This window comes from Momordica charantia (genome assembly GCF_013281855.1).
Source record: "Momordica charantia cultivar OHB3-1 chromosome 5 unlocalized genomic scaffold, Mcharantia_2.0 BLBB01000005.1, whole genome shotgun sequence".
Classification (NCBI taxonomy): Eukaryota; Viridiplantae; Streptophyta; class Magnoliopsida; order Cucurbitales; family Cucurbitaceae; genus Momordica; species Momordica charantia.
Genome location: NW_028275163.1, coordinates 10,513,335 through 10,585,423, shown reverse-complemented (window position 1 = coordinate 10,585,423; position 72,089 = coordinate 10,513,335). Strand labels below are relative to the sequence as shown.

Here is a 72,089-nt window from a genome sequence, read left to right as displayed (position 1 = left end):
CCTATTACGGGCGTAGGGCTATTCTTAAGCGACTTCTCCCCTAGGTCCATGGCTTTATAAGCTATTAAGGAGATGATGTCGGCTGAACTGCCCCCATCTACTAAAATTTGATGCACCTTTGTGTTGGCTATTTTTAGAGCAATAACCAGCGCATCATTGTGTGGATGGAAGAGGTGAGTTGCTTCATTTTATGAGAATTCAATTTTTGGAGGTGGTCCTGCTAGAAAGGCATGGTATATTTCGTGTTGTCCTTGACTTGTTCTTGCTTCTCGTACACTGGCCTTTCTCTTCCGACCAGACTCTACTGGACCACCCATAATCGTTCGGATTTCCTTGCCAGGCGACTTGCTGACATTCTCTTCAGTTATGGCTGCTTTAGGGTTTTCCTCATATTCTTTGAGATATCCTCTCCAAATGAGTCCCTCCACCTCTTCTTTGAGGTTAAAACAGTCTTGGGTGGCGTGGCCGTGGTCTCGGTGGAAGAGACAGCATTTCCCCTTACTTCTCTTACTAGAAGGTGCTTTCATTCTCTCTGGCCACTGGAGTAGCTTTTGATCCTCGATCTCCATTAATACATGTTCGAGCTGGACTATTATGGGAGTGTACTTCTCAAATTTTCGGGGTAGTTCTTTCTGGCTGGTTCGATCGCGCTTTTCTCACCTTGATCTTTATAGTTTATTTCCTGTCTGTTCCCTTTTATGGTCGGACCGCTTTCCTTCGGATTCCTTTTTCGAATGGATGAATTCTCACACGTTCATATATTTCTGGGCTCGACTCAGAGCCTCTGAAAAGGTGCTTGAGATTTTCTTTCCAAACGAGAATGACAAGTGTTCATCCTTTGTTTTGGACATGAATGCTAGTAGGAACACCGCATCAGTTAGACCCTCGACTTGTAGCTTTTCTTCGTTGAACCGAGCAACGTAGTCGTGAAGGCTCTCTGTTGTTCTCTGCTTTATTGTTAGAAGGTAGGTCACGGGTCGGGCTTCGATTTCGTCCTCCCACAAATTGGGTCACGAATGCCCTTGTCAAACTTTTAAAGTTGGAGATAGAACCTCACTTTAGCTATCGAAACCATACTCTGGCTGACCCGCTAAGGGTGAAGGAGAACACTCGGCACCGGATTGCTTCCAACACTCCATATATGTCCATCCATTCCCGATTGACATCGAGGTGATATACCAGATCAGCCAACTCGTCAAACAGTTTTACAGCTGGTAGTTTAAATTTTGGAGGTACCTTTTCCTCCATGATCTCTTCTGTGAACGACGAATCAGCCTGGTCTAGTCGCTCTTTGAGATCAAACCCCTTTTCTTTCTGACCTAATTGTCTTTCCGACGGCTCGGGTCGTTCCACCAGTTCTATTCTAGTCGCCTTTGTCTTCATTCTGCACCGGGGACTTTACTTGTCTTTTGTCCTTCTGTGGACTTCGACAGTCGAGAATTCGGGTGCGCCTCTTGTCGTTTCCTCCCAGCCTCAATCTGCTCTACACGTTGTTTGTCGATTCTTCAACCTCGCTTGGTACAGGACCCTTTCCCTTTCGGGGATCTCTGAGTAGAGGTGATTGATCTGTCTCCCACTATTCTAACTGTTTGAGTAGTTGGGTCATGCATTGAAACATGCCTTCCACCTTTTCTTCCAGGGCCGCAAACTTATTCTGGAGTTGCTCTAGAACGACAGTAGTGGGGATCTTGAGCAGTTCTCGGCCTCCCAATTATTACATTTAATGGCTATTTCACGATTCGCATAATTAACATTTTTTTAATTTTTAACTTTTTTATGTCAATCATGCAGTATATTACTATTTTAAAATGAAGATTAATTCGAATTTTAGTATCAACTATTAACATGGAAAATTTTCTTCAAAAAAAAGGTATGAAGTTATACATATATATGAACTTCACTTTAATTATCTATGATTTTTTTAATTATTTTCTCGCTTTCATTATTTAAAAAATTTATGTCAAATATTTTATAGTTAAGCATTAATAAAAGGTATATTCATTCAAATATGAAATCACCGTAAAAAATTGTATTCTAAAAATGTTAACCCAGGTGCATTGCACATTAATCTAACTAGTTTTAACAAATTTGTATATATCTAGACTTTTTGTTTTTTTATTACTATTTTTTTTCATTATTCTTTTATAATTAATATTATTTTTATTTTAGAATATTTGTGCCTACTTTGAAACTTATTAGCTCAATGTCCTATAGATTCAAATTTTATAAGAAATTTAACATGTCTTGAAAATTATTTTCTCTTACTTCCTAATAACAATAAACAGTTAATCAATATTGAAAAAAAAAAAAAGACAAATAGGTGCTTATCTACTCCACCAGCAGATAAGTTTATTTTTTTCCAACACCATTTCGAGTTGGAAAAAATAAAAAAATACAGTTAATAAATAAAAATGGAAAGGAAACCAAATAATGCATATGAGTATGAAACACGGACCCACAAGAATGACAAATAGGTGCTTAGCTGCTCAACCAATATATAAATTTATTATTAATACCCTAGTATATATTATATAATATTGTAATGTTAAAAATAAAATTTACAAGTGATAAATTATTAATTCATATATTGACAAAAAAAGTTTTAATCATAAACTTTATGAGTGAAAGTTAAAATTGAAAAATGAAGAAATTAACCAAATCGAGTTAATTTGATTGGTTGGAACCATAACAATAACTTAGTTCAATTCTCTTAAACTTATATTTCAACTTTGACAAAAACCAATCTAATAATTTCATTTATACCCATTATAACTTCATATTTTAGAGAAATTATAATGATAAATTTAAATGCAATAATTTATGTACACATTTTAGTCACACTTCAAAAAATATTTTAAGAAATCAATAACAAAACTAATTAAATATTTATTTCACACAATAATTATTCAAAAATAATTTAGATTAATAATTCTATTAAAGATAAATTATTCATAATTAAAATATTAATTACTAAATAAATATTATTACATTTTTAACCACATCTATATAAATAATCTAAACTGTTTTATTTTAAATTCAAAATCAACACACGTCATACAATCTAACAAGTTCATTTCTCTAAATCCATAGTTTTATCAAACTCGTTCTACTAGTGCAACGTAAAAGTCATATTAGCATACCACCCATAATCATTAATTGATTTTTTCTTTCTAAAATGTGAATTAATAAACATGAGACATTAAAACTAAAATAAAATAAACTTTTGTGGACCTTCAATAATTTAATAAATTGGATAATAAAAAATAAAATACAGGTAACAATTTTTACGGGTGTTGTAGTGTAACGACCCAGAATTTCCCCCACACTTCTAGGTCACGTTAACTACCCAACTGATTAAACTTAACCCCAAACGCATGATGCCAACTCCCTATGCAACAATTATATAAAATCAAGTTCCACCTCTGGTCAATGCAACAATAAATCAATTTCATAAAATATCAATCAACATCCGTGGACAACCTCACGGGACAATTTTATTATTCAAACTAGGCAAAACTCAATGAATGGTAGAGAACTAAGATAGACACCTATCCTGAAATAAAATCAATAACAAGTGGAAACCTCCAAATTATTCAAATACGAACAAATAGTTTATTGACCATAACATAAGGTTTTAACTAATAACTTAAGCTAAGCAAGAGTGACTAAGCAGCCTATGGTCCTCGCTCGTCATGTCTCCTCCGTCTCATCACCATGGTCGCCCACGAGTCCTTCACCTGAAACAATCATTGTAGAGGGGGGTGAGTATATAAAATATACTCCGTAAGTAGCCCTCACCAACAACACACACACATCATGCTCAACTAAATCATGGAACATTCATAGTCATGCCTTTCATCACATTATGCATTCAAACATAGACACATTCCATAAAATTTGGTGACAACCACAACCAGGAACACGTTAACTACCAACCTCTAGTCTCCCTAACATCTCAAGTACCTCTACACTTATCACAGCTATCCTAGCCTTCCACAGTTAACTCCTTCGAGTAGAGTCGGCCCTTGACCATTTTTATCCAGAGCCCCGACACTGCTGCATCGGCCCTCGACCATTTTTACCCGAGGCCCCAATGACTTCACCGTCTATTGGCCCTTGACCATTTTTACCCAAGGCCCCAATAGCCTTCCTTCCAAAGGACTCCTCGTATCGACCCTCGACCGTTTTTACCCAAGGCCTCGATACTCAATTAGTGACGTATCAGCCCCCGACCATTTATACCCGAGGCCCTGACACTCACTCATTCATTACCTCCAAGAATCCAACTTTCACCAAAGTCTTACTATATACTTTCTTAAGCCATTACCCCTGCATCTTTCAACTCACAAATACAATTCAGCATGCTTGCACAACATAAACATCATTCTAATAATGAAATAATAAACCAATCATGCTCTCACAATATAACTTTTCTTAACAACGACTCCACAATGAGTTTCGTCGCAACAAAGCATAACCAAACAAATTTTAAACCATTGGAGTCCGACATAGTTCACCCAAAACACTTAATATCCAGCATCAATATCCAATAAGCATTACTAAGTATAATAACACACAAGGCACGCCGAACAACTCATGCATATTCAGACAACAAACATTTCCACATCAATACTCAGCAGTTTAGCAAAGCAGAAACCTCACCATTTTCACTGACATATATCCAACGCTACTCCAAGTATACCGATTAACACAACGAGAGTTATTTATCACAATGACGTAACAAAATTAATATTAAACGCCACAAAACCATCACATTAGAGACCATTTAACATACATTAACGCATGCACACGCCCCTTGTCTACTTACTCACAACCGCGCCCTTAAATTTTGCGTCGACCTCACACCTAAGCACTAAAACAGAAAAATACAGCAAGTTACGTACACTATTTAGCCTTCGAAATCAATTCTAAAAGGGTTCAAATGACTCATTACCACCAAAATCGACTTCGTATAGGTGTGGGTCACCTAGATCTAGCTCGCCAAGGTGTGGGTAGCCTAAATCGAGCTTCGAACGGATGTGGGTCACCGCCAAACGTCCTAAATGCTGCTGTAACGCACAAATCCCGCCGCTGGAGTTGCTGTTCGTCGGATCGTAGCAGCAGATCGTCGAGGTTCGCCGCGGATCTGACCCGTTCGCCGTGCGCCGCCGCGAGGAACGCTGCAAGAAGCGGTGCTGGTTCGTTGCAGACCGTCGGGGTTCGTGGAGGACGTTGTGCCGTTCGTCCGAGAACACGTCGCCGGAGGAAATCGCGCCGCCGCTGCTGTTCGGGTCGAAGTCACGCCGCCGCTGCTGCTTCTACGGACGTGGTCGCCGGCTGCCGCTGCTGCTGTTTCGAGGAGGCGCCGCCGCTTCCATCGTCGCCGTGAGGTGTGGTCGCCGGTGAACAAGAAGAAGAAGAGGGGTGGGTGACGGCTAGGGCAACAAGGGAGGAGAGAAGAAGAAGATGAAGTCCTTTTTTGTTTTCTTTTTCCTCTTTTCCTTTGTTTGAAACCAACTTAACCCAATAAAGGCCCAACAAGTCCAAGCCCAAGAGAAAAGAAATCCATTCCATCTTAAAACAAGACCCACTACATGAAGTCCGGTAAATATAAATTTAATTGGAGTTTAGAGCCCGATAAATATGTATAAATTTAATTAACAATTAATTTAAAATTAAATGAAAAATCTCCTGATTCGAGACTAACTAACCTGAGGGACTCGGGGCGTTACATGTAGGGTACTAACACTTTTCCTACACACAATTGACTCTCAAACTCAATCCAGTTTATTAACCTTTCTTTAATTTCTTCAAATTGGGTGACCAATCACACCCTCAACATAATTGGTGGCAACTCTAAAATCTTTTATTTTAAGACACTCTTAAAAGAGAACGTTAGTCGCTCCGCGTCGTGATCATGTTGCAACAACGTGTAATCTGAATGGTACTCTGATTATCGCAATATAATGGAGTAGAATGACGAAGATAAATGCCCATATCTTCAAGTAGTCAATGTAATCTAACAATTTTACAAGTAGTCGAGGTCATAATCACACAATACTCATAGCTTCCGTAGAAAACTGAGTAATTTAGGTTTGTCTCCTATTGAAATAACAGTAGTCAATGAAATAACATGCATGTGGTGAATAGAATTCTAACCTTGCATAATTTGTTGGAAATATATTAGGGAAATGAAAATTTTTAGATAATAAATATAAACATTTAATTCAATTAAATAACAGCAAAATATAGAGATAAAAAAAGCCTGTAAATTTTGGATTGGAGCATGTTCGTAAACGTTGTCCCTGTCCATAGAAAAGATGTGCCCTCATTACACTGAGTTATTTGACACTTCACTCCGAAGATACAACAATCTTTCGAGAGATCTTATGTAGTAGCTAAATTCTTTTATGAATACACAATTGCTTGTATGCTCAAAACCATAAAATTCAAACCAAAATCTTTGTATTTTACCGAAAAAAAATTTATGGGAAACTCTACTAGAACGCACCATGAGAACTCTTCTTTAACTGTCAGATTCTACCCGTTTTATAAGGAAGCACTCCCTATTATCAAGGAGTCTATGTTTAACATTGCAGCCACCCCCTTCCTATTTATTAGGAAGAGTTGACTGACCAAGTTAACAGAGTAAAGTAACATAACAAAATAAAAATAATAAAAATAAAATCTTTAAAATTTCCAACAATAGGTACCTTTTGGGTTTGAACCTCCACTTAGTGTTAGCAAGTGTACATTTGAAAGAACCATAGTGAACTAAGTCTTGAACTAGGTCTTTTGAGACAAATTTCCACTTACCATACACACAGTACAAGCAATACATCGAGTATTCTTTTATCTGCATTGCACATTAAATGGTCTTGCGCATGTATCTTATTCATGAGTGTTTTAAAGGATTAGCTCTTTCCCCATCGTAGCGACCTCACTACAACATACACATAGGTGAAACCTCCAAAGGCTGTTTGTGATCACCACCCTGCATAATACATGCCTTAGTTTCATTCAGAGTTAGACTCTTCTTTATCATCACAATTATGAGCACTACCACCTAAGGAATGGGACTCGGAGTAATCCTCCAATTTTATAACTAGTGCTCTCACAGTCACACTTCAACTTTGTTGTTACCCATTGAACATTTTTCATGGGATGATCTCCAATATTTTAGGTTGGGTGTCCATTGCGGTGACTATATTATGGGCCTCCCATTCCCCTCGATGATTTCATCTCTCAGATAATTTCAACACATTCATCTCTGAGATGATTTCAACACATTCTTTTGATTGGCCAATCTATTGTTCTTGCACGCTGCCTGCAAAACTTAATCAACAGTCATCAATAGAAGCAAATGTTTCTTTAAGTTACAATATTGACCTTTAAAATATTCTCCCCCACATTTTGAAATATTTTGTATATATATACTTTAATCTCTTTTAACATTTTCAAAAGCTTAAATCATGAACACTACAACAATTTGATATGTGTCATAATCAAAATTGTCAGACATGAGGGAAATTAAAACATCACAAAATTCAAATTAACTATTCCACCAGTAATTAATTTAGTTTCAAATAATTGTATTATAAATTCACCAAAGAAAAATATTTCTCATAGTTTGCTATATAACTTAAACAACACCAACACATCACATGAGTAAAATTAACCAATCATCACAATTTTCACCTTAATAATTTCTCATGGTGGTGAATCATCTAATTTTAAAAAGAGTTAATTTTAAGACATGTCAACACATAAATTGTAAACTATCTAATTTTTAGACATGCTCAATAAAATATTCATAATAAAAATTTTATCTCTTGAGTCAAATGAAACAATATATGTAAATATAGTCAACAAGATCTCAAATCGTAGAACAATCCATTTCACTATGCAGTATAATTAACCTCTACCTAATTTTATTAACCATGCAATATAATTAACACATTAGCTAGCAAGACTTTATTAATACCTTTACAGTACCAACAATAAATAAAAGGAAAATTATAAGCCAAATCAATATCAATAATTTTCAACTTAACAAAAATTTATGGCCAATTAAAATTCTCAATATCCACCCTATTTTAAGATAAAGATATTAATTACCTCATTTTCTTTTAGCTTCAAGCTACAACACCAAAACAACTTTAGAAAAATTTCAAACTCATTTCAAATAAATGTAATTATCACATATGAACTTTGTCAACAATAATAAGAAAATTTATTTCCATATATAGTAACATGCTAAACAAGTGGCCACATAGACTAAATCACTAACATGTTAGAACCAATTGTGAGATTATAAAAACCATCACAAGCTACCTCACATTGTAACGAGTAAGAAACAACTTGTTTTACTATTAGCTCATGCACAAAACATAATGATTATCATGTCCAAAATATAGCATCAATTTGAATTAAAAATGCTAAGTCCTCATAAGTCGCATAAAATTTTAAAATTCTTTATGTCGATGACCTAGCCTATACAAAATTTAATCTATAGAAAAATTTCTATATATTTTAGAAAAAAATTTCTAAATCTATGCAACTAAAATTTGCCTATAATTAAATTACTTATGAAAACCTCACAACCTGTCAACCACTATTTGGGAAGTAGAATATTTGCAACGCTAAAATAATAGTGAATTTAAATTTGTGGAATTATAGTGAATTTAAATTTGTGGATGATCTGAAAGACTTGTCAACATATTATAATATCTCAAGTTCATGAAATGATTAATCATATAATAAATATATCAAATAAATTTAATCTCATCTAACCAATGAGGTAAATATATATAAGTAATATATATAAACTCTAATTAATGAATAATTATTTTGCTGGCAATATTTTACCAGGTGAAAGGCTTGACAAAGGAGATGATGTTGATTCACTACTATCAATCCAAATGACTTGTGAGAGAATTAGCAACCTCACCTATATTTATGAAATATTTGTGGAAAAAACTTCTAGAAACTTCACCTGTATTTGTGGAATACACTTCCAACATAATTTGACAAAAATTTAAACAAATTTGTTAAAGACAAAATCAAATCTCTATGGAGAAGTAGAGCCACGAGTCACAAATCAAATATTAAATGAGAAATTATTAAGTGTACGTTGAATATATTAAAAACCAACTGACTTCTCTTGCCACTTTGCCAAGTCCGTTAAACTCGTTCCTGCCAACAATGGTGAAAAACGGAGAGAGACCTTCCATGAGTAGCACTACCCGCGTTGACATGAGACATAAATGAGGCTCTCTCTCAATTCTTTCTTGTGCCAATATGCTTCCAGGTTTTTTTTCTTTTTCTTTTTTTCCTCTTTCACAACGAATTCTTTAGTCATTCACATCAATTAAAATAAAAAATAAAAAACAAAATAAAAGCATATTCACTAGATTTTGTTGATATGATCATATTTGGGCAAGAGATCCAAGAATTAACCTACGTAAGTGAAGAGGAAGATAAAGATGAGAAGCTCCTAAAAGGAGGATGGATTTTAAGGAGGATCAAAGAAAAATACTATGATCAGAGAACAAGCCCATTGCACCCACATTGACTGCACTGCGCACCACAACATCATGGGCTAACCTCATAAGGTGATGCCCTCCGCGCGCACGACATCGCCCCCTGTTGCAAGCGCCATCGTGCGCCCACGCACGATAGTGTTCGCGCGCATGCTCAACCCGTGCATGTCCCAGCGCGCGCGACAACCAACCGCTAGGCCGCCCACCTGCCGCACTAACCTCACAGTGCCCTACACGCGCAACATCCCCTACGTCGCTAACCTCACAGCACGTGCAGCCCTCGCCCACACGCCTCTGCGTACCGCAGCGCCCCCTACCGCATGCCCTACGTGTGCCCTACCAGACGCTAGTACACGCCCCTACACACTCACCTACGCGTGCCTACCAGCTGCCTACCGTGCCACGCCAACGCGACCCTGCCGCCAGCGCTTGCAAATCATGCCCTCCTGCCATGCTAACCTCGCAAGCCGCCAGTGCCCTTGCCAGAATGCACGCTCGCCTAATGCCATTATCCAACACCCAGCGCCTTCATTCGCGCACCCACCTGCCAACATGCCGCCTCACGCCTTTGTTCACGCACTCGTCTGCAGACATGCTGCCCACACTCGCACGTGCGTCCTACCTGCTCAGCGCCACACCCACACCCCTTCAGCCCCAAGCTTGCACGCTCAGCACCCCATCATGCCCCATCAGCCCTCGCCCCACGCGTGCACCCCTTTAAATGTTGCTTGCTACCCTCTCTTCACAAATAAGAAAATTATTTCCTTTATATCTCTCTTGGTTTTATTTTGATTTATCAAATTTCATTTAAGGAATAATTCCCTTGTTTGGTTAGCAAATTGGTGGATTTTAGGAAACATCTTTGTTTGATTTTTCTTTAGTTTATTTGATTTTTATAAAAATTAATTTTAGGAAATGATTGTCTTACTTTATTAGCAAGTTTGCAATTAAGAGAAATATATTTTCATTTATTTGTTTTATTTTATTTTTAGGTTTATTTTTATTTTACACATTTACAAGGCCATGGGTCTTAGCCTATAAATAGACTTGTACCCCCTCTGTTTTAGACACCTTTGAACCTTTGATTCATATAGAATTGAGAGTTTTCTCACCCGTTTGCAGAGTGCAAACCCCCCCCCCCCCAAAATATCGATTTTCTTTGTGTGGTTGAACTTAAGATCTCATATTTTACCCCTTTGGAGCATGCTTGTTTGATTGGTCATCAAACTCGTGTAGTGTATCAAACTCGTGTAGTGTTTTTGGCCTCGAGCATAGTGAGTATTTTGTTTGCTCAAGGTAACGACTGCAAAGTAATCCATCTAACCCTTAGCCTTTCAGGTTGAAACACTTATACAATTGGATTCAAGTGCTTGTGGCTCGAGTTGTCCAATACGCTTGAGTTGTCGCGTATAATTTGTATCAAATCTGAGGCTCTAGATCGGGATATATGTTATTTTTCTATCTTTAAATTTCAGTCTTTGTCTTTACTTTCATCTTATTCAAAAACTCTTAAAAATATCATCCTTTGTTCTTCCGCGTGCTATTCTTTCTATCATTCTTGCATTAGAATCTTTGGTTTAAAAAATTGCTTTAAAATATATAAATCTTGTTTGTTTGTGTTCAGCATTCAAAACGTTTTCCAACAAACCAAGTTTCAATTTAATTCGAGCCCCAAAGTCAATGTTATCAATTTTCCTTCGAACCCCAGAATTTGAGAGAAACCAGCAGAGAGCCAAATCCGAGAGCCAACATTAGAATACAATAACTTTCTGCTCCAAAGTATAAATTAAGTGAAGCTGGTGCCATTCGAAATATCTCTAAGTTATCTTTCCAGAGAGACCAGAATCGATAATTTTGGATTTGTGGTCTGGAAGTTATAAAGTTTTTAGTGAGCATTGTTTCTGCAAAAATCCTGCAGCAGCCGAGAGTTCCTTGTACCGACTTTGACGATTTATATCTCACTGAAATTTTTATTTTTTTATAGTTAAATTAGATGTCAAATTGAAGGTCTTTAAAAGAGCTTTCCAAGGACATACAGATCGCACCCATCCAAGGTCTGCAGCAAAAGTTATCAGTGATTGAAGAGAAGATGTCCAGACAGAAACTTTCCATATTTTGAGCTGGACAGTTTTGGATAAATTCTTTGGGCAATCAAATCCGGTCCAAATCAATTTATTTTTGGCAAGTAATCCTATTATTGTTTATTCTTTATATTAAAAATATTTTAGAATTATTTTGCTATCATAGGACAGTCATAATGAATGAGGACAACCACCAACCCCTTGGACCATCCGAGAGAGCCCATGTAGCCCCAGATTTTCTTGTTGTCGAGGCTCAAGGTTTTGCATCTTGTTTTCTTAGTACCATTTGTCCATATCATTCGATGTTTTCTTTCTTTCCCTTATAGTATCATTTGGTATCTTTAATATCAGTTGTCTCTTTGTTGTCTATCATTGACCACCATTCAAAAAAAAAAAAAAAGAAGGTATCTTTGCATAACTTACTTATAGGCTTTTACTTGCTTGTTCAAGTGTCGATTCGCCACAAGCAACCAACTGAGCATTTCAAAGAGGGTATACACATCAACATTCTCCTACCAAAGGAGAGAGAAGCCGAGAGGTCAACTAAGTAGTGCGAAATATAAATTGTTATTTTCCAACCTTTTACTTATGTAGCTATGAAGTCAAGAAGAAAGATTCCATAAAAAGCCACCATAAACTCCCTAGGAGAAGGAGTAAGTCCACAATGTAAGTATTCATTATTAGATGTTAGGAGATCTCTCAATGCATAATCTACCCAAGATTCCTTGGAGGAACATAGAGATAATCTTTTTTACACTAGATGCATAATAAATACCACACTTTGTAGTGTTCGTATTGATAGTGGTAGTTGCACTAATATAATTAGCACCTATATAGTGGATAGATTGAACTTAGCCACCACACGACATTCATGTCCATATAATTTACAAGGTTTAACTAGTACTGGTGAAATAAAGGTCCAAAGTCAAGTTAGAGTTTCTTTTGCAATAGGTAGGTATAAAGATGAAATTGTTTGTGTGTTATACCTATGCATACTTGTGACCTTTTATTTGGAAGACTGTGGCAATATGACAAAATGGTAAATTATGATGGTTTTCACAACAAATACTCATTTGATAACAATGACAAGAAAACCACATTACTTCCCTTATCTCCAAACGAAGTATAAATTGACCAAAGAAAGTTGGAGGAAAGAAGAAGAGAAGCCATAACCAAGGAGGCAACAAAATTGCAAGAAGAAAAGGTGAGTGTCCACAACCAATGTGAGAAGTCTGAGAGCCTCAAGGTAAGTTCAAATGAAGTTGAGGATAAAATATCTTGCGATGATATGCATGTTGATCATATTTTGTTTGATTGCAAGGAAATAATGATATATGGCTAAGGTTGAAAAGGAAAGCAGTGAGCTTGACAGTGGCACAACCATGCATTACATTTCTATTGGTGACAAATTATTATGTGATAGCACGCCCATTGTTGAGATAAATAGTAACTTAGAAAATGAGATTCTTTGTGACTTGCATACTACTCCAAGTCTCTTGGATATTAAAGTTTCTCAAATTGATAAAATATCTACTTTTGAACCAACACATGGAGAATCAAATTTTGATCAAAGTGAGAATATAGGGGTAGAGAGCAAAAAGAGGAAAGGAGAGAAGTACCAAGCAATTATGCCAAGCAAAATCTCAAGGAATTGTTGGATAAGAATCCTCACTTTCAAGCTATTATGTTTTATCCTAGTGCTTGTATTGTTTTGAGAGTTCTACAGGAGATTTCAACTCTTAACTACCATCATGGTTGGAACCAAGTAGAGTTGAAAGCTACGGAGAAAGATTACCAGATGGAGTCAAAAAGACTCATCCTACCATCTTCATATGATCTTGAGATCACTTTACAACATAAGTATAAGAAAAATATTAATTTTGAAGATACTAACTTGTTTCGTTTTCGTGTAGGTGATCACGAACAAGTAGAATTATGGCCAAGAATCATGGAGAAATACTTGTTCAAAAAGTCCTCGAAACAACACCATGACCGAGAACACCAATTGCTATGTTGGAGAATTCAAACGCCAAGCATCAAATGGAGGACAAGGAAATCCAAGCATAATATCAACAAACCAAGTGATTGGGTTTGGAAGTACTTTTGGAAAGAACGAAGATGTTTTAAAAGGAAGTTCAATGGAAGGACAACGAGAGCATTAATACCAAAAGACTTCAAGAGAGCTCTCCATGGTAAGTATAGTGTACATCTCGAAATTACTAACTTGCTTCCTTTATGTGTAGGGTACAAATTTGATTCGAGGACGAATCTTTTTCAAGAAGGAAGAGATGATATGATCATATTTGGGAAAGAGATCCAAGAATCAACCTACGTCAGTGAAGAGGAAGATAAAGATGGGAAGCTCCCTAAAAGAATGATGGATTTCAACAAGGATCCAAGAAAAATGCTACGATAAGAGAATAAGCACACTGCACGCACATTGACTAGACGACGCACCACACCATCACGAACTAACATCACAAGGCGACGCCCTTCACGCATAAAAAATTGCCTCCTGCCGCAAGCGCCATCGCACGCCCACGCACGATAGTGCCTGAGCGCACGCTCAGCCAGAGCCCCAACCACCCCCGAGGCCGTCCACCTGCTGCGCTAACCTTATAGTGCCCTACCCGCACGACAACCCCTGCATCGCTAACCTCATAGCGTGTGTCGCCCGCATGCCTCTGCCTGCCGCAAGCGCCCATGCCGTGCGCCTCCTATCGCTCGCCCAAGTCGTGCCACCCGCACGTCTCCTGCCGCACGCCCTACGCCTCACTTGCACACGCCTACCAGCAGCCTACCGTGCCACCCCTCGCGCCCCTGTTGGATCGGTATGGCAACACTAGAGGGGGTGAATAGTGTTGAAGATCAATTTACTTAACTTTTTCGAATTCAAACACAAATCAAATAACTTAAGTAAACTTTTTAAAACAAAACAATTTATGCACAATTTATAACAACTCAAAATATAATGAAACAAATATTCAAGATCAGCACAATATATATTTGTAATAAAATAAAATATAATTAAAAGATAAATTGCAATAAATAAAGAATAAGGGATAGAAAAAACGTAACGCAAAAGATTTATAGTGGTTCGGCAAACTCCGACCTACCCCACTCCCTGAGCACCTCTTGAGATTTTCCACTAAGCACGATCCTTTTACGAGTTCAAGATCAGAAACCCAGTCCTTTTGCGGGATCAAGACCAAACCTTACAAATTGCTCTTTTTTTACGGGAGCTAGAACTAAACCCAACCTTTTTCTATTGGGACAAAGATCAAAACACACACTCTGTTCCTTTTATCGGGCTCAAGAACGAAACCCAAACAAGTGTGAAAATAAGGATTATTCACACAATAAAACTCCCTCAAAGAGTAGATAAGAAGATGGAATCACACAACACCTAAAGGCTCTCAAATAGCCAAGTAAAAACGCTCAGTACGCTCCAAAAACTCAAGAAAAATATTCAAAAAGTCTCTCAAAAGGTTTAGCTCAATAGTATGGATTTTTTTAGAATTTTTGGTGATTTTTTAGAATTTTTTTCGGGCTTAAATATGGCTAGAAACCAAAAGCTAACCATTGGCTACCACGTGTCACAATCTGATTGGCTGAGGGAAATAATATTAAAATAATCGGTAGTTGACCAGTCAAACTTGGATGAATAGTAAATGCCTCGTGTCAATCATTCATTGGTCCAATCTAAGATAATTTGAATTTTATTAATAAATAAATAAATTCAAATTTATCTGGCTCGTGTCACGCTATGATTAGTCCAAAATGTGTGATCGCAACGTCAGCAAATAGATCCATTGGACACCATGTCATCCAACACGTCATCGAATTCGACCATTGGAATGCCACGTCATAAAAAATTTTCTGTTGAGAATCCACGTCAGCATCTTGCAACATGTCATCTTCTTGTTGGTCCGCGTGTCCACGTCATCATCCACGTAGGATTTTCCTTCCCAATTTTGTTTTGGTCATAACTTATTCGTTTGAACTCCGATTTGAGCGATTCAAATTGTGTTGGATTTGTCTTTTCAAGCACTACATTATGGACACTTTGAAATAGAAAAATTATCAGTAGATTAAGTTTGTTATCATCAAAATATATGGTACGATTGAAGCTCAAAAAGCCAACAGCCCCTGCCGCCAGCGCCTGCAAACCATGTGCTCCTGCCATGCTAACCTCACAAGAGGCTAGCGCCCTCACCAGCATACGCGCTCGCCTGATGCCAGCATCCAACGCCTAGTGCCTTCGTCCATGCGCCCGCCTGCCGACATGCCGCCCTGCGCCTTTGTCTGCGCACCCACCTACAGACATGTTGCCCACACACTCACGCGTGTCCTGCCTACTCTGCGCCACGCCCACACCCCGTCAATGCCAAGCTTGCACGCTCAGCGCCCTATCATGCCCCGTCAGCCCTCGCCCCACGCGTGTGCTCCCTTGGATGTTGCTTGCTACCCACCCTTCACAAATAAGGAAATTATTTCCTTTATATTTCTCTTGGTTTTATTTTGATTTATCAAATTTCATTAAGGAATAATTTTCCTTGCTTGGTTAGCAACTTGGTGGATTATAGGAAAAATTTCCTTTAGTTTATTTTATTTTTATCTAAATTAGTTTTAGGATAGGATTGCCTTCATTAGCAAGTTGACAATTAAAGAAAATATCTTTTCCTTTATTTATTTGTTTTATTTTATTTTTAGGTTTATTTTTATTTTACACATTTGCACACCGTTGAACCTTTGATTGATATAGAATTGAGAATTAGATTTTATCCCGTTTGATTGGTCATCAAACTCGTGGAGTGTTTCCAGTCTCGAGTATAGTGAATATTATGTCTGTTCAAGATAATGACTGCAAAGGTAATCCATCTAACCTTTAGCCTTTCGGGTTGAACCACTCCAATACGGTTAGGTTGTCGCGTATCAAATGGATCCCACCATATTGCCTTCATGAGAAATATGTCCTATAATAAACCATCTGCCATTATAACAGAAAAGAAAAACTTCGCCTTTGCTTCCATAATGGCCTCAAATTTGTTGAGAGAAATTTTTTTGTTTACCACCGAATGCTCCATATCTTGGTCTTTGCTATTGAAGGAATGGGTACCCATATATTTTCCATACTCTTTAAATAGTACAAAACTAGTTCATCTAAAGGAATGGGTACCATTTTAAAGATATATGGATATGTAAAATATATCATGGTGGGAAGAAGACGAAACAAACGACTACGAGAACGGAGTAAACGGTTTGCTTCAGCCTGCTACGGTATGCTACAAGATAAGTGGAGTAAACGATCGGCAACGAGAACAGAGGACCTTGACGCAACGGCTTGATACAACCTGATATCGGCGAGTGAATGGAGTAAATGGTCGGAAAAATTGGTGTTTGGGGAAAAAGAAGAAATCGGCGGATGAATGAGACGAAAATTTTTTTAGGGATTTGAGTTTGATTATTTCGGTATTTTTATTTTTGGAAAGTGTAAATGAGCATAAAACAAGCGATTTAAAATCTAATCTCTCAAATCAAACCATTTTTAATTCCAATCATTTATTGTGTAAATAAAGAATGATATAATGGTAAAAAATGGTTATTTTATGACAAAAGTGCAAATTTTATACCTCGCATAATTTATAATCTCTTAAATAAAAGCTATCAATGTACTGATCCATTTTTTCATATTTCGGATGGACTCCCTGGCTCTTTGATCCTTGAAATTGAAATTGGAGAGAGATTCACTATCTTTCCGTTTTGAAATTCAAATTAAACCTAAAGATCTTTCCATAATTGAAATTGAAATTGAATTGATAGATATTTCTCTAATTGAAAATATAATTAAATAAAGAGATCTTTCCTTAATTGAAATGGAAATTGGAGAGACACGCATCCTTCCATCTTGAAATTAAATTAAATCCAAAAATCTTTTGATATTATAATTGAAATTTAACCCACTAAAATTACATCTTGAAACTGAAATTTAGCCAATAAAACTTTCCAGAAATCTTTCCTACATCAAAAATTTCTTCAAATTAGAGGGAGAGGAAATCGTTTGGGTTGTCGTCGAGAGATCAGACGAAGGTGCATTCAGGGCTAGCCGTTTGGGGATTCCATCGCGCCACCGCTTGTGGCAACGGTTTCTTACCAAGTGGCTAAAACATCGGGTTTCACCAAGAACCGATTCGAACCGGTTCGGTTTCTTACCCCCTAAAAGTATAAAACGCTTGTTTCGCTCCTCCGAGGCGCGCTAATTCAGAAAACTAACGGAGGTGGAGAAAGCAATTAACCAGAGAAATCTGGTAAGAGCATATCGAATCGTATTTTCTCTGTCTCTCGAATGCTCCATATCATTGTTATTCTTTTCCTTTTGATGTTGCTGCGCTTCAAATGCAATTAGTTCCAGTCCTCCGAAAATTCGATCATCGTAGTTTAGTATTCGGCCGCTTGAATCAATTTCACAAAGAAAAGTGACGATGAACAGCTTAGTGTCGGTTCTTGGTGAAACCCGATGTTTTAGCCATTTGATTCTCGTTTTCAAATCTTACGCTACCGGAAAAGCAAAAGAATTCCGCATTGTGTAATTTCTCGTGCAGTAAGTTTGTCGATAATTTTTCAAGTTCATTTTGAATAGGCAAGGTGGAGAAATTTTGAATAATCCTATAGCTGTGTGAATTGTAAGTCAAGATTGTAAGCATTTTGTGACTGCTGAATGTGTTGCGTCTCCTTGTTGCATTGCTATGCTATCAGGTAGGATTTTAAAGTCGATTGATGTTTGTAACCTAACTTTTGAGAATCTCACTGGAACTTTTGTTCTAATTTCAACCTTTTTTGTGCTTCTATTTCAGAGAGTGTTAACTATTTTACACTTACTTCTGCACGTCCGCTTCCAAATTCTGTTTATCTTATCTCCTGGTTTTAGTTTTAGGTAAGCATCCAAATCAATCTCTTCTTGTCGTATGAGTATCGCTCTCTCTGTGAGTGCATCAATGTGTGCTCGTAACAATCATTAACACATGGCAACCACATCCTTATAAGAAAATTGAGTAGGTTCTTCTCATTATACGAATTTTTGTTTTATGAAAATTTCTCACCATTCTACACAGTACAGTTGATTGATAACCATCGCATATTTGGAATGCAAAGCCACGGTACTGAATTCACTGGGAAACGCATGAAATTAGATGTATGTTTACTGTTTTTTCTTATGTTGTTATTTATCAAGCCAATGCAAATGGAAATGAGAACTTCAAGAAATTTCCACTTTCTCAGATGGAAGAGCAGGAAAAGGATACTGGCATGTCCAACATTATAGAAAACGAGCAGTGCGAGACGAGCATTAGGGGATCCGAGGAGATGGAATCAAATATAACTCGCCTACTTGAAAAGATTGAGAGCTTCACACAGCTGGTAGGTGGTGGCTACGCTCAATCCTTGTGGGCGGAAAATATGAGTTTGGCTGATAGGAATTAGCTAGCTATCTAACTTATCTTTCTGCGATTTTATATAATTGATTAAAAAGCTGGACCTCAGGTGATATTACAGCAATCTGTATTATTTTTTAGGGTTTATTTCTTTGCAAGTATTTTCTAGTCATCCACCATTAATTGTTTGTTGATGAAGGTGTCTGAACTCCTGGAGTCGGGAAAGACTGTTTTCAAAGATCTTAGTAATGAATTTGAAGAGAGAATCATAGCGTGAGTTGAAATTTGAATACATAGCCTCGAATATTTTTGTTGAGAACTATTTTCTTTTAACCTCATTTATTTTCTTTCTTTTTTCCCAGCATTCATAAGGATCATGTTGAAAAATGGCAACATGAGATCAAGGAACTGCGGTTGCTAGATTCATCAAATGAGGAAGCCAATACTATTTTATGCAATGCTCGAAATTTACTTCAGAATGGCCATACCGAGTTTTGAAGGTAATTTCAAACAGAACTGTTCCTTTAGCTATGTTATTAGAAAATAAATTCAATTCATGAATTGTCTATGGTTTTCACTTTCAGATAAGCTAAATGGATGAATAAGGTTGTTGATTGACTGTTGACATGACTACTCTGCTTTCAGTTGATACTTGTTAGATGGGTTGACTTTCAATATTTTTTTGTAACTGAAACCAATTCACTGCAGTTCCATTTTTTATATTATACATTTGTCATAGAAGAAATGGAAGTAAAGAGGTCGGTCAAGGGCCATATCATCATGAAAGTATTTCTTCTATACTCTCTAATTTTCAAGAAAAGAATTTATTATGTGACATGGCAGAAGTTATGAAAACAACAATGCATCCCTAGATTTACTCTTGCCTAGATTATATCTAAAATGTAGTTCAACTTCCTAGTAAATACTTTTTTTGGCCTACTCTTCTTTAGGTCTTGTTTTTTATAACGATTTTTGTTTTTAGTTTTATAAAATTTTAATTTATGCTTACTTTCTCACAATTTGTTTGGTATGGTTTTTTGCCTTTCTTAGAAAGACATTTGAATCCTTAGTCAAATTTAAAAAACAAAAACAAGTCAACTACTTTTTTTAGTTCTCAAAAAAAAAAAAAAAGAAAAAGTTATCAAAGGCCTAATTTAATTGCTTCTATTGTAAAATTTGTTGAGGCTAACCATTTTCTGATAAAAGATTTGATGTGATTTGTGTATACTTTTGAATACACAGCAGATAATCGTACAACTACAAATAAACATGGGATGTTTCATACAATGTTACGTTAGTTTTTGTAACTTTTTAGTGCTTCAACTTGGAGATAAATTCTTCACAAATATTGCATCAAATTAACTAGGCCGGTTTGTTTGGCGATGGAATTTGATCCTTGAAATTTTATCTGCTCTTAACTCATAATGAGGTTTGAGTGAGCAGCTGAAAGGGTCGTTGGTGGGCTGTTCTGTTCGATAGTGATTTAGTTAGTTTTAGATGGGTTGTTTGTTTACCTATAATTTATGCTTAGTTAATTAAATTATAAGTTTTGTCTCCATAATTTGAGTTTAATTTAATTTAGTCACTATGGTTTAGTAGACTTAGTTTCAATTTTGACTCCTATAGTTTTAAAAGTTTTGATATCGACGATTCGTGAGGTTTGGTTCAATCATTAAATTGAAACTTTTAAAATCGCAAGAATTAAATTGAAACTTTTAAAACTGCAAGAACTAAATTGAAAGTTTTGCCCAAACTATAGGGATGAAACTTGTAATTTTAGACCTTGTTGAAAAACTTTTTTGTTTTCAACAAAGATAGAGTTTCGCTTTTTATAACAGATCGAATTTTGTATGCATTTTACAGGATTCTACTTGGGATGCAGGGCTTGCCGTAGTGAACTGAAGTGGATGCGGTTTTTTGAAATAGAACTTTGATGCACGGCCATTCTAAAGACGATATACTTCTGGGGGATTTGTATGCGATATATCTAAAGGAAACAACTAACATAAATCTCAGAAGAAACTTAGGTACGGTGCCTTTATTTCTTTTAATATGTTCGGGAATGATTTTAGAATGGGTGATTTTAGCAAAAAAGAGATTAGTGACAAGTGATTTCGAATTATTAATACTGGAAGATTAAAAAGAGAATTTGGCAAAAGTTTTGGGGGAGAAAAATTTAGAGAGGAACAAACTTAGACACACATGGGAACTAAAAAATTAGAGAGAGATTACAAAAATAAAATTTTAGAGAGACAAATCAGAAATTTAAAACTATAACTATTTTATATATATATATATATGTATATATATATATATAAATGATTGAGTACGTCTATTTTAAAATTGAAGTAATTTTTACATTAGTGAAAATATGTCATTCAAATTACAACCAAAATCAAGTTACAAACTATAACCAAAATCAAGTTTCTCCTTAATAGTTTCACAAGCAATCTCAAACGGCTCCTACACAAGTTTAGTGGCCTATTAACATTTGAATAGAAATGAGAGGAATTGTCTTTTATGAATCAAATTAGACACTATATTTCACAAATAATTCTTTTTTTTATATTTTCATAGTTAGATTTTGAGATTTTAATTTTCTTTTTGGTTTATTCCCAACTTGCCCTCAATTAATACTATTCGATACTATTCGATCTATGAATTAAAAATTTTCCATATTTGAATCAAATTTATTCAAATGGTTTCAATTTAATATAACGTGGGTCCCATTTTATTTTGTCCCCGTTTTCTTTCCGGCGAATTTATGCACCTTCTTCCCTCGCTGTAAGCCGCCACCAAACACTATATTATGCATTTTTCATGGACAAGATAACCCATCGTCAATAAGTTTTTTTGTTTTTTCCTTATTCTTTTATTTTACACAGCGTGAAGATTGATTTCGATTTTCTGACAGGAGATTAATTTCAATTTTCTTTCTTTCTGAATCTTTTTCTCAGCAGCCATTATTTATTGTCTCCAATATTCTCTGTCGTGCAATACAAACTTTAGGCAAATATATACATGGATATAAATGTATAACATATATATCACTATGTACAGTACAGTAGTTTGTTTAACATATTCTAAGTTCATGCCCACAAACATACATACTTATAAACCCATGACTTTATTATATAATTGTATACAATCGTCTGTAGAGAAATTAACCATAACAAAAAAAGTTTTTGTATGTGTAAAAAATATACTCCAATCCAAGTAATATAGAACCAAAAAAATTTATCAGAATTTAAAAAATATACCCTCAATTGTATGTAATATATAAAAAGCGAAATTTAATATAAGTATACATGATACACGACAACTCAAGCATATGGACTACTCGAGCCTCTAGCCACTTGAATCTAATTGTATAAGTGGTTCCACCCGAAAAACTATGGGTTAGATGGATTACCTTTGCAGTCGTTACCTTAAACACTCAACGCTAGGAGAACACGCCTATAGGTTAAGGCCCATGACCTTTACCAGGAAATTGTAAAAGAAAAATAAAAAATAAAACAAAATAATGAAAATATATTTCCTTTAAATTATCAACTTGCTAATCAAGTAAAACAATCATTTCCTTAAACTAATTTTGATAAAAATAAAATAAATTAAGAAAAATCAAAATAAAGTTCTTTTCATAAAACTCAAAATACTTGATAAATCTAGAGTGGAAATAAAATAAATCTCACAATTGTTTTGAAACAAATTAGGAATAGGGAAATTCCTACCAATGCAATGGAGTGGGCCGTAAATAACTTGTTTTGGCGCCAAGGATGGGGCGCCCATAGGGGTGGCGATAGCAAAAGGAGGCGCGTGCATGGGGCTGGCGGCATGAGTGTAGGCGGGCAGTGGGTGCTAGCGAGGGCAGGTGAGACGCACATGAGGAACGCTGGCATGGTAGGTGGGGTGCACGGGTAAGCGGGCGTGGGAATACGAATGGGCTAGTGGGGCGTGCGACTTAAGGATGGCACAGACCTCTTGCAAGGTTAGCATGGCGTGGGCATTGGCGAGGGTATACAAGTGGCATGGCAAGGGTGCACACATGGAGCTAGTTGGCGCGCATTAAGGGAGGCATTGGCCTCTTACGAGGTTAGCGTCGCAGAGGCGTGCAGGCGTTGATGCGGTATGGAGAGGCACTGTGAGGTTAGGGCCTGGTGTCATGGTCATTGCTCATCCAGAACCTGTCGCCCATGGCCGCATACCCATAACACTTTCTTCCCTTCTACTTTTATGTTATGTATTTAGTTTGACATGTTATTTACTTTTCATTATACTTTTGGTGGCGAGTGACTCCTCGCCACTTTACATGTTCACGTCTGTCATAGGCAAAATACTTTATAATGTACTATAGGGGGTACACCTAGTCTCCTCCCTACGTCGAGTTGTATTCTTGTCTTGCCACTAATCTATTCTCTTGCATTCAAGCATACAACAAGATTTCCAAAATATCTTCAAACGCTTTTCAAAACTTTTTTCTCTAACCCCGTTTTTCAAAACCGTTTTCTCGAGAACGGTGGTGGAGGTTCTGATTCTCGTTGGCTGACTTGCTTGTGGGCAGGAGCAAGTGCCACACAATGGCTTTGGAAGTCTTTTGAAAAGTGCAATTGTGACACCTGGCGGGGACATGCGCGTGACAGGGGTGCACGGGTGCATTGGCGTGTGTCTAGCTGGGCGTGCGCGTGGGCACTTGCGTGCGTGGCTATGCGATGACGCAGGCGTGCGCGCACTGGTCGTCTTCTTGCTTGTTTGGTGCCTAGCCATGGTTCTTTCTCGATCTTCCTCTTCTTCTTGACCTTTGATGGTTGCTTTTGGTTCTCCAAGATTGTCAAAATTTGGTGATTGGTCCAACGTAGCTTCCTCCTTTTAGGGAGTTTATCCCTTTGATCTTCCTCCTTGTTGATGTAGTTTGATTCTTGGAGTTCTTGACCAAAAGCAACCTTTGGTCCTCCAAATTATCAAAATTTGGTTATGGGTCCAACGTAGCTTCCTCCTTTTAGGGAGTCTATCCCTTTGATCTTCCTCCTTGTTGATGTAGTTTGACTCTTGGAGTTTTTGGCCAATTATGATCACATCATCTACTCCTTGAAAGGGATTCGTCCTCGAATCAAGTATGTTACATACATTCAAACACATCAAGTTAATAATAAGCCTTAAAATGTGTACTCTTACCTTGTGCGTTATCTTTGCACTGTTGAAGGCTTATGGTCTTTCTCCATGAGTATTGCAATTGACTCACCTTTGAGGATTTCTAGGCCACTTTCTTTTTCGTCCTCTCGAGTGGACATAACTCCTTGGATTTCTTGTAAAGCAATCTTGAAGTCTATTGATATTGATGCTCTCATCGGCCTTCATTTGAATGTTCCTTTAATACATCTTCGTTCTTTCCAAAAGTGCTTTCAAACCCAATCACTTGGTTTGTTGACATTATGCTTAGATTTTCTTGTCCTCCATTTGATGCTTGGCTTTTGAATTCTACAACATAGCAATTGGTGTTCTCGGCCATGGTGTTGTTTGGAGGATTTTTGAACAAGTATTTCTTCAAGACTATTGGCCATAATTTTACTTGTTTATGATCACCTACGCACAAACGAAAAAGTTAGTATCTTCAAAATTAATATTTATCTTATACTTACCTTATTAGTCATCTCAAGATCATGTGAAATGGTAGGATGAGTCGTTTTAGCTCCATCTTGTAATCTCTCAACATAGCTTTCAACTCTACTTGGTTCCAACCATGATGCTAGTTAAGAGTTGAAATATCTTGTAAAAATCTCAAAATAATACAAGCACTATGATAAAATATAATAACTTGAAGGTAAGGATCCTTATCGAACAATTCCTTGAAGTTCGGCTTGTATGGCAAAATATCTTGGGTCTTATTCTTTTTTCTTCCTTCTCACAACTTCCCTTTTCAACCATAGGCATATAGTCATATAATTCATTTGATACGCGACAACTCAAACGTACTGGACTACTCGAGCCACAAGCCACTTGAACCCAATCGTATAGATGGTTTCAACCCGAAAGGCTAAGAGTTAGAGGGATTACCTTTGCAGTCGTTACGTTGAGCAGACATAATACTCACTATGCTCGAGGCCGGAAACACTCAACGAGTTCGGTGACCAACCAAACAAGCATGCTCCGATGGTTAAAATACGAAAACCTAAGTTCAACCACACAAAGGGATTCAGTATTTTTTCTTTGGTGGGGGGCGGAAGTTTGCACATGGCAAGGGTGAGAGTAAACACTCAACAATTCTATTGATTAAAAACTTGGATGCCTCCAACATGAGGGGAGTACATGCCTATTTATAGGCTAAGGTCATGACCTTTACAAGGAATATTGTATAATAAAAATAAACCTAAAAATAAAATAAAACAAATAAATGAAAGAAAGATATTTCCCTTATATTGCCAATTTGCTAATCAAGTAAGGCAATCTTTTTCTAAAACTAATTTTGATAAAAATAAAATAAACCAAAGGAAAATCAAATAAAGATATTTCCTCAAATCCACTAACCTACTAACCAAGCAAGAAAAATTAATCCTTAAATGTATTTTGTTAAAATAAAACCAAGGAAAAAGAAAGGAAATAATTAACTTATTTGTGAAAAGTGGCAAACTAACACTAAGGGGGTGCGCACATGGGGCGACGGTAAGGAGGGCAGGCGCTAGGCGGATGGGCGACATGGCAAGCGTGCACAAGGGGACGTGGGCGGTATGGCAGCAACCGAGACGCATAGACAAAGATGTTGGACATGGTATGGCGAGCGGGGGCGAGCACAGGGGGCACTGGCGATAGTTAGAGGCGTGCGGGTGTGGGGGTGTATGCGTGTGGTAGGAGGTGTGCGGGTGGCACGGCTTGGGCGAGTGGCGGGGGCGCACGACATGGGGTGTTGGCGGCAGACAGAGGCGTGCGGGTGCGTGGGCGTGGGCGACACGCACTATGAGGTTAGCATAGTAGGTGGGTGGCGCACGACAGTGACGCGCGTGCAGTGATGTGTGTCTAGCTGGGGCAAGCGATAGGGGGCGATGGCGCGCGCGTGGAGGACGTCGCCTTGTGAGGTTAACCCATGATGGTGGTGTGCGTTAGGTAGTCAACGTGCATGCGGTAGGCTTATTTTCCGAACGTAGCATTTTTCTTGGATCCTCCTTGAAATCCATCTTCCTTTTAGACGGCTTCCCTTCTTTATCTTTCTTTTCACAGACGTAGGTTGATTCTTGGTTATCTTACCCAAATATGATCATATCATCATTGCAATCAAAGAAGTTAGAGGCAACATGCATAACTAAGTATTGTATTTTCATGTTCTTTCTAACAAATAGGCGAAGACATACTTGCATGTGATACTTTGTCATCTAATAAAAATGAATCAACTTGAATAATGTCACAAAGTATTTCATTCGAACTTACCATTCCTCTTGGATCTTGGTAGCCTCCTTTATTGCAACCTCATTCATTCTTTCTTCCAACTTGGTAGCCTACTTCGTTGAGACTTCTTTTCTTCTTTCCTCTAACTTGATTTGATCAATTTGAACTTCTTTTGATGACAATGTGATTAATTTGGGTTTCTTTCCATTATTAGCAAAAGTACATCGATTAAGGAAACCATCATACTTCACCTTCCTATCGTATTGTCGTGGTTTTCCAAATAAAATGTCACAAGCATGCATAGGTATGACATCATAAATAATCTCATATTTATACCTACCTATCGCAAATGAAACTCTAACTTGATTTTGGACCTTTATTTTACCACTATTAGTTAAACCTTGCAAATTATATGGACATGGATTTGGTGTGGTGGCTAAGTTCAATCTATCCACTATATAGGTGCTAATTACATTAGTGCAATTACCACTATCAATACAAACACTACAAGGTGTGGCATTTATTATGCATCTAGTGTAAAAAAGATTATCTCTATGTTCCTCAAATGAATCTTCCCTAGATTGTGCATTGAGAGATCTCCTAGCATCTAATGAATACTTACAATGTAGACTCACTCCTTCTTCTTGGAAGTGGTGGTGGCTCCTTGTGAACTCTCCCTTCTTGGTTCCATATCTATGCAAGCAAAGGTTAGTAATAATAAATAAGTTTCTCTCACTCACTACCTCACTTAATCTCGCAGCTTACTCTCTTTTTGTGGGGGTAATGTTGGTGTTGTATAGATACCCTTTCCTTGAGATGCTTGCTTGGTTTCTCGTGGCGAATCAACACTTGAACAAAGCAAGTAAAGGCTACAAGTAACTATGCAAAGATACTTTTTTTTTATTATTAATGGAGGATGGGTCAATGATATAGATGATACCAATGACAACAAGGAAACAAATGATATAAAAGATACCAAATGATATTACAAAGGAAAGAAAGAAACAACCAAATCATAAGAGCAATGATACCGAATGATGACAAAGGATACTAAGAAAACAAGATGCAAAAACCTTCGGCCTAATGCTCTTGGTGACTTGAGACTCGACCACAATATTCAAAATTGAAGTCAAAGCACAACAATGGAAGGACTATGCAATAAAAATTAATGAAAACAAAAATCAACTTTAAAAGATGTACAAAATCCAATGCATAGTTCAAACACACACAAAAATAACTTACCAACAAAATAGTGGGTTTTGGTGGCAAGAGGTCGGGTGACTTTGGGTGAGGGGTGCGTGATGTATACGACTTGGATGGGGTTCAAACCAGTGGCCAAATGAATCACAACGGGTGTACTTGACTTACTTGGGCTTCCAAAATGGTTTGAAATCATTTTGAGGGGCTGCGCTCTCAAAAGAAGTATGGGGCTGCATAAAAGACTCTCTCTCTAGGGTGGTCCAAGGGGTGTGGTGGCTGTCCTTCTTTAGGGTTGTCCTATGTTGGAAAAATAATCCCAAAATATTTTTAATGTAAAGAATAAACAAGGATTACTTGCAAACAAATAAATCGATTTGGACCAGATTTGATTGCCCAAATTTTTTTTTCCAAAATCGTCGAGCTCCAAATATGGAAAGTTTTATGCCTGGACATCTTCTCTTCAATTACCGATAACTTTTGTTGCAGACCTTGGATAGCTACGATCTTGATGTACTTGGAAAGCTCATTTGACTATAAACAACAAAAAGGTCAGTGAAATATAAATCGTCGAAGTTGGTACAGGGAACTCTCGGCTGCTGTAGGATTTTTCTAGAAATAATGCTCACTAAAAATTCGATAACTTTCAGATCACATATCCAAAATTATCGATTCTAGTCTCTTTGGAAAGCTAACTCAGAGATCTTTCTAATGACATCAATTTCACTCAATTTGAACTTTGGAGCAGAAAATTATGGTATTTAAAGTTCAGCTCCTGGATTTGGTTCTATGTAGGTTTCTCTCAAATTCTGGATTTGAAGAAAAATTGATAACATTGGCTTCGAGGCTCAGATTAAAGTGAAACTTTGTTTGTTGGAAAGATTTTTGGATGCTGAACACAAACAAACTACTCAAGTCTCTAGACACTTGAATCCAATCGTATAAGTAGTTCAACCTGAAAGGCTAAGTGTTAGATGAATTACTTTTGCAATCGTTACCTTGAGCAGACAGAATACTCACTATGCTCGAGGTCGGAAACACTCCACGAGTTTGATGATGAATCAAACAAGCACGCTCCGAGGGGTAAAACATGAGATCCTAAGTTCAACCATACAAAGAAAATCGATATTTAGGGGGCGGGGTGGGTGGGTTTGCACACGACAATGAGAGAAACACTCAACTCGATTTTTACTTGATTTTAAGCTATTTTACAATGAAGGAGAACACGCCTATTGTAGGCTATAGCCCATGGCCTTTACAAGAAAATTGTAAAAGAAAAAGAAAAAATAAAACAAAATAATGAAAAGATATTTCATTTAAATTGTCAACTTCCTAATCAAGTAAAGTAATCATTTCCTTAAACTAATTTTGATAAAATAAAATAAACTAAAAAAATCTTTTCCTAAAACTCAAAATACTTGCTAAATCTAAAATGCAAATAAAATAAATCTCACAATTATTTTGAAAAAGATTAAGAATAGGGAGATTCCTAAAAATGCAATAGAGTGGGCGGAAAGTCACTTGTTTTAACGCCAAGGATAGGGCACCATAGGGGTGGTGAGGTGATCATATTTGACCCAACACTCCAAAATGACACCTACACCAACAATGAAGAAAACTTGAGGAAAGACCCCCCAAACGAAGGAGACTTCATTGGACACATCAACAAATTTTGACTATTTTGAAGGCCAATGAAGAACCCACTAGGGTCAAGAGGAAGCGTGGAGAAGAAGAGAGGTCAAGCAAGTGGCCTTATTTCAAGGATAAGCCTATTGAGAGGCCACTCGCACGCAAGCACCGTCAGTCGCACGCCCTTGCCGCGCAGGCCAACGTGCTGCTAACCTCGCAGCGCCCATGCTATGCGCGCGCTGTCGCAGGCCCACGTCTGTGCCAGCCGCCTCCGCTCGCGCTCCAACGCCCCCTGCACGCTTAAGCGCTCGCGCGCGCTGCCGCCACCTGCGCTCATGCCCGAGCGCGCTGCACGCTCACCAACACCCCTGCCGCCCAACGCCAGCGCCTTGCCGTGCATCGCCAGCGCCCTACCGCTCATCGCCCAGCGCACCTGCCAGCATCTATGTTGCACGCCTAACGCACTTGTCCCAGTGCTCAGCACCCATATCGCACGCCAGCGTGCCTGCCCCAATGCCCAGCGCCCATGCCCCACGCCCAGCGCGCCCCACCCCAGCGCCCATGCTCGAGCATCGCCCGTGCTAGCCCTACCCCCGCGCGCGTCAGCTATGCCTTGTTGCCCACTCCTCCCAAATAAGGAATATCTTTCCTTATGATTCTGGTTTATTCTTGGGATATTTGATTTATTGTTTTATTTATCAAATTTAAATTTCATCTTTAGGCAAGATTTAGACATTTTAGAAATTTATCATTTTTAATTTTCTTTTTAATTTTGTTATTTTCCTTAAAAGGCCAAGGGCCTTGGCCTATAAATAGGCTTGTACCCCTCCATTGTTACACACACTTGGATTATTGAAGTTGAATAGAATTGAGAGTGTTCTCACCCATTGCCTCGTGCAAACCCCTTCTCAAATTTCGAATCCCTTTGTGTGGTTGAACTTAGGCCTTCGTATTTGAACCCCTCGGAGTATACTTGTTTGATTGGTCATCAAACTCGTGGAGTATTTCCGACCTCGAGCATAGTGAGTCATCTGTCTGCTCAAGGTAACAACTCCAAAGGTAATCCCTTTAACCTTGGCCTTTCGGGTTGAACAATCTATACGATTGGATTCAAGTGGCTTGTGGCTCATGTAACTCAATATGCTTGGGTTGTCGCGTACCATTTGGTATCAAAGCTTAGCCTCTAGACCGGGATATATATTTATTTTCTATCTTTAAATTTCGGTATTGTCTTTACAATCTTTATCCAAAAATCTCATAAAAATTCATCCATTGTTCTTGTCTTCCGCGAGCCAACTTTATCTATCATTCTTGCAAAGAATTTTTTATTTCGAAAATTTGCTTTAAAGTGTCCAAAACTTGTTTGTTTGTGTTCTGCACCTTAAAAGCTTTCCAACAAACCAAGTTTCACTTTAATCCGAACTCTATAGCCAAAGTTATCAATTTTTCTTCGAATCCAGATTTTGAGAGAAGCCTGCAGAGAGCACAAAACCAGAGCCAACTTTAAAAATCCATAAATTTTTGCTCAGAAGTTCAAATTAAGTGAAACTGGTGCCATTCGAAAGATCTCTGTGTTAGCTTTCCATAGAGCCCAAAATTGATAATTTGCAATCAGTGGTTTGGGAGTTATGGCGTTTTCAAAAACACTGTGCAATCTGGAAATCCTGCAACCGCCGAAGAAGTAGAGTCCCCAACTCCAACGATTCATATCTTACTGAGCTTTTGCTGAATATAGTCAAATCAGGTACCAATTAAAGGTCTTTGAAAGCCTTCCAGGGACATATAGATCGTTGTCATTCGAGGTCTATAGCAGAAGTTATCGGTGAAAGAAGAGAAGGTGTCCAAGTAGAAGACTTTCCAAAATTGAAGCTGGACGTTTTTGGAGAAAATCTTTGGGCCACCAAATTGTGTCCAAATCAATTTCTTTTTGGCAAATAATTCTAACATTGATTATATTTTGATTTAAAATTATTGTTGGATTATTTTATCCTATTTGGACAGCCCAAAAGAAGGAGGACAGCCGCATAACCCACCGGGCCACCCGAGAGAGACCATTTATGCAGCCACAGATTTTTCTTTGAGAGAGCAGTCCCCTCCAACGAATTCTAAACCTTTTGGCAGCCTGCACACTTCATGTACACTGGTTGTGCTAACTTTGCCACTGGTTGGAGCCGTATCCGAGTTGTATACATCACACACCCGTCACCCAAAGTTACCTTATTTACCATAAAGTCCACTGTTTTGTTGGTAAGTCTATTTTTGTGTGTGTTTGCTCTACAAATTAGATTTTGTACATCTTTTTAGTTCATTTTTTATTTCATTGATTTTATTTGCATCATTCTTTCTTTGTTTAGTTTTAACTTCAATTTGTACATTGTTGTTAAGTCCCAAAAATCAAGAGCCTTAGGCTTAAGGTTGTCTTTATCATTCTTGTTCATATCTTGCTTTATTCTTCATAAATATCATTTGGTATCATTGTAACTATCATTTGCAAGTTGCTTGTAGGCTTATACTTACTTGTTCTAAGACTGATTCGCCACAAGCATTCAAGTGAGCACCTCTAAAGGGTATCCACACCAATATCCACCCTACCAAAGGAGAGGAAGCCGAGAGGACAAGTAAGGGAGTGAGAGTGAATTGTTATTGTTTATACTAACCTTTACTTGTGTAATGATGGCATCAAGAGGAAAGTCCCATGACTCACAAGACGAAAGAGACAAGGCAAATGTGAGCGATGAAATGCTTAAGGAAGCTCAAATCCAAACCTTTTCAAGGTTCACACAAAGGCTTGAAGACCTAACCGAATCCTTGCAAAAGATGAACACTCGTGTTCACAGATTGGAAAGGCCACAAAGAATGCCACACCGAAGGAGACCAATGAGCCCGAGAGAGATATCGGACGGATCTCAAGAAGATGAGGTACGTACTTTAAATGAATATTTTGCTAATGAAGACCCTTTTGATATAGGTCCAAGAAGAGCATACATTGGCAAAGGAAGAGGAAGATTCCAACAACACCGAGAGAGGCTAAGAAGAGAAAACTACCTTGGGAGCATGAAGTTGAAAATCCCAACCTTCCATAGAAAGTCTACACCCGAAGAATTTGAATCATGGGAAAAGGAGATTGAGTTAGTGTTTGCATGCCACAATTATGATGATGGCAAGAAGGTAATTCTCGCAATCACTCATTTTAAAGATTATGCACTAACTTGGTGGGATAAAGTGATGGCTCATAGGAGGAGGAACCATGAAGGACCCGTAGCTTCTTGGATAGAGTTCAAGAAACTCATGAAGAGAAAATTTGTGTTGTCATACTACCATGCAAATTCAAGGAAACTTAATAAGCTCTATCAAGGCACCAAGGGAGCTGAAGACTACTACAAGGAGATGGACATGTTGATGAGCCGATTTCAACTAGAAGAAGATGAGGAGACCACTATGGCTCGTTTCCTAGATGGCCTTAATCCGGACATAGTCGACAAGCTTGATTTGCAACATTATAAAGACATGGAGGAACTTCTACACCTCACCGTCAAAATAGAGGAGCAAAACCAAAGGAGAGCTAAAAGGTATGTCAAATCTACTCCTAAGACCACTTGTAGCAAAACGAAGAACAAATCCCTAGAGTCAAAGCCAAAAGTTAACTATGAAAGGGGAGAGTCATCCAAGTCTAAAGCCCAACCCGAATTTTCCAAGACTAGGACTAGTGACATTAAATGTTTCAAGTGTCATGGAGTAGGCCACATAAGCTGAAATTGCCCTAACCAAAGAGCCATGATACTTAAAGAGGGAGAACTAGTCACGGATGATAAGGAAGAAGAAAAACTAGAGGTTGAGGAGAGGAAAGATGAGAGTAGTCAAAAGGAGGAAGTAGAAGAGGATTCCAAACACATAACCTTAGTGGCTAGGAGGAACCTCAATATGCAATTTAGGGAAGAACCTTTAGAGTCACAAAGAAAGAACCTATTCCATACTAGGTTCATAGTAAACTCCACCCCATGTAGTGTTATCATTGATAGTGGGAGTTGCACTAATGTTTCTAGTAAGGATATAGTGGAGAGGTTGAATTTAGCCACTACACCCCACCCACGGTCTTATAGCCTACAATGGTTGAATAATAGTGGGGATGTGAAGGTCCAAAAGCAAGTTCAAGCTCCATTCAACATAGGTAGGTACAAGGACGAGGTCACTTGTGATGTTGTACCTATGCATGCTAGTGATTTCTTGCTAGGGAGACCGTGGCAATTTGATAAAAGAGTGAGTTTCGATGGTTTTCTTAATAAATATTCATTTGAACATCAAGGTAAGAAAATCACACTTGTACCTCTTTCTCCAAAGGAAGTACACATTGATGATTTAAAATTGGAGGAAAGAAGGTTGGAGGCCGAGAAAAAGGAAGTTATTGAACTTCAAAATAAAAAGAAAGAGAAGGCTCCAAGAAAGAAAGAGAAAGTCGTGACCCTCATGGCTAGAAAAGATGAGATAGAGCGAACTCTATGTGCTACACAATTGCTTCTTCTATATTTTAATGAAGGTAATGATCTCCTAACTCAAGAAAGAAGAAATACTTTGCCTAGTACTTGTGTTGTGTTTTTATAGGAAATTGAGGAGACAATGTCCGAAGTCGTGCCGAATGTGGAGGGACAGAAGAAGAAGAAAGAGAAGGAAGCAACTTCGAGCCACCCACTCAAGGATCCCAAATACCTCCAGAGGCCAAGCCACATGAGGAGAGCACAAATGACAATCAAATGAAGATCTTTGAGAATAAGGAAGAAAATGAAGTTTTTCAACTTCACCAAGGTAATAGTCCTACTATAGATGCATATCATTGGACTAACTTGCTTCGTTTGGATGTAGGTAAACAACTTGATTCGAGGACGAATCAAATTCAAGGAGGAGGAGATGATGTGATCATATTTGACCCAACACTCCAAAATGACACCTACACCAACAAGGAAGAAGAACTTGAGGAAAGACCCCCAAACGAAGGAGACTTCATTGGACACATCAACAAATTTTGACTATTTTGAAGGCCAATGAAGAACTCACTAGGGTCAGGAGGAAGCATGGAGAAGAAGAGAGGTCAAGCAAGTGGCCCCATTTCAAGGACAAGCCTATCGAGAGGCCACTCGCACGCCCCTGCGCGCTCGCACCCTGCCGCGCAAGCCAACGTGCCGCTAACCTCACAGCGCTCATGCCATGCGTGCGCTGTCGCCCGCCCACGCCTGTGCTAGCCGCCTCGACCCACGTGCCAACGCCCCTACACGCTCAAGCACCCGCGCACCTATGCCACCACCAGCGCCCATGCCCGCTTGCCCAGCACGCTCACTAGCGCCCCTACCGCCCAACGCCAACCCCCTGTCGCGCATCGCCAGCATCCCTACTGCCCATCGCCAGCGCCCTACCACACATCGCCAGTGCCCTGCCGCCCATCACCCAGCACACCTGTCCCAGCACTCAGCGCCCATGTCGCACACCAGCGCGCCTGTCTAGCGCCCAGCTCCCATTCCGCACGCCCAGCCCGCCCCACCCCAGCGTCTATGCACGCACACCGCCTATGCCAGCCCTGCCCCCACGCGCGCCAACCATGCCTTGTCGCCCACTCCTCCCAAATAAAGAATATATTTCCTTATGATTTTTGTTTATTCTTGGGAGATTTGATTTATGATTTACTTTTGATTTATTGTTTTTTTTATCAAATTTAAATTTCATCTTTAGGCAAGTTTTAGACATTTTTGGAATTTATCATTTTTAATTTTGTTATTTTCCTTAAAAGGCCAAGGGCCTTGGCCTATAAATAAGCTTATACCGCTCCATTGTTACACACCCTTGGATTATTGAAGTTGAATAGAATTGAGAGTGTTCTCACCCCTTGCGTCGTGCAAACCCCTTCTCAAATTTCAAATCTCTTTTTGTGGTTGAACTTAGGCCTTCGTATTTGAATCCCTCGGAGCATGCTTGTTTGATTGGTAATCAAACTCATGGAGTGTTTCCAACCTCGAGCATAGTGAGTCATCTGTCTGCTCAAGATAACGACTACAAAGGTAATCCCTCTAACCTTGGCCTTTCGAGTTGAACAATCTATACGATTGGATTCAAGTGGCTTGTGGCTTGAGTAGCTCAATACGCTTGGGTTGTCGCGTATCAGGTGGCAGTAGCAAAAGGAGGCGCGCACATGGGGCTAGCGGCATGGATTTAGGCGGGTAGTGGGTGCTGGCAAGAGCAGGTGAAACGCACATGAGGAATGCTGGTATGGTAGGTGGGGCGTGCAGGTAAGCCGACGTGGGCATGCAAATGGATTGGTGGGTGGGCGCGTTGAGGATGGCGCAGACCTCTTACGAGGTTAGCATTGCATGGACACACGGGCGCTGGCGAGGGCGCATGAGTGGCATGGTGAGGGCTCGCTCATGAAGCTGGCGGGTGCACGTTGAGGGAGGTACTGGCCTCTTGTGAGGTTAGCGTCATAGGGGCGCGCGTGCGTTGACGTAGTAAGGAGAGGTGCTGTGAGGTTAACACTTGGCGGGGGCATGCGCGCCTTGGCGTACGTCTGGCTGGGCGTGCATGCAGACGCTTGCGTGCGTGGCTATGAAATGGTGCAGGCGTGCGCACGCTGATCATCATCTTGCTTGTTTGGCGCCTTGCCTTGGTTCTTTCCCGTTCTTCCTCTTCTTCTTCACCCTTGATGGTTTCTTTTAGTCCTCCAAGATTGTCAAAATTTGGTGATGGGTCCAATGTAGCTTCCTCCTTTTAGGGGGTCTGTCCCTTTGATCTTCCTCTTTATTGATGTAGTTCGATTCTTGGAGTTCTTGGTCAATTATGATCACATCAATACATATCTCTGATAAGGAAATTACATATGCACCACCATCTAACATAGCAGTTTGTAATATATAACCTACAACGCTCTAATGTGGGTCAAAGACAATCAAAATGTAATTGTATATATTATTTATGAACAACTAATACTCATGATTTGCCCACGAAATTAACCAAACGCGTATGAAATAAAATAAAATTTTTATGGAGAATGTAAAACATATACCCACAATGGTATATGTTACATATACCTCTACGCAATGAGAGTCAAATTTTTTTCCCTAGATCCTAAACTCCAATGGACCACACTTCTGAAAGCAGTCAGGTCTTAGCTAGCCAATGGAATTGACGAAGGCATAAGAGAAAAGGATTCGCTAGAAATATGTACTGCTGCTGTATCAGAGCTAAAACGCTAGAGAATATGGGTTCGCATTCCTCTCCCGCAAAATGCCAAGCAATCAGTCAATAGCAGCAGCTGATGGAATTGACGTAGTCCTCTGCCGCAAAATGCCAAGCAATCAGTCAATAGCAGCAGCCACTTGTGTTGGTGGTCTTCCACAGGAAAATGCCAAGCAATAAAAAAAATTGATGTCGAGTGAGTGATTTTAGGGGTTTGGGGTTTTCAAATAAATGAGAAATTTGGGCTCCATAGTTTTAGGGATTCGATTTTATGATTTTGTGTTTATTTTTTTAATTAAATATAATATTACAAATGACTAATTGGTAATTTTCTTATGGCCAATCTTTGGACAATATTGTAAATTCTTAATAGTTAAGCAAATTTTGTAATTTTAATTTCCAAATAGGCTAGTTGTGTACTTATTCCTCTTAAATTTGAGAAAGTCTAAATCTACTTACATAATTGGCTAAGTCGAAAATCACTCAAGCCCAAGTTCAGGGCTGGGTTCAAAATCACCCAAGCCCAAACCTTTTGATATCAAATTGGGTCATGACTCAAATAGAGCTCAAATTCATGGTTCGGTCATGTCGCAACGTCATCGCAACGTGGAGTAGCTGATGTCATCTCCTGAAGGGTCTCTCTCGGATAAGGGTTTGGAGTCGCCATCAATCATTCACGAGATGCAATTGATCACCTATTAAAAAAAACTCGGTCTGCGAAAACAGATTTTTGGTTCGGGAGTCGATTGAGTGTAGGGAAGGTGTTAGCACCCTACGACACCCGTTTGAAAACGTCATCGCAACGTGGAGTAGCCGACATCATCTCCTGAAGGGTCTCTTTTGAGATAAGGGTTTGGAGTCGCCATCAATCATCCACGATATGTGATTGATCACCTATTTTTTTAAAAAAAAAAAAAAACTTGGCCTGCGAAAACAAATTTTTGGTTTGGGAGTCGATTGAGTGTAGAGAAGGTGTTAGCACCCTACGACACCCGTTCGAAAACGGTTACAAAATTTTGTCAAAAATTATCCTATTATATTTTATTGGTCAAAAAGAAAAATATGTTTGTGTTTTTATTTAAATGTCCATATTTTATTCATTCATACTTTATTATAAAATATGAACTAATAATTATTAGTGGCCCGAAAGCCGTTAGAAAATTTTATCACCTTAAGAATATTGAAAGGTTCCAATTCCCGTTGTCACAACGTCATCGTGACACGGAGCAGCCGACGTCATCCCCTGAAGGGTCTCTTTCGAGATAAGGATTTGGAGTTGCCACCAACCATCTCTAAGGTGTGATTGGTCACCTATTTAAAAAAAAAACGGTCTGCAAAAACAAATTTTTTGTTCGAGAGTCGATTGAGCATAGGGAAGGGGTTAGCACCCTACAACACTGGTTCGAAAACGGTACCATATTTCATCATTGATTTTCCTATTATTTGGTCCAAAGAAAAATATGTTTTTGTTTTATTTAAATGTCTCATACTTTATTACTTCATATTTACTATAAAATATGAACTAATAATTATGAGTGGCGCGAAGGTCATTAGAAAAATTTTATTACCTCGGGAATATTGGAAGTTTCCAATGTCCGTCATTGGGGTTTTCGAAATAATTATTTAGTAAAAATAATGATAAAAAATAATAAAATCAATTTTAATTTGAGGCACGCAAGCAATGTTCGAAATGTCGATGTCTGTAATGAAAACGAATATGAACAATAGAATGGAAGCAAGAGAGAAACTGTACGAATGAAGAACTTCTATTAATTAAATTGAGAATTGTTACAAGAATTTATAGAGAAATAAGAAAACTGATCACTAACACACTACTTAGGCCACTAACCCACTACTTAGGCAACTACCCTTTAAAATCTCTAAACCAACACCATAACTCCATTAAGCCACTAAGCTACAAACTCTCTCAACTTCCATCCACTCTTCCCACTACTTAATTAACTCATAACAACTACAAATTAACCATCAAGAATAACTCTTAAAAAGTGGAAACACTAACATAAACTAACACGTGTTTGCACTAATTCTTAACGCTCCCCTTAGTGCAAACATACAGATACATGCAACCAACATTGTGCACTTCTGATTACTTTAATGTTACTCTATAGGAATAGTAATCACTTTTGTGTCCACCATACGAAAACAATCCACAGTCGCATTGAGTTGCTTTCCCTTTTCAATTTCTTGACATAGCTGATGAGTAAAACATCATTTTCTTCCTCAAAGTACAAGAAATCAATCTAACATGTAACAAGGTCCAAAAAAATCATGTCATAACAAAAAATATTCATCATTCCTGAAGATTTTCCAGTAAATAAATACTTCAATTCAATATGACTTATTATTTCCCAAGCTCGAGTGACATTAGTCATTCTAACACCAACCAGCTTTGCTAAGCCAAAAACACCAGCAACAACTTCAAAATCTTCCTCAAGAAATACATTAGCAACCACAACACCTTGATAAATAATCTTTGGATTGCAACTTTCACAAAAATACTTGAAACCTTGAGTTGTGTCCAATAACACACACCCTCGAGTAGGTCAATCCAAAGCAAGTTTCCCGAGCTTAAGTTCTCGAGGACGGTAGACAACACTCAAATCCTCATATTGGAAAGCGTCTCCTTTAAAGTTCGCTTTCCATGCAAATCCTTTCAACTTATTGAAAGAAACTTTTCAATCAACTTCACCTGCAACATCTACAAAGTTATCGTTGCAGAAAAATAATCAGACTAAAAGTACAAATGTTAACCCAGTAATAAGTCCAGCTATAAGGCTAACCTTCGGATTATTTAAACAACTTAAGCTTGTACCATCTTTAGCACAAGAATGAGCAGAATTTCTACCACAATTCAACTTGTTTCCAGAATCACTCTCAGCATCAGCAACCTGAGAGACTGAAGCAAAATTCTCCTTCAAATTTGGACCGTAGGAACCACTTCTACGAGAAACATTGCCCAATTCATAACTTTCAATATTGACGTGTCCTTCTTCCACATCTAGATGTAAGGAATTATCAGCCGCTACATTGACTCTTCTTCCACAAATATTATAAAGAAGAGATACATCTTCAGTAGTATGATGAAAACAACCAGAACCATCAGACCAATCCTCACTATAATCAAAAGAATCATTAGTACAACAATTAATGAGTTGATCAATAACTTTCATTTGATAAACAATGTTCCCAATTGAGTTGTTCAGGCTTTTTTAATTTCCTGTACAACATATGCTTCTGCTTCTTTAAGTTTCACTCGACAATTTTATTTAATATGGCATGGTTTCCCATATCGACTGCATACCACCTTTACCAGACAATCACATTTGATATGTCCCAGCTTTCCACACCTAAAACATCCTTTTGAATTACCTTTGGACTACCTTTTATTTCTAGAATACTTGCTACCATCTGAAGAACATTCAGAAACATAATTTCTTTCTACTTTGTCTCTTGTATAAAAAATACCTTCTACCTCGGGAGAAGACCGCTTGTTGTCGCCAAGCATTTGTTTCACCAAGGCTTCTTGATCTGGTAGCAAATTTTCTAACTCAATGATAGAAGGTTGATTTACCAACCTTGTATCAAAAAAATAAATGGCATAAATTCTTTTTGCAGTCCACGAATGAGATAACGACGCAAACGAGCATCACTAATGGGCTCCTCCTCATCCAATTCTGAAATTTCATAACACAAAGATTTAATTTTCAGAAAGTACTCTGAAACCGACAAATTATCTTGAGTTGTTCCAAAAAGTTCGTTATCCAAAAATACTGCAATATCGTCGTGTTCTTTTGAGTAAACAACCTTTCAAGTGTATCCCACACTTGTTTTGGAGACTTCTCGTGACGAACATGCTCGATATACTCCTTGCCAATATAATTTCGCAAAGCAAATAATGCTTTGCCACACTTGATCTTCCATTCCTTCGCGCCTCAGCATTCTCCTGAGTATCTTCTGGAATTTCCGTATCATCACCAGAAACAAGATCCCACAGATCTTGACCTTGTAGAAAAGCTTCCATACATAACCTCCAATAGCTATAGTTGTCACTGGTAAGCTTGTCTACACATAAATATTGGTTCAATCGTTCATCTTCACTAAGTATTAAACTCAAACACCGAGCACTAAACTCAATCAACGAGCACTAGACTCAAACAATGAGCAGTAAACTCAAGCACAGGAAAAATAACCTGGTTGCTCTGATACCATGTAACAAAAACGAAGATGAACAATAGAATGGAAGCAAGAGAGAAACTGTATGAATGAAGAATTTCTATTCATTGAATTGAGAATTGTTATACGAATTTATAAGAAATAAGAAAACTGATTACTAACACACTACTTAGGCCACTAACCCATTACTTAGGCGACTACCCTTTAAAATCTCTCTAAACCAACATCATAAATTCATTAAGCCACTAAGCTACAAACTCTCTCAACTTCCATCCATTCTTCCCACTACTTAATTAACTCATAACAACTACAAATTATTCATCAAGCATAACTCTTACAAAGTGGAAACACTAACATAAACTAACATGTGTTTGCACTAATTCTTAACATGTCGATGGAAACATCGAGGTCCCGATTTTATGAACATGTCAATGTCGACAGATATTTCGGGAAAAATCATGGAAATTGTGGAAATTGATGGAAATTTTTTGAATTAGTAAATAAAACTTGAATTGTATCTTAATTAACCTATAATTGATCACTTTTAACTATTAAATGTAATAATATGACTATCTTAACTTATGAAAATGTCGAAGTTGATAGAAATATCCAAACACGATTTTTTTTCTTTAATGAAGATTGATGGAAATTATTTGAATAAGTAAAGTAAACTTTAATTGTAGTTTAATTTGCCTATAATTGTTCACTTTTAACCATCATATCTAAATATATAAGTGTAGACCCCTAAATTTGTCCACTATTCCATTTCATCATTCTTTTTTTTTACTTAATTTATAGTAATTTTCCAATATAATTTTTGTCTATATTTTGTGGGAAATATTTTCTTCTTTTTTTTTTGGTTCGTTTTATGAAAAAATAAAAAAATAAAAAAGGTAAAAAGTTTTTGGTTTAAATATCGATTTCCTTATTATCTTTTTTTTTTCAAAATCAAATTATTTTTAATAAAATAAAAATAAGTAACAAAATCATAAATATTTTTTTATTAAATGTGAATTTTTATATTTTCTCAAAATAAAATCTTTTCAATAAAAATAAAACAAAATCTTACTCATATGGAAAAACTTTAAATTTGATTTAGCATAATTTGGGAAAAAATCAAAATTTGTAAAAAAAATCATAAGATTTGATTCATTGTGTAATGAATGAAAATATTTTTTCAATTTGTAAATTAGGGTTTTGAAACACTATAAATATGAGCTAGGTAGCTGGGTTTAGGGAAACGGAGGAAACACATCACAAAAAGGTCTACTAGTTTTGATTTTTATTCTTGGCTCTCTTCTAAAGTTTTCTTCCTTTTCTTTTATCTCGATTATCATTTCATCATTCTCCCACAAACTCCTACCTCACCCCACCTCACTCGTTTCTCATATTCCACCACACGGTCTCTCTCTCGTTCTCTATTTTTATTTATTTATTTTCTCTCTTCCACTCACCATAACTTTCTCATCATCTTCCTTTTTTTTTGTTACTACTTTTGTTTTATTTTTTACCCCTCTCCTTATTCACTTTCTCTCAATTTTAGTTCTATCACTATTTTCTCCACAATTTTCTTCTTCATCGTTTGACTCGCGTCGCATTTGAAGGAGAAGGTAAGAATCGGAGTTTGCTTGTAAAACGGTAAGTTTCCATTTTCTTGCCGAATAAAGTAGGTTGATGTACTTCATCATATTTTTTTTTTTACCTACCTATGTTCCAAGTACAAGTTTAATTATTTCGACATTATTTTCGGGATATATTTCTTATCTTGTTTTATTTCATCTTGTTTTTTCCTTTTCCCCATTGCCAATTTCATATTATGGTTGCTTGAACTATTTGTAAGATGAGATTTTACTGATTATATTTCTAACATGTTCATTTAGATTATATGTAAGATATTTGGAAAATGTATATATTATGTAATATTATACAATAAATGTTATTTTTCTTGATTTATTAAATATCTTCGACTCAAATTTTACAAAAGGAAACCTCCCAACGATGGAACCTTGAAATGTTCGGGAGGCTGATGCTCTTAGATTCTTGAGGGTAAAGATCAATATTTCGGGATGCCAAGATTTGATTATTTTTAATATGTTTCCTAATGGAATGATGTATTTTTAGTCGTTTTCTCATTTATCATTTGTTTGGTTTTAAAAAGTAATTGAAATACTAATACAAAATTGTTTGCATTTCTATTTCCTAAGAAAAAATCATATTTTGAAGCAAATAAATATCTTTTCTTTAAAAAATAAAAATACATTTCGTTTTTGAAATCTTCTTTTATAAGGAAAATTTTGCTAAAAAAAACATTTAAATGATAAAAAAAAACATCTTTATAAAGGCACCTCCTCCTAAAAAGTTGACATTTTTTAAAGCACTATTTCTAAAAGTCAAAAATAAAATCTTTTTCTAAATCTTATTTTAATATTTTCCTAAAAAATTTCCTATGATGGAGATTGGAGAATTTGAGAGGTCGATTCCCTAATATTCTTGAGGTGATGAATTTATTTTGGGAGACCAATTTAAATTCAAATAAACAAAATTTTCTTATTGACTTTAGGCCACTCATAATTATTGTTCATTATTTACCTTATAAAAAATGATCAATAAAACGTGGGACATTTAAAAATAAAAATAAAATTCTTTTCTTTGAATGTCATTTCTTGAAAATAATGTGAAAAATAAATTATCGTTCATTGAAAGTGTTGTGGGGTGCTAATATCTTCCCCATACACAATAGACCCCCAAACCCATATTTTTTTCGTGCAGACTAACTTATCCTGCATATAGGTGGCCAGTCACACCCTATAAATTTAGACAGGTGGCGACTCTATTTTTCTCCTCTTGGAAAGGAAGTCGGCTGCTCCACATCGCAAACTGGTAGCGACAATAAATATTGAGTAGGTGAACGCCATTAGAACAATAGACGTAGTAGAGGTGGGAGCTTTTTGTACCTCTATTTCTTCTTTAGGCTTGTTGGTTTGAGTTTGAACTTCAATTGTTTGAGCAGTACTGCCAATTCTCCTTATTCGAGGAACGAAGACTCCATTGTTGAAAATTTGGAAAACAAAATCCCATGCGAGGCTTTCCACTTCCACTTCACTCATCATCTCTACAAAATCTTCCCATATATATTATGTTTCACACACACAAAAAATAATAATAATTTTGCGACATTTAGTCGACATATCGACGATATGGGGAAAAATCGACTTTCTCCTCCATGTCGATGTCGAGAACCTTAGGATACAACTTAAGTTTCTTTTTTAAAATACAAAGTTTTTATTTTCAAACTTTATCTATAAAAAAAACTCTTAACGAAATCTTTTATTCAAAAGGAAAAAAAAAACTAAAACCTTTTATTTATTTAGAGTTTAAAATTCGTTTTTAAAGAAAATATCTTATTTTACTTATTTTAAAAAATCTCTTATTCATTTTTTAAAACTTATTTAACAAATCTTTTAATTTAAAATAATTTCTTTTTAACTCAATTTTTGTTTATTTTAAATAAAAACACTCAAAACTTAAAACAAAATCTTTTTTTTTAACTTGTCTTGATTTACCAAATAAAATCTTTTGTTTTAAAACAAAATTTATTCATCAAAATATTTTATTTTATTTTCAAAAACTTACTTAACACTTCATATAAAAGATTTTCCTTCCTTAAAACAAACCTTTTATTTTATTTGCATTTAAAAATGTTTAAAACTTTAAAATAAAAAGCTTTCCTTTTAAAACATCTTTTAAAAAATTTACTTATTTAGACAAATAAAATAAAGTAAAAATCTTTCCTTTTTAAAAAAGAAAATTTTTTCACTTGTTTAAACAAACAAATAAAGTAAAATATTTTCCATTTAAAAAAAAAAAACCTTTCCTTTCTTCATAACCCACCAGAATGATCGATGAAGGTAGTCGGAGGAGAAACGGTCGTGGTTAGAGATCGTCGAGGTTGTGAGATAGTGCAATGTCGCATCGTCGCCGGAGATCGTCGCCGCCGATACGTTCGTATTGGAGGTGCTCGGCCGGAGAGTTGTTGCTGCTTGTGGGTCGTGTCACCGTCGCTGGAGGTCGCCGGAATGAATCTGCGCCGTCACTGGAGTCTGTAGTTGCTAGAGATCTCATGCTATTGTAGGTGGGTAGTCCGATTCGTGGAATACTGTTGTCCATCGGGATTGTAGAGCTTTGCGAGATGTCGGATCGTCCCCAAAGATCGTCATCGTCGGCGCGTTCGTGTTGGAGGTTGTTGTACTGGTGGGAGTCGGATCGCCAGAGGTTGCTTTCCTGGCTGCCATTCGTGGAGGTTGTCGGGAGTATGAGTATAGTGGGTGAGTTTGGGAGAGGGGATTGAGAGTGAGAAAGAGGGAAAATAAAAAGGAAGAAAAAGATGAATGGTAGAGAGAGAAAGAAAATAAACATAAAAGAAAATAAAAAGAAAGAGAGAAAGTGGGTGTTGAAGAGAGAAATATGGAAGAAGAAGAAATGAACCGCAAAAATAAAGAAAAATAAAAATAAAATGAAAAAGAAATAAAGTGGGAGAGAGAGACAGATAGGTTTTTGAGAAACAAAAAATAATAGTTCTTCCTCTCATCACGTGTGCCCTCTCTGCTGCCCATTTTCTGTGTGTCCCCTCCCCTCTTAAATGCTAAAGAAACAACGGTAATTTATGCTAAAATAAAAAAAAAAATCAGAGGAAGGGGAGGAAGGAGAGGAAGGAGGAGAAGGAGGAGGAGATGTCAGACTTTGACGAGGGAAAAGAGGAAATAAAAACCAATTTTAAATAAAACAAAATCTCTTTACTTAAAACAAAATCTTTTTTTTTTAATAAAATCTTTTTTCTTTAATAAATCAAAATCTTTTAAACAAAAATCTATTTTTCTAATTTAATTAATACTTTACCTTAAAACTAATAATAAAGTAAACTTATGATATTTTAAACCAAAACAATTAAAATACAACTTAATAAAATAATAATAAAATAAATAAATAAATAACAAAAATTAAGACGGACCAAATACGGTGTCTACACCTGTCATCGGAGCTTTTGAAATAATTATTTAGTAAAAAAATGATAAAGAAAAATATTAGGAAAAAAAACTTCAAGGCAGGTAAAGGCTAAAACTTGGATGGTGGGTGTCAACATCCAAGGCTCTTGTCATCTACCACCCCAAGAATATAAACTTGATTTTGTATTTAAACAACAAAACTTCATTTCTAAACTTTACTTAAAAAATAAATAAATAACTCTTAAACAAAATCCTTTACTTAAAAAAAGTAATAAAACTGGAAATTCGTTTTAATTTTTTAATTTATTAAAAAAAATCTCTTATTTATAAAATCGAACTTATTTAAAAAAAAAACCTCTTATTCATAAAATCAAACTTATTGTAAAAATCTTTTATTTTAAAAACAAACTCTTACCTACAAAAGTTTCATTCATTTTAAAACAAAATTTATTTTCTTTTAAATATTTTATTTACTTTCCTATAATATTTTACTCTTAAACTTCTCTGAAAATTTTTTCCTTTAAACTCAACTTTTTACTAAATCAAATAAAATTAAATAAAATTTGAAACAAAATCTTTTATTCACTTTTAAAAAGGCTTATTTAAAAAAAAAACAAAAATTTGATTTTAAAAACATTTAAAAAAAACATAAAACAAAAAAATTTTTTAAATAAAAAAAACTCATGTTGTAATTGAAAAAAAAAACTTTTATATTTTAAAACAAATTTTAAATATAAAAAAGCTTATATAAACTTAAAAGATTTTCTTTCCTTTTTTTTTAACAAAAACCTAGCTTATTTTATTAAAAAAAAACGTTTTTTCTTTATTTGACAAAAATTCTCTTCAAAATAAAATCTTTACCTTATTTTAAAGAAATACTTTTTACCAAAACATTTTTCCTTATTTAAAAAAAAATCAACCATTTCTCTTTTATCTTAAAACAAAAAAGTTTTCCTTGTTGGAATTAAACTTCCCTTTTCTTTTCTTTCTTTAAAAAAACAAAAAAAATGAAAACAAAACCCACCTTGAGGGTCACCGGCGGTAAATGTTGGACGTAGTCGCCAGATGTCGTGTCTGTTGGGTGTGTTATCCTAAACTCGTAGTTTGTAATTCATGTAAAAACAAATTTATATTCAATAAAGTTTTATTCAGTCAATTTGTTGTTGAATTCATGGTAATGTATTGTCTAAATCCAATAAACTAAACATCCAAGGTTATTGTCATGTAACCAGGACAATATATATATATATATTGGGTATATATTTGATATACCATCGATATACAATTGGATAATGTCCTGGGAATAACCTAAAGGGTCTATAGTATATGGATAAGGCTGGGTACCTTATCCTGACAACATTATGGATACGGCCCACTTTGTAAATGTTACAGGCGACCCGATCCAGGTCCTTTGTATGGAGACGTGCGAGTGGGGTATCCTATACAATGAGTTTGTATAAAACCGGACCACGAAATAGCCGATCTTTAGATGTAATGCCGTTGACTAACAGATTGTTGTTATTTCATAAGATGACCAAGCAACTCATTCTCAATCCTGAATGAGTTATGGACTCCTGCCCGTGAAGGCTCATTCTTTGATCTGTATGGGTGAGAGTGGCTCGAGTCGCCGACTCAATTTCCTACCATTTTGGGGACGAGACCAAGTGGGGAGATGGAATTCACTCCTCCCCGACTTTCAGGGAGTAGATGAGTGCTCTCTTAAATCCTGACTCCGGGACTTGAACAAGGGACCGCACCCTCTCACTGGCCCAAGAGAGACTTTTGGTTATTGGTTGGACAATAACTATATTATTCATTAGAGGAGTAGTGGTATTTAAAGAGTAAGATGTAACTCAGGGGTAAAACGGTAATTTGACCCAGCTTGAGTTACAAGTACTCGTGAAGGATTGACTTGCCATTAATGGTCGTATATCCGTGGACACAAAAATATTCTGCAGTGAGAATAGTGCAACTACTGGTCTTTAGTGGAGTGACCCGTAGTTAACGAATGTTGATTAACTCGGTCAATGAGTTTGACTGATTAATCTTACATCGTTGGAGCTTCTGATCTGCAAGTCCATTAGGTCTCCTTACTAGCTCACAACGAGTAAAACGAGGATAAAGAATGATGAAATAATTTGAAATGTTCAAATTATGTAAGGGAATATATATATATCAATGCATTATATATAAATATTAATTTTGGATAAAGATTCAAGATTAATAGTATATATAATATGAGAGAAATGTTTTAATGAGACTCAAATAATTAATATGAATTGGATTCATATTAAAACCATAGATTATACCAGTTTTGAATATGATTCAAATCTATATGTGATATTTAATTAAAACATAAATAATTAATTGTTAATTATTTATTTAATTAATCAATATTACATTTAATTAATTAATTATTAATTATTAAATTTATTAAATGAGTTAATTATTAATTGATTAATGATTAATTAATGGATTAATTAAATTAATTTATCAATTAGTTTAATTAATGTGTTTGTTAATTAAATAAATTTTAAAAAACAACCCTTGAAAAATGTACGGGAGTGGTGATGTCCCACATAACCATTTGGTTTTTAGAACAGAATGGTTCTACAGAGTGGTCTCTCTCTGGTATCTGAAAAAGAAAACAACTTTTTTTTTCTCTCTGGATTTTGCTCTCTCAAATTCCCTTTCGATCTCATAAATCGTTGATCCCAGAAGCAAGTACTCGGCACCAGAGACATAGTAAGGAAGATCATTTGGTGGTGTCTATTGAGTTTGTTGAAGAACTGTTCATCAAAGGTAATACTTAATTCCCCTGTATTTTCCTAGTTTGTTTCGTAGTTTTGTTCCTAAAAAATTCAAGAACAAGATCCGTTTCCGCTGCGGGATTAGCGTCCTATCAGTGTCGTCGTCGGAGTGGGTACTGTCGGATTTCGATATGTCTCATCGGAGGTCGCACTACCGGTAGTCTACTGCTCGAGTGGTGTTGCAGGAAGTTGCAGGTGTTGTGGGGGTGAAGAAATGCTGGGGTCTAGATCTGCAAAGCTTCGTATCGGAGGTGTTGTCCTAGGTGAGCCGCCTGAAATCGCCACTGCACGTGGTTGCGCCGGAGGTTGGTGAAGTCTTTGGAATTGCTGGATCTGTTCGCTGGATCTGCTGCAATCGTTCGCCGAATCTGTTATGCCAGAGCTCGTGTCGCCGCCACCGCTTGCACCGTCGCTGGAGGTTTGTTGCCGTTGTCGGAGTGGGTGAGTTTGGGAAAGGGAGATTGAGAATGATAAGGAAGAAGGGGAAAATGCATGGTTGAAGAGAGAGAATCAAAAAGGAAGGAGAAAAGAAAAAAAAAAAGAATAATTAATGGGTGTTTAAAGGAGAGAAAGAGGCTTTCCTAAGATAACAAAATTTTAAATCTACAGGTTTTTCTTCTGTTCCCCTCTGTGTGCGTTCTGTACCTCTTAAATACGCAAAAAGTAACGGTACTATTTTGGTAAAGTAGGTAAATTAGAGAAAAAGGAGGAAGAGGAGGAAGGAATGACACATTAAAGAGCTTTGACAGAATCCTTTTTAAAATATAAAAAACCTTGAAATAAAACTCCTTTTTCTTTTAACAAAACAAAATTCTTTAAACCAAATCTAATTAAATTAAAACTCACTTAAAAAAACAAAAAAAAATTTAATTTGCTAAGCAAACAACTTAATAAAAAAAACTAAACCAAAATAAAATAAGATGTAAAATAAAATAATGATAATAAATGAATAAAATAAAAATGAGTTGGTCCAAATACAGTGTCTACAGGTCCAAGATAATAAGACTCAAATTTTTCCAAGAAAAGTAATGGTATTAAAAATGGCTTCTTCATATCATGCGCGACCTTCATATGGGTCATATTACCCATGGTTGCTTTGATGAATTCCAACTACGGGAAAATCCAACTTCTCCCATCGTTACGAGCAAATTAACGATGCTACTAGAAACATCTATTGAAAATGAATTTATTGTTAATCATAACCCCTTATTTGATCTTTGTTATGATGACTAATGTAAGCACTATGGATGAAACAATGGCAGAAATAAAGACGAAAATAAAAAACCTCAAGATGCTGCTAAATCAAGTTAGATCCTAGTTGTAAAAAATAACAACAAAGGGAAGGCCATCTTGCCGAAGGATCAATCACAAAACTCAGTTCAATCGCTTCACTTTCTGTTCAACAACTCCAAGTCATGGCAATAAACACCATCAAGGCTCAATACAGCGGATCCTCTCAAAATACTCTCTTGTATTCAAAAACATATTTCAAGAGAATTGACAACTTAAAGAATGGCAATGGGATATCAGCCACCTAAGTTTCACAACTTCAATGGGAATGGTAATCTCAAACATTACATTGCACACTTCGTTTAAACTTGTGAGAATGCTGGTACTACTGGCGATCAACTGGTCAAGCAGTTCATTCAGACATTGAAGGGGAACGCCTTTGATTAGTGTCGCAACGTCATCGCGACGCGGAGCGACCGACGTCATCCTCTGAAGGGTCTCTTTCGAGATAATGGTTTGGAGTTGCCACCTAATCTACGACATCTGATTGGTCACCCATTTAAAAAAACTTGGTCTGTGAAAACAGATTTTGGTTCGGGGGTCGACTGGGAAAGTGTTAGCACCCTATGACACTCGTTCGAAAACAGTACCAAATTTTATCATAAATCATCCTATTATATTATTTGGTCCAAAAGAAAATATTTTAGTATTTTTATTTAAATGTCTCATGTTATATTAATTCACACTTTGTTATAAGATATGAATTAATAGTTATGAGTGGCACTAAGGCCATTGGAAAATTTTTATCGCCTCAAGAATATTGGAAAGTTTCAATTTCCATCATTGGAGTTTTCGAAATAATTATTTAGTAAAAAAAATAAGTAAATTATAATTTTTATTTTAGAGCACATTGATACTTAAACTTGTGACATTAATATTGATACTCAAACCACTCACCAATGTACCACCAACTTAGGATACAACTTAACTTTCTTTTTTAAAATAACAAACTTTTTATTTTAAAACTTTGTTAAAAAAATTCTAAATGAAATCTTTTATTTAACATAATTATTAGTAAAAACAAAATAAAAAATAACAATAAAATAATTTTATTTTTAGGCATGCATGGACTCAAACTTGGGTAAGGTATGTCCCTAAACTCTAAACTTTGTATTTTCCTTTTTAAAATACAAATTTTTTATTTTTGAATTTTATTTTAAAAAAAAAGAAAAAAACTATAAACGAAAAATTAAAAAAAAAACTATAAACGAAAATTTAAATAAAAAAAAAACTCTTTGTTTTGTTTTGGATTTGAAATTCCTGTAAAACTGTTTTATTTTAAAAAAAATTCTTATTTAAAACAAACTTATTTAAAATGAAATGTTATCCATTTTTCGAAACTTATTTAACCAATTTTTATTTTAAAACCAATTTTTTGTTTATTTTGAATTAAAAAATGTTTAAAACTTTAAACAAATCTATCATTTTAAAACTCATATTGATTTACTAATAAAAGAAAATATTTTGTTTTAAAAAACTCATTCGTCAAAATCTTTTATATTTTCAAAAACTTATTTAAAAAAACAACTAACTTCTATTTTAAAATTAAACTTTTTTATTTACCTAAAATATAAACTTTTAGTATTTTACTTTAAACACATTTTATTGTAAAAAAATTTCCAAATTTTATTTTAAAACCTTAATTTAAAAGGCTCATTTTCTTTTTTAAAACTTTAATTTGCAATAAAACAATTTTTTATTTCAATTACAAAACTTGAAAACCCAAAACATAAACAGTAAAAAAAGTTCAAAATCTACAAATTTTTAATCTAAAAAAGCTACCAATTTTCAAAAACTGTAATTTTCCAAAGGCAAACGGCCTCTAAACTCTTAAAAAAAGATCAATAACAACACATAAATCGACTTCCAAAAACCTACTAATTTTCAAAAGAAAACCGCCCATAAATCATCTTCAAAATCAGCAACAAACCAACTTAAAACAACCCCCTAAGATCTACTAAGTTTCAAAAGAAAACCGCCCTTAAATCAACTTCAAAATCTACAAAAAAAAAAAATTAAATATAGCCCATAAACCCTTAAAAGACGGCGATAAAACAACGTGTAACATCTCCCGAAAACCTTCAACTTTGCAATGAAAAACAACGATAAATATTCCAAAATAATGGGAAAAGTGTTCCAAGAGTGACATATATCACAATTAATTAAAAACACACAAACATCACTCAACTCACCTTACTTACCAACGCGGATTTAATCACTAAGGTGGGGGAGATTGGGAGTGAAAAGGAGGAAGACAAATGGGGTGGTGGTGGTTGATTTCTAGAGAGAGAATGATATGAAGTGAGAGAAACGAAAAGAAAAAAAAACCCTTCACACTTTTGTCTTTTCTCTCTATTTTGTTCCCTCTGTTTTTTTTTGTTGCGCTCAACTGTGTAGAGAGTCATCTCTTAAATGCACATAGAATGTAATGGTAACAGAGAAATTGTCAAATGAAAGTTGGAGAAAATGAAGGAAAGAAAGCGTTAATGGCTTTTAATGATGAAAAACTAACAAACAGAATAAAAAATAAATTTTAGTAAAAAACAAATTTCTTTTTCTTAAATTAAAACAAAATCTATTTTTAAATTTAATTAAAACTTTACCTTAAAATCAATAATAAATTAATCTTATAGTTTTTTTTAAACGAAAATATTTAAAAATAATAATAATAATAATTAAAATTAAGCTGGACCAAATACAGTGTCTACCATTAGTATACTAATTAGAGCCTAAGACGATCAAGAGTTGGGAACAACTTGAAAAATAATTCATAAATCGCTTCTACAGTACGGGGGAATTGTTAGTATGCTGGAGCTTGATAATACTAGACAATAAAAAGGTGAACCTGTTATTGACTATATAAACTGATGAAGAGCTTTGAGTCTTGCTTGCAAAAATAGGTTTATTGAACTATCCGATGTCAAGATGTGTACTTAAGGTATGCACTAGGGACTTCTTTACATTTCCAAGATATAAAACCTTGCATCTTTGAAGAGGTAGCAACTCGTGCTGATCACGATATGAAGCTAAGCATGGCTAGTCGAGCAAGTGAGAATTTTTTAGTGTCAGACTTAAAAGAAAGAAAGGTGTGAATACAGAAAGCCAAGAAATAAAAAAGAAGAAGAAAGAGGTAGAAAACCTTGAGGCCAAAAGATACTCAATATTTTTGTTGGGGTTCTTTTGTGGTTCTACTAAGGAACCATTCATCCCAATTTATAGACGAATTGTTGGAATCCAATTGGGACAAATTCTCAAGTTTGCAAATTAATTATCATTGTCCTTCTATAACTCACTTGTTTTTTTTGGAGATGACTGCTTGCTATTCTTCGAAGCTAAACCTAAGGATTGCCAAACGATTAAACGAGTAATAGCTTCCTACAAGAAAGCTTCAGGACAACTGATCAACTTTGAAAAATCTAATTTTATGATGAGCAAGAATACTAGACCTGAGATGATCGGCTACATTGAGAGGGAGCTAGGAGTTACTCACACTATCACCCTGGGTCAATACCTAGGACTCCCCTCTTAGAGGGTAAAACAAAAATGTCAAATTTTCAGCTCTCTTAAAGACAGAGTGTGACAAGTGTTGCAAGGGTGGAAAGAAAAAATCTTCTCTGTTGGGGGAAAGGAAGTTTTGATTAAGGCTGTGGCACATGCAATTCCAAACTATACGATGAGTTGTTTTAGACTTTCAACTAGTCTCTTTATGCTAAGTTTTGGTGGGGATCAACAGAAAAAGCGACGAAAACTCAATAGAAAAGTTGGAGTAAACTCTGTATTAGAAAAGATCAGGGAGGGATGGGTTTCAAGGATATCAGCCTTTTTAACCAAGCCATGTTAGCAAAACAATGTTGGAGAATCATCAAGAACCCGGATAGTTTGTTAGCTAGAATTATGAGAGGTAAGTACTTCACCCATGGGAACTTCATGCGAGCAGAAGTGGGGAAAAACCCATCTTTTATTTGGAGGAGTATCATGTGGGGAAAGGACTTATTTGACAAAGGCTTCCGGTGGAGAATAGGAAATGGGTCGACAGTCACAATTGGAAGCGATCCTTGGCTTCCGGTGATAACAATAGCAGGCTGCTTCACGTTCCAAACTCTATAAAGCAGAATATTGTGGCCTTCTTGGTTAGGGAGAGAGGGAGATGGAATGAAGATCTGATAAAGAATCTTTTCAATATTAAAGAGGCAGAGACTATTCTAAAGATTCCCGTTCCAAATCAATTTAGGGAGGATGAAGTGATCGAGAATAAGGACAAAAAAGGTGTGTTTAGTGTTAAAAGTGACTATAGGCTGGGAATGGACCTACAGAATTCTCATTTAGCGTCTTCTTCTACTATGGATAAACAATGACAAATGTAGAAAAAATTTTGGAAAGCGAAAGTTTATCTAAAAACCAAAATTTGTTGTTGGAAAATCTATAATGATATTCTCTCGACAAAAATAAATTTGTGGAAAAAAAGAACTTCTACTGACTTATTATGTGGTCTGTGTAGGAAAAAAACAAACTATGGAGCATCTTCTGTGGGAGTGTAAGGTAACTAAAATCTTATGAGAGATTTTCATTCCTTCTTATGTTTGTTCTGTTGGTATTGATACGTCGCGATGGAAGGTTCAAGATAATTGGTGCTGGCTGATGGATACGCTCTCAGATGAGGAAGTGGAGACATGTATATGATAAAAGCATGGCAGATTTGGGAGCATAGGAACAAGGCAAATACCAGATGAACAAAAAATTCACACTTCCATTGAAAAGTTCCTACCAACAAATACAGAACCAGGGACAACATCAACCATCCTAAAAAGACAGAGAAGAGGAAGATGGTACCTGAGCTCGAGCACTTTTGAGAATAATAGAATGCAGTCAAATTGGACCCCCCCCCCCCCCCCCCCCCCCCCCCAACCAATTGCTGGAAAATCAACACAGACGCAGCTTGGAGCGAGAATCGCCAAATCGGAAGCTTGGGTTGGATCGTGCGCGACTGCAATGGAGAAATAGTTCAAGCCGGAAATTGTAACATCAGGGAGAAAAGGGAGATTAAAACTCTAGAACTAATGGCCATCTCCAATGGGCTTCGTTCAATCACCATACAAAACCAAATTCCAATCTATTTGGAATCAGATTCGATTGAAGCAACCCGTTTGATGAATTCGGAAGATATCGATCTAATGGAAGTTCTGTGGTTCGTAGAAGAAGCAAACCAGCTTGCTATGGAGAAAAAGGTAGTTTCAATTACCACATTAATCGGGAAAAGAACAAGGTCGTGAATTGGTGAAGGAGGCAATGAATAGTGATGGAAGCACGAAGTGGAACGATAATTTTTCTCTTTGATTTAAAGATGTAGTTTTTTCAGATATTTCACTTTTGTTAGTTATGTTTTGTATTCCTTAAAAACAATGGACAAGGATTGCAATTCAAATCCAAATAGGGCAAAGATTGTATTCAAATCCAAATAAAATAAGACTTCGAGTTCAAATTTGTTGGAATTCTCAATTTGGGCACATTCCAAATTTTATCAAATTTTATCAAATTTTGGTTAGATTTCAAATCAAGATTGAAGTAAAAAATCAAATTCAAAATTTATTCTCATTCAATTCAAAATTCCAATAAAATAAATCTATTTGAATTCAAAATATCGACTGAATTTTTTAATTCGGGCATATTCCATGTTTTTGCAAACTTTTATTCGGAATCAAATTTCAATTTGGCCATTGTCGCAACGTCATGACGATGCAGAGCGGCCACGTCATCCCTAAAGAGTCTCTTTCGAGATAAGAGTTTGGAGTCGCCATCAACCATCCACGAGGTATGATTGGTCACCTATAAAAAACTTGGCCTGCGAAAATAGATTTTTTGTTTAGGAGTAGATTGAGCACAAGGAAGGTGTTAGCATCTTACGACACTCGTTCGAAAACAGTTATCAAATTTTGCCAGAAATTATCATATTATATTTTATTGGTCCAAAAGAAAATTATTCTTTGTTTTATTTTAATGTCTTACGTTATTAATTCACATTCTTATTCTAAAACATGAATTAAATGTATGAGTAGCACGAAGGCCATTAGGAAAACTTTACCACCTCGAGAATTGGAAGGTTCCAATTTCCATAATTGAAGTTTTCGAAATATTTATTAGTTAAAAAATGATAAATAAAAAATAATTTTTTATTTCGAAGCACATAGGTGCTCGAACGTCAATACCCAATCTCATTGCCACCGTCAGGGGCAGATTTATTAAGGGCTCGAGGGAGGCTCGAGCCCCCCCTGAACTTCGTGCAATATTCAATTTATATGCAAAAATCTGATACTAGACAAGAAAACACAGTCTAGTACAGGGTTTCATAGACATATTTAAACACTAGCCTAAATTTCTAAACAAACCAAAAGCGCTATGGAATAGGAGTTGAACCAGTCTACATAAATTGAGCATAATTACGAGTGCATTTAGTATGTGTAATTCATCTTTTTATAACTAAATCTTAGTAGGGGTTGGCTTTCTAATCCTTTGTGTTTTTAATTCGTATTCTCAACAATTTCACCAACTTTTATCCCAAACCCGGTTGCTCATTCAAGCGATTTACAAATTCATTTTTAAAAGAAAATTAGTCCTTGTGGAGATGAACTTGGAATATTTCTAAAGTATTACTTGTGACAGTATGCACTTGCTCTTACCCTCGAGCTATTAAGCAGAGGCGCAACATCATTCCTACTCTATCATCCCTTCTCCCCCTTTAACAAAATAACTCTCTCTTTATATAGGTAAAAGAGCAAGGGTAGAACTTACAAAAATAGAAGAAACGCACGCAAAGACTAGTGTAACCCATTATTGATTAAAGTAGAGATTTTGACTTCAGTCACATTATGTGAAACCCCAACATTTTTAAGGCCCACATGGACCATTAGTTTTTTAGGGTCTTTTTTTTATATATATTTATATAGGTTGTGCAGTCGCCTACCACATAAGGTAAGAGACCTCTAGTTGGTGCTAGGGAGAACTTGGTGTAACCCATTATTGATTAAAGTGGAGATTTTGACTTCGGTCCGTGGTTTTTTACTCATCATATTGAGGGGGTTTTTCCACGTTAAAATTGCATGTGTCCCGTGCTTGTTTGAATTATTATTTTGTTTACTTGCTATTTCCTACTAGGTTCACACAATAGGAGATAATTGGTCCATAAAATTAAGTGTTTATCCCAACAAAGATACTGTCACCTTTGCTCGAAGATCCGACTTTTAAAACAAACCTTTTCAAAACTATATTTTTTGTATTTCCTTCTTTTTATTTACTAAAAGAAAACCAAATCAAAATTTCCTTTAATTTAAAACTTTGGTTATTTTTACTTTATATGTAACAACCCGTATTTTCTAATACGATCATTCTGATAAAATGCGGAAGTGTAAACAAATAAATTTTGTATTAACGGAAAAACCTTTTTATTTAATTTGATAATATGACCAGACAAGTCCAACTTTGAAACAAAAACATGCACTATAATAAAGCCAAAGAATAACTACCAGAACTAAGTTCTCATAAGCTAAAAAATAATGGAAAATACTAAAGATTTCAACTCCTCATACCATAACGCTATTCCTCAATCACTATTGAGCAGTCACTTGAATCTTCATCTGAAAATATTTAAAAAACAGAAAATGAGTACAAAAATACTCAATAAGCAATTTCCATATCAAACATTGAAATTCATTTTTCGTTTCGAAATATTTATAACAAAAATACCAACCTTTCAAAACTTTCAAAATTCCTTCTAAAAAATTTGGTACAACTTTCAAACTTTCGAATAAACTAAATCATTCAAACATTCAAAACAATGTTACATTCATTTATACTTTCAAAATCATAGTAGGAAGTTGCATTATTTGGATAGCTTACAGAACATATGTGGTTACCCGTCAGTAATACCAATCAATAAGAAGCTTCTATCAGAGTTGTCAAATTAATATCGACCAGAACAGAGTTGTCGAAATAATATCGACTAGAACAAACAGAACATTTACTTAAATGTGAGACCACGTGAGTAAATAACACACACATGAATCTTCATTCTCAAGGAATGTCAAACCACAAAAGTTTCTTCCCACAAATAAGCCAGAACAGAAATTCATCAATTTCAAATTAGGCTACTACCCCAAATAAGCAAAACGTTTCTAAAAACAAAAATATGGCATACCCGGATAACCTTATCAAATTAATCAAAATATCTTTCAGATAAAATGCAAAACAGATACTTACTTTCAATAATAAATTAATTCAAAATATTTAACTAATTTCAAACAAACTTTATCAATCATTATTTCACAAATAAACAAAATATCAATTTCAAACCTTTAAATAAATCTAAACAAAACTTTATCAAATACTTTGCAAATAAACATAATATCAATTGTCAAATTAGTTTTCAATCCATAATAAAACTTCAATTTCATCGGCTATCAATTCCAAATCTTCATATCAAATCCAAAATACATTTTAGTTTTGGAAGGGATATGACAAATTACTTACAACACTTTTCGAAGGGATATAGTAAATCACTTACAATACTTTTCGAATGGATATGGTAAATCACTTACAAGAATATGGTAAATCACTTACCTCTCTCAAAAATCCTACAAATTTAACTTAACTTCTCCTTGGGCAGTTGTCAACTTACAGGCCTAGAAACAACTAATATCCAAAATCAATCCTTAAATCCTATCCAAGAACTTAAAATTCAACCAATTACAAAGCGAATCTTATCTACCCAATTTTCCCATTCAAACACTTTTTTATGCAAAACAATTAGGAAAGTATGGATTTGGGGCTGTAAATCCAGATCTGAAAACTGGATTAAAAAGCCTCTAAATTCAACAATAACAAATTTTTAAATTACAAGAATCGATATAAATCAATACAGACTAAATTTACAAAAAGTTTATCAACAAAACAAGCTTAAAAACCTTCTAAACAATTGAAAATTTGAGGATTTTAAATCTGAAAAATTTTCTGCTTTATAAAATAAAACTTCCAAGAATTTTCCATAAAATAATTAACAATTTACTGAATTTTATGGAAAAATCAGATCTGAAAACTGTATAGAAAACCTTTAAAACTTGGTAAAAACATATAAGTTTTCATATAAAAATCAGAACAATAAACTATAGTTTATAGGATACAAATAGGTGAACTTTTTATACAAAAAGAGTCTCAAAATAGCCCAAAAACAGTATCATAAACAAAAAGGTTCAAACAAAAAATTCTGGAAAATTTTTAGTCTAAAAAGTCCTTAAAATCTTTTATTATAAAAACAAAGACTTCAAAACTTTTCCCAATAAACTGAATTAAAGAACTACAGATCAAGAAAAATAAAACTAAACAATGAGGAAGAAAAACTTATCGATCTTTGAGAGAAAATACCAAAATTATTTTTCTTTTCTTTTCTTTTTCTCTTGGAGAGAAAACTAAGTCTAACAATTTAAGAAAATAAAACCTACTGTTTAAGGGTTTTTATAACAAACTCTAATGAATCCTTTTTTAAAAAGGATAACATAAAAAGATAAAGATTTAATAAAACTCTTTCTTTTATATATATACTTTTTTTAACTCTAAAGACAAATTATCTTTAAAAAAATAATTTTTAAAACAAAAAGGTTTATCTTTGAGAAAACAACTAAATAATAATAATAATTTAAATATATATATTTATATATTTTTTCGGTTGTTACATTATAAAACTCAAATTAATTAAAACATTTTTCAAATTACAAAAATAAAAATAAAACAAAATTTTGGCTAGACCAAATATAGTGTCTACAACCATATTCCAAATCGAGATTGGAGTAAAAATTCAAAATCACATTTCACTCTACTTCAATTCAAAATTTGAGCATATTCCAAATTTGTCAAAATTTTCTCAATTTAAGAGAAAATAAAGTGAAACAGAAAGACAAATTAGAAATTTAAAGCTATAAGTCTTTTAAAATTAATCTTCTGTTAATTGTTTTTACCAAAAATTATTAGGCGAATCATCTGTACATGATTGAGCAAGAGTCACAAAGTCAAACGTGTCTATTATCTATTTTAAAATGAAAGTGATTTTGACATTAGTGAAAGTTATTCTATCATGCCAAAATCACTAAAAACGTGTCCTTCAAACTACAATCATTGGATTTTGGCTAACTAGGCCTTTTACCAAAAACATTATTGTTTTTCAATCACCATTTTCAAAATCCATGTTTTCTAGGCTTTTGCAGACATCATCCTAAATACCAAATTACTTTCACTACCTCTCAACCATTTTTTTAGATTTACCTCTCTTATTCCTCTCTTTTTCAAGAATTTTTTTCTCTCCCCTTATTTCCCTCTCTTTTCAATTTTTTTCTTCTCTCATTTTCCATTAATTTTTTTTGCTTCAATAATTTTCCATTAACCCAGTTGGGGGCGGGACTAGCGGCACCTTCAGTCTGATTCCGGGATGCTACGACATTCTTTTCTCGAAGGCTAGAGCCTCACGGTCGTCTGGGCAGCCGAAGAAGAAGACGGTGACGGCGCACAGGAAAACGCCGTTGGACGACAGAGGGAGAGAACGAGAGATGAAGGAGAGAGGAAACGAGAGAGAGCGAGAAGAGAAAAGAGAGATTGAGGGGGGGGGGGAGGAACGAGAGGGGGAGATCGAGATCGGAAGGGGAGATCGAGAGGGGGAAATGGGAGAGAGAGATCGATGGGAAAACGAAAGGGGGAAATGAGAGGGAGAGATCGAGATCGAGAGGGGAGATCGTCGAGAGGGAGTGAGAATTTAATTTAATTCATTAAAAATCTATAATAAGTTTTCTAAATTATTGAACTAATTTTGAATGAATATTTATCAATTTATAAAGTGAATAATTTCAAATATTTTGAAATAAAATGTCGTTTATCTAAATAATAATAGTAATAATAATAAAATTTTGTTAATTTAAATTAAATCATAAACAAAATTAAATAAATAAAATTTGAAATAGTTTGGTCAAATTCAAATTCAAAATGATTAATAAATAATTTAAGAGATTAAATATTTTTTAATTAAAAATTTAAAAATTATAATGAATGGAAACATAATCTCAATCTCCATCTGTCTCCTTAATTTTATGTATTCATATTCAAATTTTAAGCTTAATCCAAATTTGTTTAAGATTTTTTTTTCTCTTCCTTAATTATTTGAACTAGGAAACAGATCTCTCTTTTAATCTTCTAATTTTAATTATGATTGGATTTCAAATTTCAAATTTACCGTTTTCTAATCTTTGCTGACATCACCCTAAATACAAAATTATTCACTACCCTCCACTTTTTTTCTTATTCTCTCTCTATCTCTCTTTTCTAAAATTTTTTCCTTTCACTCTTTTTCCATAATTTTTCCTTCCACTTGAGTTTCCCTCTCTCTCCCCTATCCTCCAAAATTTTATCTGTCTGCAATTCTTCTTCCTTTCTGCTTGATTTTTTTTTTCACAACGAGAGTTCTCTCTCAATGTATTGCCATTTGAGATCTCTTCTTTATTCTCTCTCTCTTTCCTCCGATTTTTTTTCTACACCTCTTTCTCATTCGAATTTTGTGTGCACTCCTCTCTCTTTCTTCCATTTTTTTCTACACCCCTAAATCAGAATCGCGTACACAAAATAGCAGATCCATTCGATTTTTATTTCCAAGAATCATAAACGCATATACATAAGTTTTAAGAGCAGATTTCAAGATGATCACGGAGAAAATATAATTTTTAAGAGCAGATCTGAAGACGAGCGCAGAGAAAGCATCGGTCTCGTTCTTGTTCTTGGTTTCGCTCTCACTCTCGGTCTCGATCTCGCTATTGCTCTCGATCTCACTCCCGCTCCCACTCCCACCCCCACCCTAAGACAATCATGGAGGGTTGTTTAAAAGGAAAAAAAATAGAAAAAGAAGGGGCGGCTCCTTGAAGAAGATGAGGAGAGAAAGAGATATAAAATTTACGGTTTTTGAGAGAGAGAAAGTGAGTTTTTAGTTTTTTAGTGAGTAAATAAGAAAGATCAGATCCCACTCTCCGTCTAAAAATAGTTTTTTCCTTTTTGTTTTTTTTTCTCTCTAAAAACCCTATGTTGCCTACTTTGTTTTAATTAATAACAAAAAAAATTTGATTATTATTATTTTTAGATAAAGACATTTTATTTAATAAAATTTGAAACTATTCACTTTATACATTTGTATAATAGTAGAATTCTTAAAAATTAATTCAATTAACTAATGATTTAAAAGATTTACCTTCCCTAGATAAGTTTTGAAAAATTATTAATTTGACTAAATTAATCGTGTGGAGATTTAATAAATAAAAACAGAGTTTAAATGATTTATTTAGTCATCTTCAAAAAAAAATTGCTTTATTTAGTTCTGGAAATATTTAATAGTAATAAACAATTTTGGAATAGTTTTTCCTTGTTTCCGTATAAACCCACTCTCTCTAAAAATAATGTTTTTTTTTAGTTTTTTATTCAGTCCCTCAATCTTCCCCTTATACCAGACCCTCTCTCAAAACCTCCTCTTTCTCTCTCTTCTTTATTTAGAATACACAATAAATACATAGATGAAAAAACTCAAAACCTTCTTTCTCTCTTCTTTACTCATTAAAAAAACTCAAAACTCACTTTCTCTCTCTTCTTTATTCACTAAAAATACCCTAAAACTTATATCTCTCTCTCCTCATCTTCATCAGCCGCCCATTCTTCTTCTTTTTTTTCCTTTATGGCCATCTGTGATTGTTCTCCGACGAGATCGAGAGCGAGAGCGAAAACGAGAACGAGAGCAAGACTGCAACTTTATCAACGCTCGTCTTCAGATCTACTCTTACAACTTCTATTTTCTCTACGCTTGTCTTCTAATGAGCGAGAGCGCACCGAGACCGAGAGCGATAATGGACCGAGAGCGAAAACGAGAACGAGAACGAGAACGAGAGGAAGAACAAAAAAGAGACGAGAGTAAGAACAAGAAAGAGAGCGAAAGTAAGAACGAGAGCGTACCAAGAGCAAGAGCGAGACAAATTAGAGCGAGAAGGAAATAGATCTGATAGATCTAAAGAGAGATTTGAGAGATCTGAACATTCAAAAAAAAAAAAGAGGAAATGGCTGCTGAAGATGGAATATAGAAGAAAATGTGTGGCAAGGATGTGGCGGCCCCTTGTAGATAGAGAAGAGAGATTTTAGGGTCTTTAGAGTAAAGATGAGAGAGAAAGTGTGTTTTATTTTGTAGTGAGTAAAGAAGAGAGAGAATATTAAGAAGGGGTAATCAGGCTAAATAGCCTTTTACAAAAGGCCATTATGAAATGTAGCCCCTCTCCTTATTTTTATGTTTTGTAAACATTTACTGACATCACCATTCATTCCAAATTACTACTCTACCCCTCCATTAACATACTTAAAATTTTTACTTTCTCCCTCATTTTTTCATTTGAATCTCATATTTTCTCTCTCCTTCTCCCTCTTCATTCTTTGTATTCTTCTCTCTCCTTCATCTCTCTGGGTGGTTCTTCTCCCTTCTCTCTCTCTTCTTCTCTCTTTTCAAATTTTTTAGATTTTTACGGATTTCAAACTTCTCCTTTTTTTCTTCAAAATTTTTAGGATTTACGGATTTCAAACTTTCTCTTTCTTCAAATTTTCTCAAAATTAAAATGAACATATTTTTTAGATTTTTCTCTACCTTTCTCGTTTGTTTCGTTTTTTTTTTCTGTTTCGCATGAATCAACGAAAAATCCCTCTCTCCACTGTTTATTTTTTTTTCGAAAAAACTTTTGAGTATTCTTTGACCAACAAAGTAAGCTATTTGGATTCTGTACAATATAAGGAAGTTCATTTTTTCTAACTGGAAAATACCTTGATTATGAAGAAAATCAAAGCGAGATTGAAGAAAAAGAATGAGAGAGAAGAGAAAGAAAATGATAACAGAGAGAGAAGAGAAAGAGAGAGAAAGAAAGAGAAGAGAAAAGTGGGAAAGAGAGAGAGAGATGAAACGAGAAAGAGAGCGAGAGAGCAAACGAGAGAATTGATTAAAAATAAATAAATAAATAAAGTTAAACTGTCCCGGACCATAACAGTTCGGGATTGCAGTTTCAACTTTTTTTTTCTTTTTTTTTTAAGGTAAGGCGAAAAAATAAAATAAAGTAAAGTTAAGCTGTCCTGGATCATAACAGTCCGAGATTGCATAAGCCCGAACCATAACAATTCAGGATTGCAGTTTCAACTTTTTTTTTTAAGGAAAGGCGAAAAAAATAATAAAATAAAGTTAAACTATCCTGGACAATAACAGTCCGGGATTGCATAAGCCCGGACCATAACAGTCCGGGATTGCAATTTCAACATTTTTTTTTAAGAAAAGGCGAATTTAAAATAAATAGTTTTACAAAATTATCTTTCCAAACTTTTTTTTAATTTTACAAAATATTTCTAAGATATTAAAATTTTAAAGTAAATAGTTTCAGTTTCTTTTTAAATATATATGCATTTATGTGTAGCATTTAAGTTGATTTACGCGATTTTTTTTTCCTTTTTTGAAAAGAGTTGTGTAATTCTGTTATTGGAATATTAAGCTATATATGGGATGATTTTTGTTAATTTGTTGAATTGGTAATTGATTCTCAAATTAAAAAGATTCATCATTTAAGTTTTGAAAACTTTGAAAACTCATTTCAAACGTTTCCAAAATAAAAGGTAAATCTTTTAAATCATTAGTTAATTGAATTAATTTTTATGAATTCTACCGTTATAAAAGTATAAAGTGAATAGTTTCAAATTTTATTAAATAAAATGTCTTTACCTAAAAATAATAATAATCCAAATTTTTTATTATTAATTAAAACAAAATGGTCAGCATAAGATTCTTAGAGAGGAAAAAAACAAAAAGGGAAAAACTATTTTTAGAGGGAGAGGGTGGGGTCGTATCTCTCTTATTTACTCACTAAAAAACTAAAAACTCACTTTCTCTCTCTAAAAAACCCTAAATTTTATTTCTTTCAATCCTCATCTTATTCTTCAGCCGCCCCTTCTTCTTTTTTTTTTCTTTCTCTCTCTCTCTTATTTACCCACTAACAAAACTAAAAACTCATTTTCTCTCTCCAATTTATATATTTTTCTCTCCTCATCTTCCTCAGCCGCTCATTCTTCTTCTTCTTCTTTTTTTTTTTCTTTTCTGTCATCTATGATTGTCCTCCGGTGGGATCGAGACTGAGAGCAAGAGCGAGAGCATGAACGAGAGCGAGAACTTATGTATATGCGTGAGAGCGAGACTGCAACTTTCCCTGTGCTTATTTTCAAATCTGCTCTTAAAACTTATGTATATGCGTTTATGATTTTTTGAGACAAAACTGAATGTACCTACTCTTTTGTGTACGCATTTCTAATTTTGTTGGGAAACAAAAAATTGAATAAAAAATCAAATGAGTGATGACTCTAGAAAAAAACGGAAAAAGAGAGAGGAAAAAGTGAGGCGGAAAAAACCACCTCCTCTTTTTTCGATCCTGGATTGTGAACAAGATATACTTTAGCTTGCGATGTTCTTCGAATGGCGGAAAAAGCGAGACGGTTTCTTTCATTTCTTCGTTGAAGATAGAGAAAGTTTGAGGGAAAGGGAAGAGAGAGAAGGAACACGAAGAGAGATAAGGGAGAGAAGAAGATGAAGTACCAGAAGAAATAGAAGGAGAGAGAAAATCAGATTCAAATGAAAAAGAGGAGGAAAGTAAAAATTTATCTCAAGTAGTGAAGGGACATAATGGTCATTTGATTTATTGGATAATGTCAACAAATGTTTACAAAACATAAAAATGAGAAAAGAGGCCACAGTTCATAATGACCCTTTGAGAAAGGCTACTCAACCCAATTTCCCATTAAGAAGAGTGAGAATGGGCCATTGATGGTCATTTAGCAATGAGCTGACATCAACAAACGATTAGAAAACATACATTAAAAAAAAGTCATTAAAAACAATATTACCTCGTTAAAAGGGCTACTCAGCCCAAAATCCCAATAAATGATGTGAAAGTATCAAATTTAAAATTTAATTAAAAAGTTTTTTTGAGTGTATCTTTCCCCCTATCATTACAGGAAAGAAAAAACAAACAATGGCCTAGAGCGAGAGAGAGAGCACCGAAGCGAGATTTGGAAATCAAAATCGTTTGTGAAGCGATGGAAGATAAAGAGAAGAAGATGGAAGATTATGTATAACCCAAACGAAAAAAATGAAAGGGGTGTTTTGTAAAACCCAAGCGAAAAGAAAAAGAGAAGAAAGTGGAAGATTCTATATAACGCAAAGGAAAAAAAGATAAGAAGAAGAGAGATGGCGAAGAGAAAAAATGGGAGGAGAAAAAGGGGAGAGATGAGAGAGAGAACGGAGAGAGAAAATGCATTGTTTTCAAATAAGAGATAGGGAGAGGGCATGGACGGTCATTTGGCAACGGGGGTGATGTCAGCAAAAGTCTAGAAAATGGTGATTAAAAAATAATACTACGTTGGTAAAAGGCCTAGTGAGCCCAATTTCCCAACCAAAATCAAGTTTCTCCCAGGTAGTTTCACAAGCAATCCCAAATGACTCTTAGACAAGTTTGGTAGCCTGTTAATATTGAATAGAAATTAGAATAATTATCTCTTATGGGTCAAATTAGACACTATATTTCACAAATAGTTTTTTTTCTTTTTAATATTTTCAAATTTAGATTTCTATATTTGATATTTTTTATTCCTAACCTATCCTCATTTAATGGATTTTTTTTAATAATGTTAATTTTAAAAATATTTACCAAAATATGCCTCATCTCAAACTAATTACGGGAATAATGCTTTGAAATTCATAGGTTGTCTCTTGAAGAGACGACCTATGAACTGGCATAAGAGACGACCAACTTACGTGGCGCTTACTCAGTGCCACGTTAATTTTTTTTTAAATTAAACATGGTCGTCTCTATTGCTTTATTTTTTTTAAATAACCTAACATGTCGTCTATTGAAGAGACGACCAACATGTTTTTTTTTTGCTTTCTTAATTGCTATATTTATTTATATTTAAAAGTTTGCTAATACCATACTGTAATTAGAAAATAATATTCTTAATTTATCAAATTAGAGAATTATAAATAATTTAACAATACTATCATTCGAGATATGAATAAAATATTAATTAATATATATAATTACAGCTGAATAACCATAATCAAGCATTATAGTCTATCAATCAATCTAATGTGTCCCACATGAGGGAGGTCGTCGATGACGATGCGGCTGTCGACGATGAGCTCTCGGTGCCTCTGGTGTCTGTTCATCCTCATTAGGGTTGATGTATTGCCCATACTCTCCACGCCCACGTCCATGACCGTCATAACCATACTGTACTGGTGTGTGAATCTGGCTCGAACCAGGAGTCGGTATCATAACCATAGGTGTGGATGGGCCGACATCATCTTGTGTCTGTGTGACAAGTGGAGCATCATCAAAATTATGATACATAACTTAAGGTTCAGGAATTTCAGGTTCGTCTGGAGTATCCTGCTCTATTTGACGACGTCCTCTACGCCTAGGACCGTGAGTAGGTGTAGGTACTCGATACAACTGATGAAGTCTTTGAAGATATCTCCCACCAGTGGTACACAAGCTATTAATAACTTCTGACGATGAGAGGATACTAATTTTTTCAAAACATGCAGCCTGTATAGAAAATGAATTAAAATAAATATATATTTAAATTCAAATAGTTTGTAAAGCCAAATTGGAAAACATACCGTAGCACCAAACGCTGCTCCTTCTTGAGTGATATAACGTCTAGTAATTGATAAATACCAACTCATGTATCCGGGATCGCAATCACCATCATCGTCCACCAGAGGACTAATAGCAATATAATCTCTATGCATGCGCCACCTAGCCATATAAGGTATTGTATGGTCCTGCCATCCCCAGTGTCGAAGGTCTATGTCATGTATCTTCGGGTCCCAACTAGGAACATCTGGAATCGATTGTTTCATCCCGAATTGCCTAGCAACTCTATCTGGGTGATGTCACTCAACAACATGAAAACATATGAGTGGACTTACTGTGCACCATATCTCATGGCCGTTGCTGCAATAATTTGGTAGAGATGCCAATTCCTTATTGTATGGTTCCCGAATCAACTATAATATTTGGGCAAAAAATATTATATCAAAATTCAATCAAGTTATATTTATAAGTTTAAATATTTAAACACATACTGATTCTGGTGTCAGGAGATCCAACATGTATCTGTACTGAACCAATACATGTGTCGATAATTCAGTGACACAAAACTGATCTCTCCACCTACAATAATACTCTAAATTTGTAAAATTATGTATATATTAAAAGAATTAATGTCATGGCACAATAAAATAGTTAGATAGGCATACCGTGCAGCTAATGGTCGTTCCACTAGTTCATGTTCCGTGATGTGGCGACGAGTTGGAGCCATGCTTGGGAATCGATCCCAAGCCCATACTTGAAGGAGTATGATCGGACTAGCAATGTCTCGTGCATCAGATTGACATGCCTTGCATAAATGTCGATACAACCATGCCAAGCATGCTCCTCCCCAACCGAATCGTCCAGCAACCTCAAAATCAGCCAACAACGGAAGGAACATCAGGTGGACCAAGTTATTAGACTTATCGGCAAATAGGCTTCCACCGATACGTTGCAAAAAGTAGGCACGAGCATATCTAGCAATGGTATGCTCGTCAGAATCGTCATCTAAGTTCCAGAACTGTGAAGCCAACCATGGTAAACTGAGTCTAGATCCTCTAATATGTGAGTCGTCTGGAGTCACACCAAGAAATAATTGACATGTGGCTTTCCAATCATAATGTACTGGCTCTGTTACTGGCTCACCATCTACCGGTAACCCGAGTTGCGCCACTACATCTTGGAGAGTTATCGTGCATTCACCACCAGGCATGTGAAAAGTATGAGTCTCCGGCCTCCACCACTTCACAAGCGCAGTGATTAAGTGCCAATCTAATTGAATAAATCCAACTTTGGCAAATCCATAAAAACCGGAAGCACGAAGTGCTGGCTCAATCAAAGGATGTAATGGAATAGTGCGATCAAATACTGCCTCTCTACGCCTACAGTGCAACTCCTCGTTGCACTGACCTTTCCAAACTAACTCTGATCGATGACGCGCTTGACAATACAACACTGATTGATCCATCGGACTTGCATTTAGCTCCATGTTCTATCTCTATAAAATATGTCATTATGCATAATAAGAATCATGATATGAAATCACTGAAAATTTAAATCATAATATAATCATTAACCAAATAATGTCATCATTCACAATTTGAACAAAAATAAATCATAATGTCATCATTTAAAATTAAACAAAAATCTAAAATATTACAGAGACAAAAAACAATCAGAAGTACAAGATGCTATGACGGTGTTTCCCTCTGTCTTGAAGGACAACTTCTTCAATTGTGACCAAGTTGATTACATAACCAGCATCTTTGTTGGACATTCGGTTCTCTCCAATCCATCTCATTATGAATACGCAAATTTCTTGGTCGACCAGGCTGCCTCAATAAATCTGGATCGGGATGTAGGATAGGCATATTTGGATGAGCAATCCAGTAATCTTCATATGGAACTGGTTCAAATTGATGAGCGTAACATGCAACATATTTTGTAAATTTGTAACAATCATTGACATAATCTTTGTAGTTTAAGTTTATGTGGGAGCAAACTGCCATGAAATGAGAACATGGGATGTCAAATGATTGCCACTTGTAGCATGTACATGTACGTTCATTCGCATTGAATCTCACTATTTGTATGTTTCCTCCTTTTGAATTGTAGTAGTGAATTCCTGTCTTCACATAAAACACACCAACAACTCGATCATAATTCACTACTGTGTGTTTGCTAGATCTCATTGCCCATTTAAGAAGTTTATCATAAGCATACCTATTTCAATATATATCATCATAAGCATACCTATTTATGAAGTATGTCGAAAGTATAAACACACCAACAACTCGATCATAATTCACTACTGTGTGTTTGCTAGATCTCATTGCCCATTTAAGAAGTTTATCATAAGCATACCTATTTCAATATATATCATCATAAGCATACCTATTTATGAAGTATGTCGAAAGTATTAACAATGAACTACAGATTATCTTGTATATTTTTCATTTCTTGCTAAAGCATTTCTTGCTTCATCCTTTCTCTTCTCAAAGTACTTAACAGATCTATAAAATGTAAGGTCCGCCAATGCAGTAAAAGGTAACATACGAGCTCCCTTCAACACCCCATTAATACACTCTGAAAGATTGGTAGTCATCCACCCATATCTGTACCCACCATTATGTGATTAAGTCCACTTTTCAATTCAATGTTTCGAAAGAAATTCATGCAAGTGCTATTCATTTGATTAACCTCTTCAACACACTTATTGTACTTTCAAAGCTAGGATTGAGAACCAGCACGATATACCAGATTTTTCAATTTCTTACTCTTATATTTTTTATTGAAGTTGCTTACAACATGTTGTAAGCAAAATCTGTTATGAGATTTATGTCCTGTCCAACCATTATCTGGATTATTAAAGGCTGATATAATACCTCCGTGTCGGTCAGATATCAAGCATGTTTCTTCGTGGTAACAATATTTCGTAGGTTTTTTAGAAACCAGCCCCAAGTCTCGCGATTCTCCTCGTCAACAATGGCAAAAGCAAGTGGCAGCAAATTTCCATTGGAATCAACTGATGTTGCAATCAAAAGTTTCCCTCTATACTTTCCATAAATGTGAGTTCCATCAATTTGAAGTACGGGGCGAAACGCTTTAAAAGCTGCAATACAATGACCAAATGCCCAAAATACGGAATGAAGAATGACATGACCCGACGTCCCATAATTCTTGAGTTTCCACTCAATGATCGTTCTTAGATTTGTGTGTTCCACCATATAAATCCACTTCAATAAACACTGATATGACTCATCCCAATCACCAAATACTCGAGACAATGCCTTCGTTTTCCCGTCCCAAACTCTTCTATAAGAAACATGATATCCAAATTTTTCTTTTATCAAACCTTGAAGTGTCAGAGTAAACATATGTTAGGGTTATCTCTCACTACATCACAAATTTCGAGACTAATCATATTTGAATCCAATTGAGGATGACTTTGATTGAGTTCAGAGTAAACACAAGAATGTTGATCTTCGTACTTCGTGATTTCCCAAAGTTTATAACATTTGTTTAGGATCGCACGGAGTCGCTACTTGCATCCATCTTCCACTTCTTGCATATAATTACCCACTTTGATGGTGTCGACTCAACAACTTCATATGGGTGGTGACTTTTAATAGCAAACCGTTTCACAATATGTTGCATTGTTTGTTTATCTTTGCATCTAAATCCCTTATACAACATATCATGTTCTACAGCCACTGGCTCAACGACCAGATCATGTTCTGTAGTACTATTCATGATGTCCATTCCCAGGTCGTTAAACATGTCTGAAGGGATATTATGTTCACAATCCTCGAAATCCAACTCATAAAACTCATCATCTGTTGATGTTCTCAATTCTACAAAATTATTTTCAGCAGGTAAGTTTATATCCTCGCCTACATCATCACTTTGGGGAATAGTTGGTTCAGTTTCAGGGTCAAGGCATTGGCTCTCGTTGAGATATTGACTAGGTGTGTCATTAACTATGTTTCTAACACACACAAATAATTTCACTATCTCTAGGGAGGGCACTGCAATTGAGAACATCAACTTTAACGCATTGTGATTTGAAATAGGAATAGGAATGTACTTAGTTGATCCTGAGGGTGTGAGAGTAGGGTGTCCATAAACTATGTCTAATTCATTGCCGCTCACATCTACGTTCAATGATAATCCAACCATTTCAACAAAATGTCCAAAATCAATACCACTATTAACAGTGAAACCTCCACATGGCGGTCGATTATATTCAATCTCATTTACACCTTCCACCATACAAGCATTCATATACAAAACAATTGTCAAACATTTAGATGTCATATTCTATCCTATAACAGAACAAACAAAAGTTAAATTTGGTAACTATTAATAAAAATTAATAAAAAATAAATTAAACAGTTTTAGTTTTAGTTCACTAACTAAAGAATAATAGTAATTAACCAATTAATTACATTACTTAATAATATCTAAATCTAACTTTGTTAAAACTTGTATAGACTATCTATCTACTAATGTAATTCTAAATTTATTAATGTTACGTAATTCATTTATCAATACAACGCAATTACCAATTTAATATAATGAAAAAATAAAAAACA

General features: G+C 35.5%; 4 protein-coding genes and 2 long non-coding RNA genes across 20 annotated transcripts; 3 read left to right on the top strand and 3 right to left on the bottom strand.

The window, feature by feature from the left end:
- Positions 1-188: 188 nt before the first annotated feature.
- Positions 189-569, bottom strand: LOC148211288 (uncharacterized). The gene has a single exon (XM_088124359.1). The coding sequence runs from the start codon at positions 567-569 to the stop codon at positions 189-191; it is 381 nt and encodes a 126-aa protein (XP_087980485.1).
- Positions 570-17,681: 17,112 nt separating this feature from the next.
- Positions 17,682-21,104, top strand: LOC111020126 (knotted 1-binding protein). Of its 12 annotated transcripts, XM_022296688.2 has the most exons (8): positions 17,682-17,931; positions 18,264-18,379; positions 18,478-18,557; positions 18,736-18,815; positions 18,902-19,039; positions 19,253-19,326; positions 19,416-19,553; positions 20,917-21,104. In XM_022296688.2, exons 4-7 carry the CDS (start codon positions 18,768-18,770, stop codon positions 19,549-19,551), a joined length of 396 nt encoding a protein of 131 aa, XP_022152380.1. In that variant the 5' UTR covers positions 17,682-17,931; positions 18,264-18,379; positions 18,478-18,557; positions 18,736-18,767; the 3' UTR covers positions 19,552-19,553; positions 20,917-21,104. The 12 variants fall into 12 exon arrangements, with proteins under 12 accessions (XP_022152380.1, XP_087980136.1, XP_022152378.1 ...); XM_088124010.1 differs by lacking the exon at positions 18,264-18,379 and having other exon boundaries at positions 18,741-18,815; XM_022296686.2 differs by lacking the exon at positions 18,264-18,379.
- Positions 20,941-36,727, top strand: LOC111020149 (uncharacterized). Of its 3 annotated transcripts, XM_088124008.1 has the most exons (4): positions 20,941-21,080; positions 22,767-31,500; positions 31,759-32,822; positions 33,853-36,727. In XM_088124008.1, the coding sequence occupies exons 3-4, from the start codon at positions 31,924-31,926 to the stop codon at positions 33,977-33,979; spliced, it is 1,026 nt and encodes a 341-aa protein (XP_087980134.1). In that variant the 5' UTR covers positions 20,941-21,080; positions 22,767-31,500; positions 31,759-31,923; the 3' UTR covers positions 33,980-36,727. The 3 variants fall into 3 exon arrangements, with proteins under 3 accessions (XP_087980134.1, XP_087980132.1, XP_087980133.1); XM_088124006.1 differs by having other exon boundaries at positions 31,759-36,724; XM_088124007.1 differs by lacking the exon at positions 22,767-31,500 and having other exon boundaries at positions 20,968-21,080; positions 31,759-36,724.
- A 6,564-nt stretch (positions 36,728-43,291) lies between these two features.
- Positions 43,292-45,416, bottom strand: LOC111020150 (uncharacterized). 2 transcript variants are annotated; one of them, XR_002602635.2, is made up of 3 exons: positions 44,554-45,415; positions 43,617-43,774; positions 43,292-43,539 (listed from the first exon to the last, which is right to left on the bottom strand). It is a non-coding gene; the product is annotated as an uncharacterized LOC111020150 (long non-coding RNA). The 2 variants fall into 2 exon arrangements; XR_015790967.1 differs by having other exon boundaries at positions 43,292-43,774; positions 44,554-45,416.
- A 2,814-nt stretch (positions 45,417-48,230) lies between these two features.
- On the top strand, positions 48,231-49,100 carry LOC148211287 (uncharacterized). The gene is made up of 2 exons (XR_015790990.1): positions 48,231-48,467; positions 48,561-49,100. It is a non-coding gene; the product is annotated as an uncharacterized LOC148211287 (long non-coding RNA).
- Positions 49,101-66,981: 17,881 nt separating this feature from the next.
- On the bottom strand, positions 66,982-68,983 carry LOC148211286 (serine/threonine-protein phosphatase 7 long form homolog). Its single transcript, XM_088124358.1, has 4 exons — positions 68,163-68,983; positions 67,985-68,076; positions 67,521-67,786; positions 66,982-67,209 (listed from the first exon to the last, which is right to left on the bottom strand). The coding sequence occupies exons 1-4, from the start codon at positions 68,981-68,983 to the stop codon at positions 66,982-66,984; spliced, it is 1,407 nt and encodes a 468-aa protein (XP_087980484.1).
- Between the last annotated feature and the right edge of the window lie 3,106 nt (positions 68,984-72,089).

Excerpts from the sequence above, each read along its gene's own strand:
- LOC111020126 (XM_022296691.2), top strand. The coding sequence starts at position 18,768 with ATGCAAAGCCACGGTACTGAATTCACTGGGAAACGCATGAAATTAGAT. Across the intron at positions 18,816-18,901 it reads GGAAACGCATGAAATTAGAT|ATGGAAGAGCAGGAAAAGGA; the intron begins GTATGTTTACTG and ends CCACTTTCTCAG. Across the intron at positions 19,327-19,415 it reads TTTGAAGAGAGAATCATAGC|CATTCATAAGGATCATGTTG; the intron begins GTGAGTTGAAAT and ends CTTTTTTCCCAG.
- LOC148211286 (XM_088124358.1), bottom strand. The coding sequence starts at position 68,983 with ATGGAGCTAAATGCAAGTCCGATGGATCAATCAGTGTTGTATTGTCAA. Across the intron at positions 68,077-68,162 it reads GAACGACCATTAGCTGCACG|GTGGAGAGATCAGTTTTGTG; the intron begins GTATGCCTATCT and ends GTATTATTGTAG. Across the intron at positions 67,210-67,520 it reads GAGCAGCGTTTGGTGCTACG|ACACAAGATGATGTCGGCCC; the intron begins GTATGTTTTCCA and ends CTTGTCACACAG.
- LOC148211288 (XM_088124359.1), bottom strand. The coding sequence starts at position 569 with ATGGAGATCGAGGATCAAAAGCTACTCCAGTGGCCAGAGAGAATGAAA.
- LOC111020149 (XM_088124006.1), top strand. The coding sequence starts at position 31,924 with ATGATGGCATCAAGAGGAAAGTCCCATGACTCACAAGACGAAAGAGAC.